This window comes from Boleophthalmus pectinirostris, unplaced genomic scaffold (assembly GCF_026225935.1).
Source record: "Boleophthalmus pectinirostris isolate CB_2022bp ecotype Guang Dong unplaced genomic scaffold, ASM2622593v1 HiC_scaffold_12, whole genome shotgun sequence".
Classification (NCBI taxonomy): domain Eukaryota; kingdom Metazoa; phylum Chordata; class Actinopteri; order Gobiiformes; family Gobiidae; genus Boleophthalmus; species Boleophthalmus pectinirostris.
In genome coordinates, this window is record NW_026571018.1 from 16,732,322 (window position 1) to 16,796,014 (window position 63,693).

At 37.6% G+C, this 63,693-nt stretch overlaps 5 protein-coding genes across 6 annotated transcripts in view; all 5 read left to right on the plus strand.

Annotated features, from left to right (window-relative positions):
* Positions 1 to 6,663, plus strand: part of capns1a (calpain, small subunit 1 a) — a 6,994-nt gene extending 331 nt beyond the window's left edge. The window contains exons 2-11 of the mRNA XM_020934592.2: positions 566 to 622; positions 708 to 744; positions 843 to 935; positions 1,496 to 1,553; positions 1,641 to 1,705; positions 2,986 to 3,054; positions 3,206 to 3,284; positions 4,292 to 4,408; positions 4,916 to 4,974; positions 5,060 to 6,663. Coding sequence (XP_020790251.2) covers positions 576 to 622; positions 708 to 744; positions 843 to 935; positions 1,496 to 1,553; positions 1,641 to 1,705; positions 2,986 to 3,054; positions 3,206 to 3,284; positions 4,292 to 4,408; positions 4,916 to 4,974; positions 5,060 to 5,086 — 651 coding nt within the window. The 5' untranslated portion in view covers positions 566 to 575 and the 3' untranslated portion in view covers positions 5,087 to 6,663. The remainder of the gene's footprint in view (positions 1 to 565; positions 623 to 707; positions 745 to 842; positions 936 to 1,495; positions 1,554 to 1,640; positions 1,706 to 2,985; positions 3,055 to 3,205; positions 3,285 to 4,291; positions 4,409 to 4,915; positions 4,975 to 5,059) is intronic.
* A 149-nt stretch (positions 6,664 to 6,812) lies between these two features.
* zgc:153990 (uncharacterized protein LOC768125 homolog) lies at positions 6,813 to 12,365 on the plus strand. 2 transcript variants are annotated; one of them, XM_020934603.2, is made up of 5 exons: positions 6,813 to 8,156; positions 9,180 to 9,366; positions 9,901 to 10,332; positions 10,422 to 10,448; positions 10,931 to 12,365. In XM_020934603.2, the coding sequence occupies exons 2-5, from the start codon at positions 9,234 to 9,236 to the stop codon at positions 11,362 to 11,364; spliced, it is 1,026 nt and encodes a 341-aa protein (XP_020790262.1). In that variant the 5' UTR covers positions 6,813 to 8,156; positions 9,180 to 9,233; the 3' UTR covers positions 11,365 to 12,365. The 2 variants fall into 2 exon arrangements, with proteins under 2 accessions (XP_020790262.1, XP_020790263.1); XM_020934604.2 differs by lacking the exon at positions 10,422 to 10,448.
* Positions 12,366 to 27,779: 15,414 nt separating this feature from the next.
* On the plus strand, positions 27,780 to 31,832 carry dlb (deltaB). The gene is made up of 7 exons (XM_020934520.2): positions 27,780 to 28,019; positions 28,140 to 28,379; positions 28,519 to 28,576; positions 28,662 to 28,919; positions 29,819 to 30,180; positions 30,294 to 30,510; positions 30,618 to 31,832. The coding sequence occupies exons 1-7, from the start codon at positions 27,969 to 27,971 to the stop codon at positions 31,316 to 31,318; spliced, it is 1,887 nt and encodes a 628-aa protein (XP_020790179.1). The 5' UTR covers positions 27,780 to 27,968; the 3' UTR covers positions 31,319 to 31,832.
* A 1,516-nt stretch (positions 31,833 to 33,348) lies between these two features.
* Positions 33,349 to 37,825, plus strand: ppp1r14aa (protein phosphatase 1, regulatory (inhibitor) subunit 14Aa). The gene is made up of 4 exons (XM_020934599.2): positions 33,349 to 33,789; positions 35,482 to 35,562; positions 35,639 to 35,671; positions 36,751 to 37,825. Exons 1-4 carry the CDS (start codon positions 33,574 to 33,576, stop codon positions 36,910 to 36,912), a joined length of 492 nt encoding a protein of 163 aa, XP_020790258.1. The 5' UTR covers positions 33,349 to 33,573; the 3' UTR covers positions 36,913 to 37,825.
* A 4,413-nt stretch (positions 37,826 to 42,238) lies between these two features.
* On the plus strand, positions 42,239 to 52,596 carry exoc3l2a (exocyst complex component 3-like 2a). Its single transcript, XM_020934588.2, has 13 exons — positions 42,239 to 42,328; positions 43,801 to 44,357; positions 45,638 to 45,852; positions 46,256 to 47,006; positions 47,103 to 47,217; positions 47,316 to 47,426; positions 47,494 to 47,594; positions 47,805 to 47,915; positions 47,992 to 48,127; positions 48,726 to 48,848; positions 48,944 to 49,099; positions 50,955 to 51,076; positions 51,836 to 52,596. The coding sequence occupies exons 2-13, from the start codon at positions 43,825 to 43,827 to the stop codon at positions 52,188 to 52,190; spliced, it is 2,829 nt and encodes a 942-aa protein (XP_020790247.2). The 5' UTR covers positions 42,239 to 42,328; positions 43,801 to 43,824; the 3' UTR covers positions 52,191 to 52,596.
* The last annotated feature ends 11,097 nt before the right edge of the window (positions 52,597 to 63,693 follow it).

Below are 63,693 nucleotides of genomic sequence, written 5' to 3' on the forward strand. Positions count from 1 at the left end.
ATGGCTTACTTTTAATGTCGATGAATGTTTAGTTCTTTATATAATCTGCAGAGTTTGTCTGTCTAATGAAATAACTCCGGTGTTGGTGGATGGCAAGTTTGTGGTGACAACGAAACATTGCAATATATTTATGCTTTTAACCTCACAACCTATAGTTATAACGCAGTAATATACGCGAAGAAAACTTTATATTAATTGATTAAGAATATTAGTAATTATTTGCATTTGGGTGTGGTTTGGTTCAGGTCTGGGCGACACGGGAAGTGTTGGTCGGATAAAGAGGGCGTGCCATTTATGTGTAAAAAGACATGCCAGGACTGGATAAATAAGTGGCCAATAACAGATTAAATTAGCCCAGTAGTCATATTGAGTAGTCTTGTAAATGTTAATATGAACTTAAATTGCTGGTCTCTAGTGACTTGACATTTGTGTTGCATTCTTTGTTTTGCATTTGCACTTTCAAATGTACTGTAGTTTAAAATGTCAAAACTGTAATCATGTATTGTTGTAACACTGCTGATGGCAGTATGGTCCTCACTTCTTTTTGTTTTGTTTTTGTTCACAGTAAATTCAAGATGTTTTTGGCTAAACAAGTCATTGGAGGCCTTATAAATGTTGTCAGGTGAGTTTCTCAATGTGAGCTATTTTTATTAAAGATAACAAAATTAATAAATGTCTAAATTCCTATCTCTTTGTTTTGTTTTTAGCAACATTGACCCAGCACAGTTTGTGCCCTCTCAACCAGTGAGTGACTGAACGACAGCATTTGTCTGTATATATGTCTAATTTTAGAAGCAGTCTCATTCTTACATGTGTATGTTTGTGTGTGTGTGTCCTCATAGCCTCCTCCACGCAGACCCGTGGCTTATGCAGAGCAACATGAAAGTGATGAAGAGAGGCAGTTTCGTAAGGTGTTCCAACAGCTGGCTGGAGAAGTAAGTGTCATGTCCTCCTGGTTTGTTTATTGTGATGGATTTTAGTTTTTTCTAAAGTATCAACAATTGCAAAAACTAGTTATAAAAATCACATTAAAAAGACAAAATCATTTGACCATTCTTGAACTGTTTTAGAATGATTTTAAGCTTTCTTTGAACTTGTATAAGACCTCATGGTAACATAAAAAAGTCATATTATTCTTTAGTGGATGAGTGAGTCATGTCCAACTAGTTTGTTTATTAAGATGGATTTTAGGCTTGTCCAAAATATCAACAATTAGATACATATGGATAAGAAAATTAGTCATAAAAATAATATTAGCAGGATAAAATTCTTGAGCTGTTTTAGAAAGATTTTAAGCTGTCTTTAAACTAGTATAAGACCCCATGGTAACATAAAGATAGTACTATTATTCTGTGTTTAAAAAATACACTCCATTATCGTGGTTTCAAAACTTATAACTATCAAACCTATTCCTTTGTATCAAATCAACTTTAACATTTTAGTTTAATGACAACACTAAAGGATTGTAATAAAGATGCAGCCTGTTGTTTCATAGGATATGGAAGTGAGCCCCACTGAGCTGATGAACATCCTCAACAGAATTATCTCCAAGCGTAAGTGTAATTTATTACACAAGCAAGTTGGATCAGTATGGATTATTGACTGATATTGATTTATTATTCCTGTGTTTTTCTGTTTAGATGGCGACTTGAAGACAGATGGCTTTAGCATTGAAAACTGCCGGAGCATGGTGGCCGTCATGGATGTATCCTTTCTATCACTTAATGGGCGTGTATGTTGTGGAGACAAGGTGACAGTTAGGATCAGGAACTAAGCTTGGCATTCAGGGGGTTAATACAGACAGCTGCCCCACCAAATCTACAAATGACTGACACAAGAGAAGACAAGAAGGAGTCTCTTCCTTTAGGCGCTCTTTTAGTGTGTTTCTCAAACTGTGGTATGTGTATTACTGGTGGTTTGTTGAGTTTAGTGTAGTTTTAAGTATTTGTTTTATTTAGAGACTAATCTATAAATGTTTTTCATTCATTGTCATCGTTATTTTGGTTTAGTCTCATTTAAGGATGCCACAGTATCAAACTTTAATGTTGTTATTATTGTGAGGGAAAAAAAAAAAGCTAAGATTTAACCACAGTCATTGACACCATGCCCAAACAGTGAAAGCCATTTTCATTTTGTTTCACTTTCATTATCTAACATGCTGCAGTATATGATCAATGGTTTATGAAATCAAACTTTGTGAATGAAAAAGCAGTGTTTCATAGATTAGCGCTTTACATTAATTTGACTTTTTAGCCATATAGACTGAATGGAAATTATTTAATTTTGTTTTGTGACCTGAATAATCACGGTTATTCATTAACCAAATAATCTTGACACCCCTAGTTTCATTTTATATCATGTTTAGCTCTAATTTAGGTCTGATAAAGTTCAGGTTTAGTATGGAGATAGTTTAGTGTCTTTATTATCAAATAAATATCAAACAAATAAATATCACACCATTCACAAATATAATTCAACAAATATAAACTAATAAAAACATGTAAATATGTACATAAAAAGACATCAAAAATATATATATTCAAAAAAACAACTGACTGCTTTCAGATGCTAGTTATTTTGTTATTTAATATTGTTTTTTATTAATTCTTTTTTTTTTTTTTCATTAATCCTTATTGTTTTACAAGTTTAGCAGAGTATTCATATATTCATATTCGAAACATATAGTTTCTCTTATAATTTGCTTTTGCATATATGCCTCATATTTTAAACTTATTTTAAGTCCCATATTATTGCGTTATTATTTTTCGTTAGATCTTTCGCATTTCCTTGTTTTAAGTTTGTAATATAATTTAGGATGCTGCTCCATTTGATGTACAGTATAGAATAATAGATGTGTATGAGAGCATAGAGAGTAGTGACGGTTACACACCATGCATTAAATCGTCCCTTGACAAATACTGAGGCTGTAGCATTGTTTGTTTAAGATGGAGTGGCCATAGTTACTTTTCTTAACCCCCACATTAGAGTGACAGCACTGGGAAGCTCGGGTTTCATGAATTTAAACACATTTGGAACAATATAAAAAAATGGCAGGTAAGCAAAAGAAAACTAAACCCTTTCTAGGATCTCCAAAGGAATTTCAGGTTGTAATGTTGTTGTAATGTTTGCTTTCTAGGTTTCTGACCCACTTAAAAATGCTATTGTCACTCGTACATTTTTTTTAATACTTGCTTTTCTTGTTTAGGCAGTGTACAAGTCCTTTGACAGAGATGGCTCTGGGCTTATTAGTGCGGACGAACTGCCTGGAGCATTCACTGCAGCTGGTGAGATTAAATACTTAGATTTAAAACTGAATGTACCTGTTGTGTGAGTTTTGTATTAATAATTAACAAGGTGTGAGCGATTCAGGTGAGACAGTTTTGTATCCTGACAATGACACAGTTAGAAAATTTGGATAACTGGACTAAACAGATAAGGGTTACCCAATTTACACAAAAACTCTCTGTTCGGTTCATTGATTATATTGACTTATCGAATGGATATTTGTTGGCGATATTTTTAAGTCTGAGCGCATGCTGATACCTCATTGTGCTGTGACTGCAAAATGGTGGAGTCTGAATACAACACAACAGCACAAGGGGCTTGGCCAGGGTTTTCTATGGATATACCATTGCTCCGCCTGGAATGTTGTTATTTTTATAGCTTGTAAATGCCTAGAAAAACAGGCATTATGACTGAGTGGGGTTGCCTCTCCATAGATGTTTAACCTTGAATCAGCTTCACTATGAGTTATATTGTTTAGTAATTATAGTGATTTCAGTACTTAGAAATGTTATTGTAATTATAGTGCTTTAAGTACTGGGAAAATGTGGAAATGGTGTTGAGCAATAGTCTACAGTGTTTAACCGCCAGCACAGTAGTCATGCACCGTGCCAGTCTCAGCGTTGTGTATCTGTCTAGAAATAGATTAAGACAATGGTAGCTCATATTATAATTTAAAAATAATTTAATCTCATTCAGTTTGTGATGAATGTATGTATGAATGTCACTTATTGCCTGCATTTAATCTTAAAATGATTTTTGATTATTTCTGTCTGAGTCTAGTTTTTATGCCAATGTTCTAGGGTATTTTAGATATTTATGAGGGGCAATTATAGACTAAGTGGGGCGACCATAGTCTCTTGTATTTCTGGTTCAAAAATTCAAAAATCTGCAAACTCTACAAATGGCTATGGATACATGCATACCAATGTAATAACACAAGTATTATGTAATGTAAACCCCTATGTTCCCTCTTATGCATTTTTTATGATATCTTCCCTCTCTTCAGGCTTTCCTCTCGATCCGCAGCTGTTTAATATGATAATACGACGATACAGTGATGAAAACGGAAACATGGATTTTGACAATTACATCGGCTGCCTTGTGCGGCTGGACGCGATGTGTCGTAAGTCACATTAATCCAACAGAATTAAATTTGGTTTGTCAAAATGAATGTACGGAACTGAACTGAATGAGCTGATTGGGGTGTAGTCCTAGTTACTGAGTCAGATGGTCCAATGTGTATTAGTCAGCTACATATTTTACTTAGGATTTATGAGGATACATTTAAAGGTTTATATGAGATAACAGCAGCAACTGGAAGGTATGTAGTGAGTTTGAAATATTTGGAAGTGAATCATGACCTGCATTTTTTCCCTAGGTTTTTTTTTTTTTTCAAGTACTGTACTGTGCATAAATAGTTGATTTTGGATAAACGTCTGTGCAGTTGTAGTCTTGTGAGTGTAGTTTTCTGGTCAGATTCATGGACAGATGATAGAGATTGATTAGAAATATATTGTTTTAGATTTAACTCCACTTCTTCATTTTAGTCAAGACATGTCTTTAGTTGACCAATAATTTCTTTAGTCAACTACAAGTCTAGAAACTAAACTAAACTAATCTGTCAAATCAGGTGCCTTCAAAACTCTGGATAAAGATAACAATGGAACCATCAAAGTGAATGTACAAGAGGTAAGTAGCTTATTTATAATCTTAAAAAATAGAAAATAGACCAGTGACAATTTCTTTTACTGATGTTGTGTTTTTGTACTCGCAGTGGCTCCAGTTGACCATGTACTCCTGAATGCAGCTGATGCTTCCTCTTCAGTTTGTTACACAGTGCCACTTTGTCTACACGGTTCAGCATGAGTTATTTTCACGTTTACTCAAACTTGTGTTCCATGCAGGGCCATATATTTTTGCAGTTTGAAATGTGTTCGTCCTTTAACTCTATGTTTTGTGCACTTCAGCTTATACAATATCTTTTTATTAAAAACATTTGAACTGATTCTACAATCACATAATAATAAGTATATAGGTGAATATAAATTAAAGCAAATGTTACTGAGTTTGTTATCCCTGCTCTAGTACAAATGCACAAAAACTAAATTTGGCTTCCCCATTTTATTACCATGTTATTTTCAGCACAGTGTTTACATTTGGGTTGTATTGAGCAAGTCATGAGATATGCATGAATCCAATTTGATTTATCTTATAATAAAAGTACAATGCATTGGAAATTACACTAGAAAAAAACCCATGGCTGTTCTGTAGCTGCTTTTTTGACTATTTTCCACTCCAAGTCTTGTTGCAGTTGAGCCAATATCATATGTACTAAATTATGTTTATTTCTTCCCTTTTTGTCTTGGTAGGTGCAAAACAAAAGAAGCCAAACTCCATTAAAGGTGCACTGTGAAACCTGTCTGGTCGAGGGTCCGTCACCAGTTTCTCTCCATGGAGATGTGGCCTGGAATGTTCCTCAGTATGGCATTAAACTTATTTATTCCTCTAGAGACAGCAAGTGACGCTATAGGGCCAAGTTAGATGTCAGATCTCTGGAGAGGCAAGCACACTCACAGTACGAATGCAAGTTGTAAGTCAGAAAAAACAAAAACATGTTGTTGTGTAAATGCAAGATGTATACGTTTAATGCCATACCGGGACATTCCAGACAAAGCAACAACATCTCCATGGAGGCAAGCTGATGGAACACCTTCTTCCACAAAAAAGTTTCACAGTGCATCTTTAAGGTTAAATATTGAGTTTATTAGACAATCTAGAGAAAATAATGTTGGTGAGAAGTGCTGCTAGTCTTGCTGTCAGGATCGAGAGATTTGACCCCAGTAAGAAGATAAGAATATGCATTCAAAGTTATATTTGTAAAATGTAAAGCCATTCAACTGTCTGTCTTAATTGTAAACTCTGGACTCATGTTGTGGAACCAGTTTGTGGGTAGTACTGGTTTTGCTTCATGCACAATCAGGTATCACAATATTAAGGCAAAGTTTAAACACATAAAAGGAAAGATGGTATTTTTAGAGCTATAGATAATAATTATTTTAACCACTATTGAGCCTAAAATGTGGTGTGTTATGTTTAACCAGAATCATGTTTTAATGTGCCTTTCCACTCCAGGAAAACTCAGCAGACCCCCTGTAGTTTAAAATGTGCATTACAAATATTCAGGTCCAATTTGTTTGTTAAAAGCTATCTCATGTTTGCTAGACCGATACCATAGATTCTATAAAGAAGTCTATGCGTATACCCACTATAAAAAAGAAAATTGTGCATGTTTAAAATGTCTATAGGCAGTGTCAACCTGTTAATAAGCCTCATAAATAAATAGCCTGAATAAAGGTGCCATATTTGGACAAAAAGAAATTTGTCATTTATCATGTGGATAAAAATGTTGGCTATTGTTATATGATCTTGTTAACACATGTTTTAACGGTTCATCATTTAGTTTTGCAAAAAGGGGAAATTAACTTTAAGTGTTAAAGTAACTGTTTTGTGTTTCTGTGAAACATTCCGAAGTAATAACATTTCTGTGGAGAAAAGCATTAGATCCTCCACCAGAACAGTTACACAATTAAGCTGACCAGATTTTCAAAATTTAAAACTCGGACACACCCGTTTTGGGATGCTTAGTAGAAATAAAATTGTGAAAAGAGCACGTAATATTGTGCATTCTCGACTTCTATCGCTGCATTTTTTTTTTTATTTTTTCTTTATCGTCATACGCATACAGTTTTCTATATTTTGGCTAAACAAATGACAATTTATGCTCCTCTTTACTGTTGGCAGGGATCAGATTAGTCAAAAATTTTAATAGTCCTGTTTTAGCCCTGGTTTAGGCCTGATGTAGTCCTGGTTTAGATCAAATTGGGCAAAAATAGGGACACCTGGGACGATGCTTGTATATTACTGGGACAAATCACTGGTTTTGTATAAATCTGCTGTGAAAGGGGACACAAGGCTCCAAACTGGGACTGTCCCGGGTAAATAGGGACGTCTGGTCAAACTATCCACAATGCACCTTTAAATGACATTAAAGCTGTACTATGTAATCTTTCTGGAGGAGGGTTTGATACCTGCTTGTCTCCATGTGGATGTTATTGTTTAGCCTGGAAGGTACAATGTATAAACTTGTATACATGTATTTATTCAGTTACAGATATTTAATTCTAAAAAGTACCTTGAAAAATATACATTCTTACTGCAAGCAAGGTCACCCCTCCACAGATCTGACCTGTGACTTGGACTGGCTGTGTTATCTGCTTGTTCCTATGGAGATTGATAGTTTAATGCCATACTGTGGAATGTAACAGGTAAAGAAGAATACCAGGTGACGGACCTTCCACCAGAAAAGTTACATGATACAGCTTTAAGTAAGACGCTACTAAAGTGATTTCTTTTTCAACTCGAGAGTCAATTGATCTGAATTTAATCACAATAGTTTACGAATTGGAACAAAATCGTCTATTATCCAAAACTACACTTGCAAAAGGGCCCCGGGGAATCTGGAAAAGGAAAAACATTATGGAAAGTTATTTACTTCCTGTTCAAAAAGAGTCATCCTTTCAAAATAAAACCGTAAATTTAGCACCCAAATTGCATCTGTCACTTATATCTTGCTAAACATATAATCAAGGCTAACACATTAAACTAAAAATGCATTTTTATGTATGGTTAGTACAAAATTTGTGTCTTTTAAAATGTTGACATAGTTGTTTATATAAAGTAAAATCGCTGAAGTTACCCCGGAAATGATAGCGTGTAGCGGGTTTTTTTTTTAGCTTGATGGCGTTATTCATGCAGAACATTTTCAGAAAATAATTCACTCTGGATAATTGTTGCTTTATTCGTCTTTGCAGGTACGTTCAACCCACCACCATCCGTTTTATTAATATCTTTTGGTTTGGACATATTAGACCAAAATCCAATCTCTCAGTGGGGGTTTGCATGCACCGCTCCGTGTTAGCTTAGCATGTTAGCTGTTATGCATGTTACCAAATTATGCCAGTATCTGTGTAATACTTCAACATCGTGGCTTTTTTACTCCAGCAGAAGCACCTTGCATTGGCTGCCTTTTCTGTAACACACTGAAAACTGGACGTACATCTTCTCAGAGCTTGTATAAGAAGATGTTAGTGCCGCTACGAGCTATAAGCTGTGCCTAGCATCTATTGTCCACTCCACCCTGAATTTTACTATGTTTATGAATGTTAAATGTCAAAGTGTTTTTAGTGTTGTGGGCATCAAACTCTTTGCACCCACTACGACCGAAGAAAATGATATTCCCTAGGTCTATAACAGGACTATCTGATACTTATTCTGCCCATGTGGTGCATTGTATAAACACAGCCACGTACTGTACATACTTTTGAATTGTTGTATTGTTTTAACTTTAAGCACTTTTGTATCTTAACTAGACTCGAAATATTTCTAATATTATGGTTAAATTGGTTAGATTTAAGCCTATATTTCAGTAGCTTTTTGATTGCATATTTCTATAATCCTGCTGTAATTTTCCCATTGTGGAACAAATAAAGGTTCACAGGTTCACAGGTTACTATGCCAGCCCCAAACTAGCTATGAACCAGGTCTAAAATACTGAGGCCATAATTTGCATAATCTGGTAAATCAAGAATTAACCCAAAGGAGGATCACAATTATTACTTAGACTTTATTGATCCACAATGGGAATTATTTGGACACAGTAGCATGTTTATTATAATCACAAAAAGCAGATAGTATTAACTCTAAATTAAACATCACCTGCCCATAGCTCTTCTAAATTTCAGTAAGATTTTAGGTCTGTAACATTTCGGCAATGTCAGTGTGTGAACGTTCTGACCCTGTATTCTTTTCTTTTGTGTTTTCTTTTTCCAATACAGAATTCCTACATCTGAAACGGCTAAATACGGAGAATTGCTGAGTAGGACTAAAGGATGTCTTCCTCTCCACTGTACTACAACAACAACAACAACCGTGACCGATTCAAAAAGAGAAAGGCTCGCTTCACTTTCAGCGAGGTTCACATATTGTTAGATGAAGTACGAAAACACCGCAAAATAGTTGTGGGTATGTACATTTTCAACACTTCATAAGTCCTTTAAAATAAGGGTTAATATGCCATCATGTTGTAATGATACTAGAATATCAAACTCGATTTTGATACTAAGGAAGACTCGATACTCAATACTGATTCTGATACAATAGTGATAATTTTAAAAAACACCTTTTCTCTAGACAATAGAATGTGGATGGCTTTCAACTTTAAATCATGGTACTTTCTTTTATATTATCACGTGCCCTTATACCTGTGTAATCCCTCAGTTGCCCATGTATGTTCCATAGTGGTCTATGAGCGTATACTAGTCTATTTGCTCGTATACTTGTTCTGATACAGCTCAACCATTCAACGCTATTCAGGAAAGATATCTGTCCTGTGAGTGTGACTTTTTTAGTATTGATATCTGCTCAAATAAGTACATATTTTCGATTCTAGTTTTACTATTGTTTCTGATACTAATAATGACTACTGATATTTTGATACTTTAGACAATGCTAATACAACAATTGCATGTACTAATCTAAACGCCTTTTTATGTTTAGGTAAATTCAATCGTGGCGTGCCAACAGATGCTAAAAAACGCACATGGGCAGAAATCACAGCTCGCGTGAATGAGATCGGAGAGTGTCAACGTGAAATCATCGAGGTCATAAAGAAATGGTCCGATCTAAAGTGTGACACTAAGCGAAAAATTGCTGCTATGCAAACAGGAGCCGTGCCAAGCAGAGGACTGAACTCACGCATGTCCAAGGACCTCAATCCCACAGAGAAGATCGTGGCTCAGATTCTGGAGATGTCAGATGAAGATGATGGTACATACGATTTTAGTCCCCTGGGTGATGATGATGAGGGGGTCGATGAAGAGGAGATGGAAGAGGAGGACATGATGGGATTTCAGAGTTCACCAAATGGAGGACTAGAAACAGCTATGCCCCCACCTTCATCCTACCTCTCCAGTGGCAGTGGACAACCAGGTAGTCAGGATATTCCTCAATACAATGCTATTATTATATAGTTGTATTAATAATACAACTGTACACTGATAATTCCTTTCTTTTCCAAGTTGATCTGCAATTTGAGCTTCCAGAAGGTAAGGTTTACAGACTTGGTTTTAGTTTGTCTCTCGTTTTATTTTTTTTTGAGAGATTTTTAAAGAGTTTTTAATGGTTCCCTTATCATTCATTAGTATACTCTGAGGTGTATTGTGAGCTCATGGGCTCATGCATGCATTTGGTATTGTCTTTCATTCTAAACATTTCCTTATTTTTTTGAATAATTGTAAGTTAATACAGACTCATACTTGTAGAATGTCTTGTAGCTTTTTTTAAGAATAAAAATGTACATGAAAATCTACTGCTTGCTACAATGGAATGCCACTATCAGTTATTATTGTAATTTTTAATTATATTCTAATAATTACTTTTTTACATCAATACTGCACTTGACAGTGAACAAAATGTACAATACTGATCTATGTATGTTTTATATTTCAATGCTAAATTCCTGAAGAAGCAGAATATGTTTATAAAATAATGAGGGCAGTAACCACAGCTGACTTTTTTTTAAATCCAGACACAGAAGCACCGTTTGCTGAATCAGAAGATGAGCAAAAGGAAGAATCTCCAATCCCCAGCCATCGTCCCAGACCGCCCCAAGATCACCATGAAAACAATGGCATCCCGAAACCCAGTCCAGCAAAACCTGAGCCCTCAACTTCCACTGCTGGAACCCTCCCGATGGCAAATCCCGCCGCTAAGACTTCCATCCTAATGGACAGTGTCTCACAGAGCCTCCGTGAGCAGCATGCCACCAACACATTGTTAGAAACTGTATCTCGGTCACTTGAGCTGTTAGCTGAATCGGTCCAACAGCTAGCAGAGACGCAACAGGAGTTTGTGCGGGAGTCCTTACAGCTGCAGAGGGAGACCGTGCAGGTGCTCAGAGACTTCACAGGGGGCGCTATTGCACTCATCCACGATAAACTCAATGGACGACCAGCATTATAGCAGTGATGTGTGCGTATTTGTATGTTGAGACACTGACTTGTTAGAGAAGGCCCTTTGGCACAGAAAACCTCATGTTTCTCTGAACTTCCACAATGGTTACTGGTCCTTTTAATCATACTATTTTACCTGTAATACAGTTTGGATTCTGTTATCAATCTAGACCAGCTTAGGGAAAGTTTTTTTTATAACTACACCCTAATTAGCCTTATTAAAGCATGAACAATAATTTATAATAAACACTGTTATTCAGGCTTACTAAATACGTAATTAAAGCTGACCTATTATGCAAAATCAACTTTTCACAGCTTTTAACTGTGTCACAGTAGTTTCTTCTAATCATTTCTCATCCAAAGCTGTATGCGCAGTGAGTAGTGCATGTTTGAGCAATCTATATTCCCTTATTTTTAAGATGCCATTGCTCTATACTTCATTCTCCAGTTTTATTTTCTTAATCAAATATGTGTATGACTCGGAAGTATTGCAAAGTCATTTTGGAACAACTTGTTTTAGATTAATATCTCGATTTAAAATGTCCCAATTATAACCACAGATACAGGTGTTATAGATTATACTACTATTATATATTATATATACTGTACACTATTATAATACTCTCTAAGCCTGATTCATTCATAATAAACAGTTTGTTCATTATGAATTCACTCTGTGTTCATGCTTTATTAAGGCTATTAAAGTTGTAGTTATTAAAACGTTACACCAAAATTCTCTACAGACGGTTGTTTTGAGCTGATAGGACTGTACAGTATACACGTGTGCTTTATTTTATTGTTACAAAACAACCATTAATTCTGTCAAATCAGTTATTGTACATATAACTTAAACCTTTTACACACAATATTAGGTCTCAGTGAAAAGGTTTTCTCAATTGTCCAGTGTGTGTGAGGCGTTTAACTTTTTGTTTTGTTTTTTACATCAACACTTGAATACTACTATACCAATAATTTAATTTCAGATTAAATAAATCTCATTTGTGGGTAAGACTTTTGCTTCCTGATGTTATGCAACTTTTTAAAGATGTAAGTAGAACAAGACAGTAGCCAATATTACATTAGGTGTGCTTTAAAGTCTTATAATACACAAAATGGATTCTTGTGAGCTTTAAGTCATGTTATAAGGCCATCACCTACTCAAAAATATACCTGGAGTTGCGCTTTGTTTCATTCACATGTTTGAGTAATCTGTTATTATTAGTCTGTTTACATCTCTAAAGCCCAAAATGCTCTGTTCCACCTTGTGATGTCATGAAGCAGTAGTTTTCAAGTTAACAGATACCTTTTACCTTTTCTTTAGCAGAGTCTGGCAATTCCAGGACTGTAATCATCCAAATTATTCTAATGAATGTGTATGGAGTTTAAAAACACAGTGGAGCACTTTCTGTATTACCACATGACATCACAAGGTGGAACAGAGTTTTTCTGTTTAAGAAAAGAGCTCAGCCTAAATATGCAGGGTTAGTGAATGAAACAAAATACAACTCCAGGTATGTTTTTGACGAAGAAATAACATAACATAGATCAGAAAATAGTGTAATATGGACCATTAAGGATGAAAATGCTAGTTGTCAACTTTCTTATACAAAATCACAAGACATTCAGCCACTGACACTGTAAGTATTAATTATTTAAAGCTACAGTAAATCATTTGTTTAGTTGTCAATTAACTTACCATGTATGTTTGCTTGTTGTAGCAGTGAGTGTCCAAAAGATGGCAATATTACATGTCTAAGGTACAGACTACTCTATGAAGTGACTCCATCGGCCTCCATAGTACTTACTCCATTGCCACAGTGTTCATGGTAAGTGCTGTATGCATTTATTGAACAGTAACGTTAGACTTTTTTTTAACCTACAGAGTTAATTGTAAAGCTCTCTTGCCAGGAGATAAGCATATATCTTACTATGTCTTCATGTGTCTTATGTAGGCTACGTATAAGTAGGTCTGCCACAAAAACACATTTTAACAAAGCGCAACATATTGATTCTGGAAATATCACAATAGACGATAGTATTGAAATTAATTTATACCACATTCATAATAACATTAAAGCAGGATAATCCCAGTAAATCCTTTCCTAACTGATTCATATTAAACATAATGTAGCTGGCAATATATAAACAAGACAATGAAACACTTAAAGGGCATATATATATTACGCTATTTGCTGATCTACTGTATGTTATAATGTTGTTTCCTCAGTTGTATTTTGTTGCATACAGAGAAGTTTAGCACACCAGCCCATGGTATCATTAGAAAAGAGTGTTGTGAGTTTTGGTGATGTAGACAAAGTAATAACAAAAGAATTACCAGATAAACCAGGATTACTCAAATGTGTGTGAATCAAAGAAAACACAACTCCAGGTATGTTTTTATGAGGTAACAACATTATAACATGGCTTAAAGCTCACAAAACTCAATTTGGTGTAATATGGGACCTTTAAGTAGTGATATCTAGTATCTACACTGTGTTATTTAAGTTAATTAAAGGACCATCTAAGACTCAAATGCCATCATATAGGCCTAATACTATGTACAACTAACAAACAATTTTCACTAGTGCAAAGAAAAGATATGTACGATAAATATTGAGCCTGAACAAATACTTTTGATTTAGCATATACTGAACGATTTAAGTCGATATAATAATTATCGTGACAGTCTTACTTATAAATTCTGTGTCTAAACAACCATTATAGAATTGTGCATTGAATTGTGAATTGTAAAAGATAATGATTTATAAATGGATAATGGGGTTCCATCATTTTCCAAGAATTACTAAAGTAAAAATAAAAAGTGTGTAGCTTAAGTAACAGTCATTTTCACAACTTTTTGTGTGGATGTGATCACACTGAAGCCTACCTTCCTCAGTTCTAATGTTTCTCAGATTTAGGATCTATATTATTATTTCTATATTATTTCACTAATCATCCACTTTTGTGCTAGTCCTTGGTTTGAACTACCGTGATAATGGTGTAGGCCTGTATTAGACTTGGTTTACCTTTGGCTGTATTTGGAAAGTCAAATCTTCTCTTGAAAACTGCTGGCCAAAAATATTGCTGATATTGTAGAACTAGAGGGAGCTGAGCCTGAAGACAAAGCTCTCGATGCCGGTCAATCTACGTTCCTTCCCTCACCTATAGTCATGAGCTTTGGGTAATGACCAAAAGGACAAGATCGCGGGTACAAGCGGTCAAAATGAGTTTCCTCCGCAGGGTGGCTGGGCATTCTCTTAGACATAGGCGGATATAAAACAATTATATTTCATCCATTCCAGTTTCAAACCGTGCAAGTTTGTATCTATGTCTGTAATGTCATGTTGTTATATCAATTATATGTGCAGGTTTGAAATAAATATTCAACTAACTATATTTAAGATACTTAACTGAAATTCTTGCTTAGTTTTTTCAACACCATTTTTATCCATTTGGACACTCACTGCTACTTTCTGTAGTTTTGGATTCTCTTCTCAACCTATTGCCACTGACATAAAACTATGATAAATACATACCACTTGTATTATTCCCACCAAACCAAGTAGTTAACAATTAGAAATACATGAAAACCTCTCATATGCACATTAAGTAGCTTCAAAACTGGGTCTTACCTCCTCCTCTGTGTTCTGCTTGTACAAGGGAAGTTTAACCACCACAACCTCCCCATTGTCCTTCTTTTGATATCTGACCACCAGACCAAAGCCACCGCTGGACAGAAGTTCAATCAGATTGTAGTTTTGTGGGATTAACTCCTTAATGTCCTAAACTGTAAGGGTTGGTTCGTTGTCTGCCATTCTCTGTGTCTGCATAACTGAAACACATCACACGTCATGAGTTAAGTCCACTTTAAAGTTGTTTAATTTCACATTAATGCACTGACAGTTAATGACTCCCTGTCTCAAATCTAATATGTACATAAACACAGTAAGCTGTCAGAGATGGCTCAAAGGTTTTAACAGTGAAAAAGTAATCAGTCTTTAAAGTGCTTCACTGTGGTAACCTCTTATATTGAAACTACTTTATTTATAACTTATAAGGTACATTTTGATTGTCCCCATAGGAAAATCTGTACTCTGCGTTTGACCCATCCTTCAGTACTGCTGGGGCAAAACCTGTCCAGAGCCCAGGGACCCATCTCCAGACTTTGAGCTAATCCTAACTGGCAAAGATAGCAGTAGTTGATTTTGGTGAGTTTTTCCCCTCAAGAACACACCCAGAGAGAGGTGAAAGTGTCATTTTGGAGATGTGTAGTTAGTTGATATTTGAAACATATCTTGTAACTTTCCAACATATGAAGTATCTGTATTAACATGAAAACGCCATATCTTTGCAAAGAAATATAGTTACTTCCTTACCTGTTTGATCATATAAGGTAATTACCGGGTTTGGAGCCTTGTACGTTGAGTTCAGTCTCTCTGATGAAAAGTGCAGCTGCTTTGTGGGAAGCTCAGGTTAAAATGAACTGTCTGATTTTGGGAAAATGAACGTGACAGGTGCATAAATAAATAAATATAATTGTATTGCTGTGTATGTAATATCAAAGTCATGACAACAAAAAATTAAAACCACTACTCCAAGATAGGTGATTTCATAATTTGAATTTCGATTGATTTGGTTTTATTTCAAGTTTGTGCCAAGAGAGGAAACAATAATCATACACATACTACATTGTAAACAACAAAAAAGCACATTTCTCTAAAAGGAGTGGGAAGAAGAAAAATTTATATTAACCTACCCCTGTTAATGACATAGTTGTTTTTTTTTTTAATTATGCGGTTTCTTATGCTTGTATATATGTATGTATGTATGTATGTAATCAATGAAGTATCTATCTATCTAATGTTTTTTTTTTTAATTACAACTACATTAAATCTAATAAAATGTATTTATAATTTATAAAATATCTTTTATTTATTTTCTGAAACTACACTACTCCAGTTATTCTGTCCATATCCCCTCAGAGAACTGTCCACTTGCCATCAGTAAATGTGGGCTATGTTTTATTTCTTTTATCGAGTACGTTCAATAAAGTAAATAATATTAATAATGAATGAATGAATAAACATAAACATTAAATAAACATTCCTATAGCCTATATAACATTAAGCTTAGTAAAATGTTAAAAAAGTTAAAAGGTCAAATAAAATCAGATTACTACAGTATTCCTATAAGAGCACAAACACTTAGTACTGACAACAAAGTGTACTGACAGTAGTTCAAATAGAACAGAGAACTCATCTGATTTAATTATTCTGAAATAAATAGCGTAAATACTGTTTTTCATTGGTTATTATGTAATATTTATAGGGCACTTAAAAATATTTCATAAACATTACATTCTATCTATTTGAACAGATATGAATAAATATGATCACATTTTACTTCACTTTTGACTGATAATTGGCATTTTGATTTATTTACAATTTTAAAAGGATCTAAAAATAAAAAGTTCTAAAAAGGTGATTTTTTAGGGGGGTTCTAAAGCTGTTACACATGAGAAAAAAATAACTTCATACAAGTGTGAAGACATTTTGCCAAATTTGTAATATCTAAAGTTACATTCCATCAAAGGTCCCTGTAGTGCTGTTCTTGTTGAAACCTGTAATGATATATTCTTTGTCACTATCAGTACTTGTATCTGTATTGCCCTATCCTATGGCAGTTTTTCTCTGAGTTGGGTGACATCTGGTGTGGGGTGACATTGATTTGGGGCTGGCCCGTTGCAAGAACACTAAACTCTGTATCGATCGGCCTGTATGCGTCCGTATGTAGACCCTCCCCCTTTTGAATGCCACTATTGACCCCTATGGCCTTTTCCTTGTCTTCAGTTTTCACCCCCACCTGTTTTGCCCCCTCCACCCTCCTCGCACCCCTTTCATGTCCCATCTGCCACCGGGATGACCAAGGTACAGGCCGGAGAAGAGGAGGGCTACCCCAGCTCGCTCCCTCTCTGCTGGAGCTTGGATTAAATCATTATATAGCGTCTCCTTTGTGAAATGACAATGAAGTAATTATACAGCTGCCCTCAAGCTAAACAAATCACTTTGATTTAGCTCATCGGACGAGGCAGTCGAGAAGTGGACAGTGGCTTTCACGTACTTTTGTTTGTCACATATGGTGCAGCGGTGTGACAATAACAGATAATGAGATTGTATTACAAATCCTGTTGCAGAGGTTTGAGAGTGGGGATTAAGGTGACCAAAAGAGACTTCAGTGACTGGCACCAGGTGTAGTACAGAGGAGGCCTTTACCAAACTGGATCAGTACATTTGGTAATTACACTTACATTAATCCTTCTTTGGGTATTACCGGTTTATTTACTATATTATGCAAGCACTTACTGAGGAAAAACTAAATCATTTCATGGTTCTTATATATATTTAAATAACTATAAAAGTAGGATCAGGATCAAACATTATTTTATATTATAGTATTATATTTTACAATTGTGCCAAATTCTCCTTCGTCAATCCAAATAGCTATTCCGTACGTCAGTGAAAGTATAAACATAATACTTTTATGGGGATCCACTATGTTTAAAGGTCCCATATTACGGTATTTTCTGATCTATGTTATAATATTCTTTCCTCACAAACATACCTAGATTTGTGTTTTGTTTCATTCACCCATGTTTAACACACAAACCCTGCATATTTAGGAGGTTTTTGTCTCAAATGGAAAACATTTGTGATGTCATGTGATAATATGACACATGACATCACATGAATTGCAAATCTTTACTAAACAAAATGTTAAATTAAAAAACACTGCTTCAGGATATCACAAGGTGGAACCAAGATGGAGGTGTAGACAGACTAATAACAAAGGATTACTCAAACATGTGTGAATGAAACAAAACACAACTCCAAGTATAGTTTTGACATTAACATGACTAAAAACCCACAAGATTAAATTTTGTGTCATATAAAACCTTTAACTGTAACATCTAAGAAAGCAATATACCATAATAAGTTCTGCAATCTGCAGCTTTCTTTTCATGAGGTTACTGAATAAAACCTGTTCAAACGACCTCAGTATTCAGCCTGGTACATGAAGTCACCCAAATATGTACATTAACAACACTCCACAGCCATTTTGTTTGCACAACAATCAAACAACAATCTAAATAGTCAGACCTTGATCTAGTTGTTTCACATGTTTGTGGAGTAAATAAAGTAGATTAAATACAATATTTTGCCTACACCTAAAATAAATCAGCTTATGTTGCAGCAAAACAGCATCAGTGGACCCATGTGGTTACAAGAGCACTGTTTGCATGATACAAAACAGTGTAGGGACAGTGGTATTTGTACTTATGTTAAGACAATACTTGTACCAAATTTAATTCACTTCTTTGACAAATGCCAAATCTTGTCTGATTTTGGAATCTAAGCAAGGTTTGACCAGTTAGTACTTGGATGGAAAACTGCTCTCTGTCTATCTCTGAGAATAGCACTGTTATTGTGTCCTTAGGCAAGACACACAAGACACCCAACTTTCCAATGGATGTGGTGAGTGTGTGAGTGTTAGTGATGGTCGAAGAGGCTGATAGTGGAGAATGGCAGCCCTGTTTCTGTCAGTCTACCCCAGGGTAGCTATGGCTACAATTATGAGTGTTCTGCTACCAATCGTGCAGTAAATAAAGCAATGCAATCTAAAGCGCTGTACAAGACTAGGCTAATATACAACTAATGCATTATTATTATTAAAAAAGCATATAATGTGCTCATCTAAAAAGTTGGTACACTGTATATGACAACATCTAAATGGCTAAACTGGATGCTATGGTTTTTTGGGACCTTTGTAGAGGTGTAATGATATCCAAGTCTCACGATACGATATCGTCAGGGTATGAACCTCACGGTAAAATATTTATTGCGATATCATGGGAAAGCTCGTAATATGGTGGGGAGGCTGACAATTAGGGATGTAACTATCCAAATCTCTTGGTATATTTTCACGATATACATCTCACAGTACAATATTTATTGTGATATTTTGTGGAGCCTGCAAACAAAATTGTTAATATGCTACTTTTTCCTCTTAAAATGGCTTGACAAACCTTAATCCAAATCCATTAAAAGTGCTTAGAACTGTTATTTGTTCTTGTAGTCTGCACTGAAATGGAGCAAAGGATCATTGTCTATGTAGTTCCCTCTGTCTTTTTTTAGCTATTGCTGCACCATAACTCTTAATTTAAGCAAAGAGTCTTGTAATTCGATATATTGTGATGGTCCACAATATTATTGTGAGTACTCTGACGATATGATATCACGATGTTTCAGTTATTGTTACATCACTAGACAATTGTGTAGTGCAGGTGTTTTTGACCTGCATATCATAAGTTTAGAGTATTTAAGATAACTCCACACAAGAGCTTAGAATTTCTTTGGTTACCTAAAAAACTATAAACCACTCCGCATTTCATTGGACTCACTGGTCAACAGACATATGGTAAAAGCTTTCTGTGCTATATCATTAAAAGGAAAAAAAAGGAAATTAATACTGAATTAGTCCAAATTAACAGTGATAAATAATGCAAAATGCATTACAAATGCAAGTACAGAACACCACCGTAATTCTGCCAAAGTCAGCAATTTGCCTAATAATGCCCCAGACACTCCAATCTGCCTTTGATTCTTGGATTTGAGCCATAAATTTGCTTAAAGTGGAGGAGGAGGAGGCACATTTTGCATTTTTAGGACCTTTATTGCTTCCTTATTCAGAGCTGTAATGAGATCAGCCAATCAGCTAAATGACATGCATAAAAATGAGCCCCGGTCCACAACACACACGAACTGAGCAGTGTGACCCACCAGACGCTCATTGTCCCGCGTTCAGACAGCAGGCCCCCCAAGCTCCCCTGAGGCCTGGCACAGATCCTGGACTCCCCCCATGCACCCCACAGAAAAGAATTAACCTTTGAGAATTCTTTTTTTTTTTATATTTATACACTATGCAAGTATTTACTGAGACAAACATTATGATTTATTTTGATATATGCAGTTTAGATTTAATGGAGCTGTACCTGATTTAGACTGTTTAAAAAAGAACTTTTAAGCTGTCTGCAGTGGTCCAAAGTTCTTCCTCACTGTCCTTATGTATTTTGAGCATGCCAGTTTTTCTTTGAGGTGAGTTTATGAGTGCTTTTCGCATCTTTTAGAAACCTGAGAGGAGTTTTGGCCATCATGGAAATTCTAACAACAACTATCATGCTAACAATGTGCTTCCTGATTATCGAACACTTTATAATTAGATGCAAATGGTACACAGTGGACTTATTTTGACCTCACAAACTGCATAATATATAACAGTTAATTGATACCCTAGCTTCCTCACCCTTAAATAGCAATTATCAAGCCTAAATCAATCTTAATAAACTATTGGTTCATTATGAATTCAGTCTTTGTTCATGCTTTATTGGGACTAAATAAGATATAGTTGTTATAAAGTGGTACAGGGACATTTTTTGATGATTTTATGGGGTTGTATTGGCTAACTATGACCTTCTGAGAAAACATTGTGCAACTGCTGCGAGATTAATTGCAATCGATTAAACTTCCAACATTTGCACGTCAAAAAGGATGCGAATTTTAAGTATCCATAAATTTGTCCACAAATAACAAAATCAGCTGAATTATTCTGCATAAAAACTTTTAAACACTGTAGTTTAGAAATGTACAGATATGTCCTGAAATGTGATTCTCATATTCATTTGTCCATTCAGATTTCAGTTTTTTTTAAATTCCTCTGGATATGTCTAAAAAGTGAACTTTGAACAGAATCCTAACCACAGTTGCAATGCTTCTTGGAAAAATCACAAGTAAATATTTTTCCCAAATCGTCTACTATAGATCTGTCATGGTAATTACAACATCGAATTATCGTTCCATATACTAGTAAATTAGCTGGAACAATATATTTTGTGTGTACACTTTCTTTGTAAAAGTGAGGAGTTCATGGGTGTTTTTGTTGTAATACAATAACTGAGCTGTAAATGGTTGAATAAGTGACTTCTGTGGCTAATTATTGGTTAATTCTGCTGCAGCTTAGTCCTTTTAATGATACAGTATGTTTAAAAACAGTTCACTGGAATAATTTTGCATTATTATTACTGTATCACTGGCATAAAGTAGTTTCAGTATTATTGTTTATTGCAGTATATCTCTGTAGCCATATATCCTGCCTCAAAATTTGTTATCATGACAAGCCTACTCTGCAATGAACCATACTCAGTTGTGCAATCTACACCTTTCTTCTTGTGGAGTGAAGCCCCCCTACCCACCCCACCCATCCACATTGGCATTCTCCTCCACTGGTCCTGAGGGAGTGGGTCGGCCAAGCTGCGCACAGGAGGCAGATGCTGGCCACTCGCCCTAATAGAGTAAACTCAGAGGAAGGCGGGTGTGTGTGGGGGGATTGAGGTTCCCATGGTCCTCGGTCACACCCCTGTGAGTATTACAGCGGCGAGGGTGCAGTGTCCATCTGCTCTGGGGACAGAAAGCTCCACTGGGACTTGGGGGGTAGTGGGGGGTCTGTGGGGGAGAGCAGGTAGAGGAGAGGGATACTCGCATACATCAATATTCCCGGGCCAGCTGACGCATACACAATGAGAAATGAGAAATGTATATGAGGAATCCTCTGAACACAACTGTTAGGTACAAGTGTCAAGTGACTGCATTCATTTAACAGGAAGCACATCCAATGAAAGGGGAGGGCTTATAGAGCACCAAAAATTCATCCAACTTGTAAGTGATATTGGGGTTATAATAAAATACACACAGGTGACAACTTCTGTCAATGTCACCAACATAATTTAGTGTTCAACTATGAAAAAAGGAAAAATGCAATATCTGTACTGACATTTAAAGGGACAGTTCAGAATTTTGGACATAGGACCTCATTTCCTAGTTAGCCAGAATGTTGGAGACGTGTGGAGACACTGTTTGAAATATTCCATCTAGTCCTTTATTTGCTGAGGTCGCTGGTGCTAGGCTAGTGCATGTCAATGGCCATAGTTATCCTGCCACTAAAAACAGTCTTACCCACTCCACAAAGCACCCGAAACAAATCTATTATTAAGCCAGGCCATCAATGTGTTGACAGAATAATGTTTGAAATAAAACTAACTTTGCGTCGCATGAATTGTTGCATGTTGAGGGACTATTTTCTCATATATTAGTCCATTGCTGCTAAGCTTTTTATCAGGAAGTACAACTCACTGCTGCTGCTCAGACATAAATCCTTCAAATGCAAGGTTGATTTTACTTCTAAAATTATTCTATTGACACAGACATTTACATCGACAGTCTGGCATTGTAATTGTTTTGTCTCAGGTGTTTTGTGGAGTGGGTAAGACTGTTTTAAGTGGCAGGCTAACTATGGCCATTGACCTGCACTACCCTAGCACCAGCGACCTCTAGAAATACAAGAACTGGATGGAATATTTTTTAAAAAGTGTCTCCACACGTCTCCAACAGTCTGGCTGACTAGGAAATGAGGCCCTATGTCCAAAATTCTGAATTGTCCCTTTAAAATTAGAAAAATGGCTTTAAAGTTTAGATATTTTCCCTCTGTGTATGTCCGAGGTACACAAATGACAGTGTGTTTACGTCCTACCATATGAAGAGTTCATATTTATCAATCACAACCATCACCACTGATTTTACATTTGGCCTTTGAGTGCAACTGTATTTGCAGATGTATTTCCAGAGATCTCTTATCGTCAAAATTTGTGTTGTGAATAAATTGTGAGTTTCAAGTCTGTATTTTGTCTCATTTCAGAATTAGAGAACAAAACTGCTGCAGTATCTGTGAGTTGTGTAAAAACAGAAAAGTGCAGGATCTATGGTTGACTTATTTCCAGCAGCTTTTCTTACTGAAGAAACTGTAATTACTGCAAATTTCATAACATTTCAGATGACAGAATTGAGCCATAAAAATTTGTCATCAAATAAAACAGGTGTTATGAAACTTTTTTTAATCTTAACTCAAATCTGAGCATTTTCCTTTGTAGAGAGAGTAATATACACTACTGATACTTTGCAGTTCATCTCATCAACATTTTCTACTCTGTTAGAAGCTCTGACACTCAACTTACACTTTAATCTGAGCTTTATTTTAAGTCAATTTGACCAGAAAGAGCTGGTTTACTTGGAATTACAACAGGAGCGCTGATTTGTGCTGTTAAAAATGTCTCACACACATAAAATTACAGTCACAAGCCACCTCTCATTAGTCACTCTCACCTTTTTGTTGAAAATCTAACTCCTACAGGACCATGAACGCTTGTGTTTATCACAGGCTCCTGAAAATCTGCTGTTTAAATCCATTTAGTATTTTTTCTTGGGTTTTCAGACCAATTTAAAACCTTTTTGTCAGTGTCACCATGGTAACTGCTACATGCCTGTCAAAGGTTTGGACACACCTCACTGAATCTTTCTTTTTTGTGTTTAATACTAGATGTATGGAACAAGGCACAATGAGTCAATAATCACTTTTCACAGCTCTCAGGGACCAGTGCAAAGTTTTGCTGTGACAGTAAAACTAAGAATAACTAATACGCTAATGTGGACTTTCTGATTATTATTATTATATATAAATACATGGGAGAAAAAAAAATCATGTATAGGACCATTGAATTCTAAGTAAGTTTTTTTTTTTTTTATTTTAGATTCAGACTCCTCAAAGTATAGCCTTGTCCTTATCTTTGTGCTGCAATCCCCCAGTGAGCATCACTTAAAATGGTTTTCACTTCAAGTATGGACTCATGTTTTATGTCACACATTATTTACTACATCCCATATGTGTTCATTTATAAGTTTGAGGCCTTCAGTGAGAATCTAAACAAACAAAAACATAAATGTCCAACACTTTTGATCTGTCGTATTAATTCTGAATGATTTGATTATTACAAAGCAAATATCATAATCTCCTATACTAATTTTTTCATTGTATTGTTCCCTAAATGAAAATAACTCTCACCACAGCACTAAGCCATTTCCAGATTTAGGTCACGCTGAAACAATAATTCGATTTCTAAATAATTAGCCTATGGGAACGTGACTGTGCATAAATAATGACTCACTGACAGCAGCATAATGAAAAGAAAGATGAATGCAGTAATCGTATTCAGTAGGAAAACAAAGCATTGCTGGTTTAACATATTGATTATAGGAGCATTCACCAAAAGCAATTAGTGGACTGGCACAGGCTTTAATGGTGCGCAGGGGCCTATTTGCCTAAAATATTCACTTTATACCAACATATCACATAATTTGGGTTTAAAATGACACTGGATAGTGGTGTATAACTTAACTCTCTCAAAAATTTAACATGAAAACATTTTTATTGTTAAGATTGTTAATCTCATTCTGGAGTTGTCAGATTAATGAAATATTACGTTAATAGAATAATGAGAGTACTCCAGTTTGGCATTTGTGCAGATGTTAACATGGGGAAAAAAAGAAAAGGAAATGTATTAACAAATATTATAAATACAATGTTAAAGATTAAAAGTGTTATAAAAATAATTGTATGATGCACTTCCATAGACCACAGTTACTCTAAAACCTTTGAATTAAATGCACATTACATGCACACATTGCATGTAAACACACAGTAATAATCAGATCTAATAATCGGGTTATCAGATTTTTATGGTCTGTGTAAATGCAACCATGGATTACAAGAACAGCCCTAAAAATGGAATGAGGGGAACATAAGAGTGAAGCATCCACCCTCTTTAATGTTAATCTAAATGTCTGGTTGCAGCAGACTGATATCAGCCCAACTAGAGCTCCTATACAGACTAGACAAAAGGCTCACATTTTGCTCATCCAGTATAATCTAACACAACTGTCTTTTCTGAATGCCAGGTACATTGGAAACATCATGGCTTACAGATCATTCGCCCATTGGCTGGATTTTTGTGAGTCTGATAGAAACTTGTGTCTGTAAGAATGTTTATTATTACTGCTGTTAACAATGCATTTATAACATCAGTAATAACAACAGCAACATTTCAAATGAACAAAACACGTTGCAGTATCTCTGGGTTGTGTGAAAAACATTTTTAATTTCTGAAGACTGTATTTACTGCAAATTTCACAACATTTCTCAAAAACAAGACAGAATTGAGCCATAACACTTTGTCATCAAATAAAACAGGTGTTATGAAGCTGTTTTTGGTCTTAATTTAATTCTGACAAAATACACAGTTACTGATTTTTTCCTTTGTAGAGCAGATTACATATGGTCAGCATTGTATCTGATAGTACATATGATATAGATATAGAACCAAAGTGGAGCTGTTTAGCTAAAATAAAACATAATATGAATAGCCATAAAAGCACATGGGTGTTTCTGGTTTGAAGCCAAAAACACACAGACACTCTGCATGACTGCCTTCACAATATATTACAATACATTCACCATGCAAGGGCAGCTTAGTTTTAGCTCAACCAACTGATGCAAAGTATGATTTAGAATTGATTCAATGTCATGACCATGTAACACAATTTATATTACTGCTACCCCCATTGTTGACGCTTAAACTCCAACACTGAAAAGCAGAACCACAGAAAACCACAACAGATTTGACTGAAGTTATTTGCCCCACTCTGTTACTGAAGGCCTGGGTACTAAAGGGTTAAGAGTTAACATGACTATAAGTGCAATACAACTTTATATTGCCTGCTGTTCTTGCCACTGTGCGCTCTTGACGAGTCTTTTGTTCTTGTTGAGAGAAGTGTGCCAAGATATGCATGGCCACCACTTCAGGCACGCGTCCTCTCCCTCATTTTAATATGAATGGACCCCCACCCGACCCCTCCCCTCACCACGCTTCAGCGAATACATGGACCACGTCAACACCAGAAGACATGCTTGTGCACTGAGATATGTGCCAACTACTCGAGACATGAGTCTGCACTCTGAGTGACAATTGGAAAAACCTATTCCATGTCGGCCTATCTTATTTTAATAAAGAAACAGATTGAAAAAAAATAAGACTGAATGTATTTCAATAAGGCCACCTGTTATCAATTCACAAAAAGTAAAAGTTTCATTTAAAAAAATAAAAGTTACGTGGTGATGATAAAACTTGCAAGGATAATGCAGTTTCACAATCGTTGAGACATTTTAACTTATCAGCATAAATCTTCTCTCGCGGCTCCATCAGACTAGTTTTGACTCTCCGTCTAAACAACACTTATGTACTTTGCTTTATCTCCATGCCAGTGACAGGTGTTCCTTCCTAAATCAATACTCGCACTCCAGGGCTTAACCGTGTGTGTGCGCGCGCGTGGACGCCTCGGGGAGACAATGGAGGGGTTGGTAGCCCCCACACACAGCCGACCATGTGCCGTTGATTACCATACAGCTGTTCGGATAAGGCCCAAACAAAGGCAACATGATAGTCCGAACTCCCGAAGACCCCCTCCATCCAGCCAGCCCCCACCACACTTACGCGCACACACGCACCGCTGTGGACCACAACCCCAGAGGGCAGGGCGCACTGACAATAGACTTGGGACCTGCCCCGGAGCATTCACTCCACACGCGTCAGGGCAATTAGGAGTGTGCATGTGAAGAAAGAAAAGCTCTGTGCTATTCTTTACAGCTTCCTTACTTTTGTGAACAATACTGGCCTCGGCAAAAATGAAAAACAACTTTAAGAATGTTTGATAGTTGGTGTTGTTGGTTTAGTAAAACCAGGCCAGGTCTATAAAATACTTTTCTCTGTTGTCTATCAACTGTTGCGCACATCGGGGGAAAAAAAAAAAAAAAGTTGCTATTGTCAGTAAACAATCCTCACAAACTGGGCATTTGCTTCAGCGATATATAATGCAACATAAACCAGTGAATAAACTTGCATGCATGAAATAGACTTTAGCTGAGTGTATAAATACAGCCGCCACAATACAAAAATAATAATAATAATAATAATAATTATCAGAACAGGTTTTGTTGCCAAAAATTCACAAACTAGAAATTCGCTTTGGCATTATGGCGCGATATTAAATAAGTCTGAAGATAAATGGACTTTCAAAATGTTTTTATACAGAAAACAACGAAAACAGAAACAATAGTTTTTGTTACATTTTCGGGATAGTTGCCAAAACCATGACACACCATCCTCCATCAGCACATTTTCTGGGTGATTAAAATTCATGCGATAAGGTTAAACATATCTGCCTTGCGCCAGCTTCTAATGCATATTCCAATGTGGCTCATGTCCAGATGTAGAGTGGGCTGTGCAAACCTCCAGGCAAGACCCCCATGTGTCAGCAGCCTGGTCCCCTGAGGTGTGCCCGTGCCCCGCCTCGTGCCAATGACGCTGCGGCTTGGGTATAAAAACCCTCCACATCCTCGCTGAGCAGAACACAAACAAGACAAGTGCTGATAGGAAGGGGCAGAAGAAGGAAGGAGGAGAAGAAAGTACTCACAGAAACAACCACGAGGATTTTATACTTTTTTGGGATTAAGTGTTTTTGAAAACTTGAAAGCACTTTTTTTTTCTCTTTCACTTGAGGACCTAAACGTAACGAATGCGGACTATCATCTAACTTAATAGCAACGAACTTTGAAAAAATGGCTCATCTTTATTTGAGATACTTTTTGGCTCTTGTGCTGGTCAACACCGTAAGTACAATAAGAATCTGTACTGAATGTTAAGTTGTAAAGTTAACTATTACACACAGTTTTACGCGCAATTACGCACGAGATACATGATTTATAATACAATTAACAATTTTGTTACAGGTTTTGTCTTCTGGAGTTTTCGAGCTCAAGATCCACTCATTCCACACTGCGCACCGCATCTGCAGAAAGCACAGGGACTGCCACATTTTCTTCAGAATCTGCCTGAAACACCCAGAAGATGTGATCTCCGCTGAGCCTCCATGCACCTTTGGCACCGGACACACCAATGTCATCCGGGCTGACCACACATCCATCTCCAGCAGCGCACCAATCAGAGTGCCTTTTCATTTCAAGTGGCCGGTAAGTAAACTATAACAGCATTATGGATTGGGAATCGATTCTGTGTCCATCATGCGTCCTGTTATACGGTGCCATGTTGACATACCTTATACAGTTATTGAATTATAATAAGTAATTATATATATATATTTGATTATAGGGAACTTTTTCACTGATTATTGAAGCTTGGAATGCAGAATCTCAGACTGAATACACAGGTATGGTTATCCACTTATGTTTTGACTGTATTCTACTAAAGATATAGAATTATGCATTGACAAATCTTTTTATTGCAATATCTAGAAAACCAGAACAATTTGGTGAGCCGTCTTGCCACCAGGAGAAGACTGGCCATCGGAGAGGACTGGTCCCAAGATGTGCACTTCGGGGAGCAGAGTGAGCTCCGTTACTCCTACCACGTGTTTTGTGATGAGTACTACTTTGGGGATGGCTGTGCTGACTACTGCAGACCCCGGGATGATACTCTGGGCCACTACAACTGTGACAAAGAGGGCAACCGCATCTGTCTGGAGGGATGGAAAGGAAACTACTGCTCTGAACGTAAGTGTGAATCATTAGTTTGAAAGTAAACTATATTATTATAAGGTCCTATCAAATGGTTTTGTTGAAATTTCTGTATACGTTTTTGGTAGATTTTGTCATTTGTTTTAGGTTTATATGAGCAAAACCCAATTTCCAGAATCCATTGCATCATATGAGTGGTCAAAACTTTAAACATCATTACCTCAGAATTACTCAGAATGCAAACAGAACCCTATAATTCTAAGGGGACAAATTGTAACCTCTAATGTTTCAAAGTTATGGAGATTAAAACGCTTCCAAAACATTTTTAAATTGGACATGTTATAAGTAGTGCCTTAAAACTAAAACAAAAGCAAAATCACAGAAAACATCATATATTGAAAAGAAAACTCAATCAGCTTAAACTTAATTAAAAAGAGCACTAGTACAAAGTTCAGCTCATTGGGGTGAAGGCATGCATGAAAACGTTTTATCACAGCTCCTGTCTGTAGCTAATGACAAGGATTATTTGAAGTGGGCAGATTGGCTAGAAGTCTATTCACACCACATAAAGTCTATCCTTTATCTTTGTGACACCCCAAAGTAATGTCCATTAGGATGAGGCAGCAGAGTCTGTGTGTCCCATCTGCCTTTTGTCCTCTGTTACAATGAGAGAAAGAGCGGGACCTCATTAGACGCACATATTTCAAGGTGATGTTTGTGTACGCTTGTGTGTACGCTTGTGTGTGTGTGTATGTGCGATGGGGGAGATAAAAGAAGAAAGCGCTTTCCTTGGGCGGTGTGTCTACCAGCTGCTTGGCTTAATGCTTAACCAACAGTGAAGTCTGGGCTGGGGAGGGGTCAGGCAGGGGCCTACTCCAGTGTTTGAGAAGGCGTGCCCATTGTAATCACACACCCCCCCTCCCTCTTTTCTTCAGCCATCTGCTCAGCGGACTGCAGTGAGAAGAACGGCTACTGCGAGGCCCCTGGGGGTTGTACATGTCGCATGGGCTGGCAGGGCCCCTCCTGCACCGAGTGTGTGCGCTACCCGGGATGTCTGCACGGGACCTGCAGCCAGCCTTGGCAGTGCAACTGTCAGGAGGGATGGGGAGGACTCTTCTGTGACCAGGACCTCAACTACTGCACAAACCACAAGCCCTGTGCCAATGGAGCCACCTGCACCAACACAGGGCAGGGCAGCTACACCTGCACCTGTCGCCCTGGATACGGAGGCACCAACTGTGAGCTGGAGACCAACGAGTGTGACAGCAACCCCTGCAAGAATGGAGGCAGCTGCAATGTAAGTGCAGTTATCTCATTTGGGACTAAATTAAACTGACTTCAAAATATTTTTGCAACCATTCACATCTTAATACTTAATACTATAATATTGTTTTGTTTTATTTTTCACAGGATCTGGAGAATGATTATTCTTGTACCTGCCCTCAAGGTTTCTATGGTAAAAACTGTGAGATCATTGCAATGACCTGTGCAGATGGTCCTTGTTTTAATGGAGGCACCTGTGTGGAGACTATGACCGGAGGATACACCTGCAGCTGTCCCAACAGCTACACCGGCTCCAACTGTGAGAAGAAGTTAGACCGCTGCAGCAACAAGCCCTGCATGAACGGTGAGTGCCTTTAGCGACCTCTGGTGGCTGATGCTGACAATTACAGCACTGAATATCAGTTCTCAGTGTGTGTCTGGTGCTAAAAAGACTGTTCTTTATGTTTTCAGGAGGTGAGTGCTTGGATCTGGGCCAGAGCATTTTGTGCCGTTGCCAGGCTGGTTTCACCGGTGCCAACTGTCAGGTGAACATTGATGACTGTGCCTCCAACCCGTGCCAAAATGCAGGCACATGCCAGGATGGTGTGAACGACTACACCTGCTCCTGCACACTGGGCTACACAGGCAAGAACTGCAGTGTCCGCTCTGACGCTTGTGGGGAGCGGCCATGTCAGAATGGAGGGACCTGCTTCACCCACTTCTCTGGACCTGTGTGCCAGTGCCCAAAAGGCTTCATGGGTCCAAGCTGCGAGTTTACCCTACAACCACCATTCAAACCAGCCCTTCTGCAAACCTCCCAGCCCTCCTCTGCCACCGTCACCGTCTCCTGTATCCTATCTGTCCTGGTTCTTGTGCTGGTGGTTGGCATCATCTTCTTGAGAAGGCGTCGAAGACTCCATGGAAGGAAACCACTGAGCGATATCGCAGTTTACAATGACTTTGAGACTGCCAATAACCAGAGTAGTGAGAGAGATGCTTTTCTGGGACCCAATGGTTTGTTTAAGATCAGTAACAGCACAGCCCGACTCAGCCTCAGCTTGTGCCCAGATGGCAGACCCGGATACAGGTCTGGCCCTGTGGAGAGCAGCCTGTCCAGAGGAGAGAGGCAGGACTTTATGTGGAGGGACGAGTCTGCGCCAGGACTACGATGAACGACTGGGACAACAGGGATATCTGTATAGATGTATTATAGCACTTGTTGCTCCTTGTCTTCATATGCGGTGAAGAGAGGGACATGCTCATGAGCTCAAATGGGCTTATGCTGAAGATAGTATACCAATAAAAATGTAAGCAGAATGAGCAAAATATTGAACTAAAGATGTTTTATGGGCCAGAGCTCTTCCAGTAATATCCAAAGAGAGAAACAATACACTTTTCTATGGACCTACAAAAAAACACACCAAACTGCTGAAGTCACAAACTCTGGTTTTGGTGAACACGCCCGACATGCCCAAAACATGTGTTTTTTATTGGGTTATTATCTTTGTTCAGTTCACTTTGTTTTCTTTTGATTTGACACAGTACTTTTGAGTTGCTTTTCAATCTTGCTTTGTGCGTACCATCATTTTTTTATTCTATTATTTATTTATTCAAAAGTTTAGTTTATGGCTTCACAATGATTGTCACATATGTAGAGATTTATTTATATGATGCTGAATGCTGACCAACGCTCCATGTAATGGGACTGCCCAGGCTGAAATATCCCAAAGATGTCGAAGGCAGGGATATGAGGAAATGTGCTTTATCACTCTAGTCAGCCATTTTGTAACATTATATTTATATTTATATACTGCTGATGTTGGTGCTTGCTTTTGTGCCATTTTGTGTTTATGCCAAAGTTTGTGTTGAGTTAAATATTTTCATGTTTTGGTTTGTCATGTTGTGGTTGTGAGTGATGTTGAATAAAAAGGTTTATTTGATAACTTAGGAGTAATCAATTGTTTTGACTAGATGGGCCTTTCTTTAAAGGGCCCACATTACACTTTTTCTGATCTATGTTATAATGTTGTTTCCTCATCACAAACATCTGAAGTTGTGTTTTGTTACATTCACATATCTTTAACACAAACAGAAAACACTCTATTTCACCTTGTGATGTAATGTAGTAATACAGGAAGTGCTCCACTGTGCATTTAAACTACATACACTTTCACTAGGATCATTTGGATGATTTCAGACCTGGAATTGCCAATCTCTACTGAACAAAGGTGGAACACAGCATTTTGAGCTTTGGAGATACAGACAAATACATGACTGAATGAAACAAAACACAACTCCAGGTATGTTTTTGATGAGGTAGCAAAATTCTAACATGTCTTTAAGTTCACAAGTATCAATTTTGCACAATATAGGACATTTAAGTATCGGCCACCAGCTTGTCTCCATGGAAAAGTTATTGCTTTCCTTCAAATGTGTAATTTAATAAATGAAAGAAAAATGAATGGCATACAGTGGAACATTCCAGGCAAGCAATACGATCTCCATGGAAAAAAGCATTTTCAGAGAAGATTATGACAATGAGCCTATCAAAGCAGCAAAGCATTGTATTATAGCTCTTGTTGAGCTCAAATGGTGTTGTGCCCTTTTGCTTGAGGAGCTTTGTAACTCACATAAGAAAAAATAAGCACTCGCAGAGATCCAGTATTTGCCTTTATCAACTTAATTTTAAAAAACAAAAATATTATATTTTCAATAGATTTTTAGTGGTCATAAAATAGTATCTCTCCTCCCTAGATGCTGACACTGCTTCCCCCGCCCTGCTGCTACAGGTGTCTAGATACACTTGATTGGAGAAGGGGGGTTGGGGGATAGAGATCAGAATGACCTCAAATACATTTTTTTTAAATAATAAAGAAAAGTGTATTTTATTAATACATTAATTCATCAAATTAATAATTTCTTAAGTAAATATAAACTGGCTCCGACAAATGGGTTTATGTTGAAGATACCAAAAATTCACACAAAATGAGTAAAATTATTTAACTAAAGATGATTTATAGGTCAGAGCACTTTCAGTAATATCCAACTAGAGAAACAATACTATATATTTGGTTAGATTCAGGGTGGCCTACTCGTCCCACAAAGCAGCAATAGAAGCACGTGCCTTACCACATTATGTCGCACCACTGCCCCCATGTGGATGGAGATTATATCCTAATCAGGAAAAAAGTTTTGCACACATCGCAGCTTCATTCTGAAAATAAATAAATAAATAAGATTCATAAGTTCCAATTTAGTGATTTAATTTCACTTACTCCAATTCCACTTAGGTTGGTTCCATGTTCACAGAGCCCACGTGAAATCAGTGCAGGTCCATGGTGCAGACTAGAGTAGTGTGTGTCTCCCTCCCTCCTTCGTGCACCCGGAGTGGAGGATCCTGTCAGACCAGCGCAGACACAGACACAGCATGGCCGCAGACCGGTGTGGGAGTCCCCCTCTGGACCACGGAACAGGCGGCGACCAGGCTCCGGAGTTTGACCCGGAGTTTGACGAGCTGCATGGAGGCAACATACCCAAGAGACACGCGCGGGTTACGGTCAAGTACAACCGAAAAGAGCTGCAGAGGAGACTGGACGTGGAGAAGTGGATCGACGAGTGTCTAGACCAGCTGTACTCTGGACAGGTGAGAGGTCGATGCACATAACATTGTTTTAAAGAATTTTGGCCAACAGCTTAAGGGCGAGCCAGTAAAAGTTGGAATTAGTTAATGTGTCTACTTTTTTATTGTTTTATTTTATTTTATTACATTACTTTTCCTTTTTACATGTTTAAAGATATATTTTTAGACTGGGCATGCTCAAAAAGTATATATAAACTTCATAAAATAAGGCTATTAATCTTATCTATGGCCTAAATCTATTCTCAGTACTTTTTGCTTGAAATATGAGAACATATTTGGAGTGAACACAGTGACAGGTCATGCTTGGTTAGGCCTAGTGCAAAATACACATTAACAATACCAAGAATTTGTCTCTATAGTGATTATCAATATTATCTGACATGCCAAAAGGACCCACGTGATGTGCAATGTGTTTAGCAGAGACTGGGCTAATATTAATGAAATTCAAAGTTTGTTAAGTTCTGTATCCTAGGCTAAATTTTTTCACATTGCAATTTATAGATGAATAGATATGTACAAAAATTATAGAAACAGTATGAAACTTCACAGAATAGGCTTATATAGTTGACACTTCTAATATGAGATCATATTTGGAGTGAACAGAGTAATAAATCTTGGGCCTATTTCAAAACAAACAACATTGTTTAACACCAAAACAATACATGATTTGCACATAATATCTCTCTAGTGAATTTTAGTATCATAAACCAAAATGATGTGTGATGAGTTTAGAAAAAGAGATATGGGCCCGCCTGCCTATCCTTAAATGGCCACCTCCTTATCTTCCATGTGTTTAAGAGATCTATGTCTGTCCCTTTCTCACTGCCATACATGGACAGTGTCGTAGCCGTTGTAATGAATGAGTTATGAGAAAAACGAAAGCTCTGTAGGTCCCCAGAGGTAAACAATGCTACATCTGCAGTCACAGCCAGCAGAAGCAGAAGGCATCGCCCTGTATTTCATACCAAGAAGGAAATGATGGGAGTGAAGCTGAAATGTTGTTGAAGTCAAGAATGTTGTTTACACTTGGGATAAATGAAGTCAGTATAGCCACAGTGAGAAATCGGTTGGCAAATTATAAAAGCAAAGCTAATACAAAGAAATAGGGCAGGGTGAGATTATTGATCATTCAGCTTTCAATATTGATTTTATGAGCATAAACAATAACAAATTGCTATTTAAGATCAATAATACACACATTTCTTTTGCTGTGCTGTGCTCCAAACCACATGCATTTACTGACAGAGGATGGACTGTAGACCGCTTCATTGACGATGAGACATAACTGAATCTCAATCTCTATTAAAATTTTATTAATTGCCCAGCCCTACTCTGAAATATTTTAGCACTTTCCTGACTGTGGTTAAAGAAAACAAAACCAAAAAAAAGAACAAAAATTTTATAATTGAATCTGACAATCCATCTACAACATGGTAATTATATTTGAGTCTGAACTGTAGTAATAGCCAATGCCCTCCCTGACTGTGCCTTGGTCCTGGCCTGATTCCAGCTCCAACAGAATGTGCCTGTGAAGATGGGACGGTACAAAAGCTATTTGTTCACACTGAGCGACCTCTGTTCCACTGTAGAGTACATGAACATTACTACTGCCATTGTTCCAGTGTTTAGCAGCTTTCTCAGCAAACAAGATGCCTGCATATTCATATTTGTTGTCCTATTTTTTCTGTTCACCAGGAGAGTGATATGCCAGAGGAGGTTAACATTGATGAACTTATCGAGATGCCAAATGATGAAGAAAGAGTAAAGAAATTACAGGTATTTGTTTAACTGTTATAATATTGTGACCACATTTACAATAATCTAATTTAAAGTCTATTTTTTTTTTTTACAGGAAGTTTTCCAAAAATGCCCTAAGAACACAGAGGTATGTGTGTTGCATTTCCTGCTTGGTGACATTGGCATTCTTTCCACTATCACTCCATAACAATGGCGTTCTGTGCTCTTTTCTCCTTTTCTTCCTATTTGATCTCTAAAACAACAAGTCTTTCTGGACGTCTTCACTTTCTCTCTGTTCAAAGATGCAAATATAAGCAAATCAGCAGGGTGTGTCTGCACTACTCCAATCCATTCACTACTGTATCTTTAAGGCTCGCTCAGGGGCTTTCCTCAAGGAAATTTATGCAAATTTATTTGCATATTGATATATTCGACTTGTATTAGGGTGCGTTCACAGAACAAATAAACTTCCAAATAACAATTTATATTTCTGCACTTTTGTGAGAAATTTCACATTTGTCCAATATATAAACCTCAACCAGTACATTTGAAGACATAGTTTAAGATAATATAGTATGAAAATATACACACACACACACACCCAAATATATGAATATATGCCCTGGGGCAGACTCACAAAAGTGATGCTGCCAATCTCTACCATCAGTCACTCACACACACCACGTTCATATGGTGGAATCATTCCTCTGCACTTCAGATTGGGGATCCACTGCCCTGACCACTGAGCCACTGTCACTGTAGTATGTACCTTTTTGCCAAAAAAATATACATGAAAAACATGTTTTGTTTTGTTTTATTTTGGATGTTTTTATTGAGCTGAAAACTGTTTTGATGAGGCTGATAAACTGGACTTTATTTGGCCTGGAGGAGGGCCTCCTCCTGCTTGTTTCCATGCAAATGTTGCTCTTTTGACTCTTATCTTCGTTGAGAATGTTCCAAAATGTGGTTTTAAAGTTGTTTTTTTTTCATGGAATCATTCAGTTGACTTTCCATCTCCAGAAAGTTACCTGCTATAACTTTAAGCTAATTGCAATTTTGTGTACTATTTTGAACTGCCCTAAAAGCCTTTTATGGGCATGTAATGGCCCATGTAATTGTTATGTCCACATTAAACAAATACATATAATACATGTAATAATATCTTTTCCACACACAATATAATACACTGAACATGACCTGCATTCTGACTTGAGTTTTATCTTTCAGAGCTTCATCAGAGAGCTGGTGGAGAAACTGGAGGGGATGCACAAACAGGAGGAGTTGCAGACTCTCGGCATCGAGCATCCAGTCATCTCCCACGGCCACTATCGCCACGAGCCGTACCACTTCAACCACCCCCATCAACGGGGCCCCAACAAGACCCTTTAGGACTCAATCACGCACTGAGGACCCCCTCTGGACTTACACACAGTCTTAATTGAACATGTATTTATTTTAGCTTTCATAACAGGGGTGGCTCAGGAGGGTTGTGCTGTGACAGTCCCCTCTTGTGTGACCAATGTACCTCCATATTAACCCCAAATATTTTTGCTTCTTTTTCATGGGGCATCCAATCTCAACTAAAAATATTCAAATGGCATACAGTTAGTGTTCAAAATAGGGCTGAAATTATTAATTTTATATAATTGTTGACTGATCATTGTTATCTGGCTTATACAGACTGTAAAATGCATGTTAAAAGATGTTTCCTGATGAAGACAGAGGCATTACTAAATAAAAATGTATAAACAAATAATTCATGGTTTCCATTAGAAGGGGGGATTGTACAACATTTTTAAAGCTGTCTATCATGTTATAACATTCCCTAATCAAAAACATGTTCCACCATTAAAAGGCTCTAAATGTCATATGTGAGCCCCCCCATGGAAGACCCCCCCAGCCCCTCCGAGCTGGAGCTGCCCCTGCATAATACATGTATAGTCTGTGTAGTCTGTGACAACTTGACAAGCCTTTGTAAATGAAATATCCCAGAAAATAATCATCTTAAAATATACTGCAGATTAACCACAATTTTATGCTTTGTGCCATTTCTGCAATCAATTAGCAATTAGCAACCACAAAAATTAATTTATTATGAAAGATATTGGCAAGCACAAGTTTAAGTGTAGATCTTCCTTGTAAGCAAGATGAATTGATTTGTACTATACAGATACATTTGACCTTTTGACCAAGCATGCAACCGTGAACATGCTCCCTAGTATTAATAACTTTAATAAGATTGTGTAACCCTGAATTGTTTTATTTAGTTATAGTTTATAGACATTGATTTTTACTAACAGAATTAGGCCTATGTTTATTTTCAGTCTGTAAAAAGTAATTAAAGTAATTTAAGTAGTAAAGTAATTTTCTCTATTTTTCACAGTCTTAACACTATATTGCTGTTTTGTTCTGCTTAGTGGCATGCAGTCAAATATGTAAGAAAGATCTGGATGAAAGATTGTGTGAACTAATCTAAGCCAAGTAGCAACTGACAGGTAAAGAAATTTGACACATGCAGTCCAGACTCCACCAGAAATGTACATGTGATGTTTCTGTTAAATGCTGAATGTTTCTGAACAGCAAACAGTTCAGACACAGAGGGGTGAACTATGTAGCCCTGTAATGATAACAAATTTGTGAAAAAAGTGTGATATATTGTTGAAGAATATATAGATGATAAATGATAATACTGAACCCAAGAGCAGATTTAAACCACAAAACTAAATCTACAATATGAGTAAAAAACATGAGCTTCATGATAAATAAACAGCAGAATGGACTAGTTCAGTATTTAGTCTGCATTTTAGTTGTAATATAGGTCATTAATTCAAACTTTTACAGCTTAAATCTGATCATATAGCTAAAACATAGCCAAACATTTCACAGAAGTGCCAGTAATGATAAATATTGACTCCAAAAATATTGTTCTAGCTTCATATATTGAACCATAAGTTGATATAGTAATTATCATGTCAGGCCTAGAACCGGAAGGCTCTTGTCCCTGAGTTCAGCGTGTCTAATTATGGTTCTACATCGTACATGCATTGGGTTATTGATCCTAATGGGAAAAATATCTAAGGGTATAACAACACACTAGCCTGGATAGTGAAGAACTGATTTAATTTAATCTTTTGTGTATTTGCAATGGTTACTAGTAAATGCTGCTATTTAAAGGTAGGTTACACTATGTAACTTGTTTGGGGGAGGGTCCTATATTCCATACAAATCACTGCACCAGGCCAAGTTACAGGTCAGATCTGTGGAGAAGTGACCCCATTCACTATAACAGTGCATGTGTATTTAAAAACCTCTGTAGTTTAATAAATACAAGATACATAGGTAAGTTTAATATGTGGAACATTCCAGGCAGAAAATAACTTCTCAATGGCCTCAATGGACCTTCTGTTACTGAATTATTTAAATGTGTTGTTTTTCATGTTCATATTTATTTTGTTGGCATACAACATGATGCAGTTTTCTTCTGTGAACACAAGGGGGCAGAGCAGGACCTCGTGAGGAGCCTTCACTTTTCCTCTGGACACAACACATCTCTGAGGCAGGTACATCCCTCTCATGATGTGCCCATTGTATTCTATGTGTACTTTATGTGACAGTAGATTCCTGCCTTGGCCACACTGACCTTGACAGGCTGTAATAAAGCCAGCTATAGGACCAGCAGCAGTGTCCACTTAAAGACTTCCGCTGAGGACTGAAAGATGAATGGCATTTTGATTCAAGGCCATGGCGCCTTAAAGGTGCACTACGGAACTTTTCTGGTAGTGGGCCTGCCAGTTGCTTGTCTCAATGGAGATTTTATAGCTTTGCCTGGAATATCTCACAGTATAGCTTTAAATTAACCAACCTCTCTATATAATATAATTATATTTGGCCCGCGGGATCATATCATATATGCATTAGAGCTGAATAGGGACATTATTTATTTAACATTTTGTTATTATTTTATATTATGCTTGTTCTGGATTCAGTGTTTAAGCAAAACTATTATTAAACATCTATTTTAATAAGAAAGGTTTAACATTACATATCTCGAAAGAAGAGAAAACATGCAGATCTGGTTGAAATTTTACAATAAATATTTAGTTTGGCCCACGACTTAGTCCCAGTTTTTAATTTTGGCCCTCTGTGAATTTGAGTTTGACACCCCTGGTCTATAGAGACAAGCAGGAGACACCATCAGGCCATTTTGACACCACTTTATAATAACTGCACTTTAAAGGTTGTATGGAGGATGTTTTTTGTTTTTTTTCAAATTGTCAGTGAAAGTTTAAATTACCATTACAGAGATGCAGCAGCTTTGTAATTATGATGACCAAAAAAAAAAAAAAAAAGAATGAAAATCTATCAACTGTGGATGTAGTGAGGCCAGATAAACATCAGCCAATAGATAACAAGGCTACCTCATTTTCTATTGGCTGTTAGGTTGTCACTCGAACTCCCTATGTTTCTAGTGTAACTGACTCGTTGGCGCGCGGGGATTACGTGGTTTATGCAGCGGTTCTTAGAGGCTTTTTCAAACTGTTGCTTCCTTGCAGTTCGCACAAAATTTGTTGAGATAGCGGACGAGAATCCACGACCAATTCACCGCAAAAGAAAGTCAGTTTCTGAGGTCGCTGAAAGAATAAGAGAGGGGGAGAAGGGGAAAAGGAGCAAAGCCAAACTGAGGTGATTCTTGGAGATTCCTTCCAGGGATGGCGCGACCGAAGCAGACAAAGGGTCTAAAAACTGACGCGTTGGTCACCAAATTATTTCTAGACAGGAAATTTCAACAGTAATTCTGAACGCGCACTGGCTGTAAACAATGTGATTTCTAGAGTAAAGAGGCAGGAAGAGATGTTTCTACTGAGGGAGCTGTGGAGGAGGAAGGTGGTGTCACGCATGCACAACATTTGAAAAAGGACTGTCTCTCTTCCCTTAAAAAATCCTCTATACAACCTTTAATAAGCCTTTATAAAGCATGAACAAAGAGTTGATTAATAATTTAAAAATAGTTTACCGTACTAAGAATAATTCAGGCTTAGTAACTATTTAAAACCATGGTATGTAACAATTTAGCCAAAAAATAATTGATGATATTGAAAAAAAACAATAAACGATAAGGATATTATTTACTTTCAGTTTGGTTTATCACACTGAAAAACATCCTTTATTCTGAGCGAGCTTCCATCCGCTCTAACCTCTCTTATTGGCCTCCTCCTGTGGAGGTTTTTTATGGAAATGTTTGGTTATAATCTTCCACAGGCATAAAACGTATCTATTTCCACTGGGAATGTTAGGGAAATATGATCTGACCTTTCTATTTCCATGGAATCATGCAGGTAATGTCCAAACTCCAAATCCAAATATCTCGTCCAAACTACAGATAGTTTATTGAGCATGATTTAGGTTTACTTTAAAGTCCTTTATTACTCACAACTGATCATTTTGAGCTTTAAGCCATGTTAGAATGTTGTTGCCTCTTAAAAAAAATCCCTGGGCTTGTATTTTGTTTCATTTACACATGTTTGAGTAACCCTTTACTATTAGCCTGCTTAAATCCCCAAAGCTCAAAATGCACTGTTCCACCTTGTGATGTCATGTAGTGGTAGTTTTCAAGTTAACAGCTACATTTTACTTTTGTTCAATTAGAGATGAACAATATCAGAATTGAACTCATCCAAATGATTCTAGTAAAGGTGTATGGAGTTTAAAAGCACAGTGGAGCACTTCCTGTATTACCACATGTTTATGATTTTTGGGATTTTTATGTTAAACATGAAACAAAACACAACTCTAGCTATGTTTTTGATTGGTTTTGATTATTACATGGATCAAAAAATATCCTAATATGGGCCCTTTAAGTGAGTATTTAGTAGGGTGTAACGATATCCAAGTCTCACAATACGATATTGTCTCAGTATGAATCTCACGGTACAATATTTATTGCGATATCATGGGAAAGCTCATGGTATGGCGGGGAGGCTCACGATTAGGGATGTAACAATATCCAAATCTCTCCGTAAGATATTTTCACGGTATACATCTCACGGTGATATATTTATTGCGATATTTTGAGGAGGCTAACAAGACTGTTAATATGCTACTTTTTCCTCTTAAAATGCCTTGACAAGACATAATCCAAAGAACTAAGACTTAAAAGTGCTTAGAACTGTTATTTCTTCTTGTAGTTTGCACTGAAATGGAGCAAAGGATCATGGTCTATGTAGTTCCCTCTGTCTTTTTTTAGCTATTTCTGCACCATAACAATGAATTTAAGCAAAGAGACTTGTAATTCGATATATTGTGATGGTCCACGATATAATTGTGAGAACTTTGATGATACGATATTACGATATTTCGGTTATTGTTACATCCCTACTAGTTAGGATTAAGGTCTTACTTAATTTATTAATCAAGCAAGCCAGAATGATTCTTTTCAGCTATATGCTCGTTATTAAGTACATCTTTGGTCATATTTTTTTAAGCTTAAGTGTTATCAAAGATTCAAGGATGTGAGCGTGACGCGTCAAACAGCCCCACTATACAATGTGTTCTTTAATGTACAGGTAATGTTTTGTAATTAGTCCGGTCCCGGGGCGGAGGAGGGGGACAGTGGCGTGGGAGGAGGCAGAGGGAGCGGGACGGGCCTTTCCTTCCACCACAGCACCGCTCATCAGGAAGCCACAGGAAGCCCACGCGCTTTCGGGCTCAGACACTTGGAGACAGCGGTCAGAGGCACACGCGGTCCACGGCGCTCGAGAAGGCACAGTCCAGGATGAACCAGAGCTGAGAACCACAACATTAACAGGTACGACTTATGTGCTCCCAGGACTTCACTGGGATCTAGTCAGGACTAAATCATGAAAAGTGTGAATCCACCGTTTGGTCCTATTTTAGGCCTAGTTTAGTCCAGGTTTAGTCCAGGTTCAGTTTATTCCAAATTTTCTTATACATTTACTGAAATGCCAGATTTTCAAGGTCTACACTGGATTAGATTTAGGTTTAGACTTAGACAGACTTTATTGATCCACAAGAGAAATTATTTGAACACAGGTCAATCATCACAATATATTATAATAATAAAGAGTAAAAAATAAAAGTGGTAATAATAAATAAATTATAAAGTAGCAAAAAAGTTAGCAAGAGACAGGTGTTTTTCTGTTCTTTGGATATTTTTAAATGATATTGATCCTCAAGCCATATCATCAATAACTCTGCTGCTGAGTTTGTGAAAAAAGGTTTTCTTTTATTTAAATCTAATATTATTGAAATTCAAAACTGTACAATTGATTACCCTTATCTCAGTTTATTCAATTTAACATATATTTAGGCTTTTTATTTTATTTTTTTATTTTGTCTTGGAGAAAATTTTATTCTGTCAACTGGACAAAAGTTTTCTCCATGAAGAAAAAAGGGGAAAAGTCATAAAAATTCTGAAATTCCTGACCAGTTGAAAGAATCCTTACCTGTGCAACATTTTTGTTGCACAATCTTATGAAAATATCTTCTACTGACAATGTAATGTCACTGATTGTGATAAGGCTTTATTGTAGTGTAGTTTAGAATGATATCTGAGTTTTTCCTACTAAAATGCCAAGAACAATTCAATATTGTTTAACAAAATTCTCGAACAATTTGACATGGCATTTAGATCTCCCTCCCATTTACACTTTGACCCTTCAGTCATCATTATTTCTGAAGCTGACTTGAAGGTTGAAATGATTTGTTTTTTCATGGTACAATATTTATAAAAGGTTGTAAGTTGGGCACGTGTAAATGGGCCAATATTTTGAATAGAGGTTTCCTATTTGCAAACTGAAGTACCTTATATAAGCACAAAGGGAAAGGATGTTTTGAATTGACTTGAATAAACTGTCTGACAGCCGGATAAACACTTTAACACACGCCACTTTAACAATACAAATTTTTATGTTAGTAGACTAGACAAAACTTGTACTCACATATGAGTAACATTACTTCAGAATACTGTTATTTAAGTACAAAGAGATTACTCAAGTAAAACTTATAGCGTAACTGTCAGGATGTGACATCTGATTTATAATCTGAAGTTTATGTAATTGGAAGGACAAACCATTTAATAATACCCAAAATCTGGCATTTTCAAAGGATAGACACAAAAAAAATCAATAATATCTGAAGGTGCGATGCAACACAATATGTTCAAATAATTTCATATTATTAGCATAAAGCTTTTGTCACTGGTAGAAGTAAATGTAACTGAGTTTTATCCACCTCTGTTCTATTGTCTTTTTTTTCCAGATTGTTGAAATTGTATTTGCAAGTATGCCCATTCTGAAAAAGCTCCCAGGGAGGTCCAAAAGCTGCCATGAATTTCCACGAGTAAACGGAGAGCTGATTCTGCCCAGGCTGGACTTGGACTGGAGAGACTTGAATGATCTGAACGACCTCAAAGATTTCAACGACTTAAAAGATCTGAACAAGAACTTAAACCCTTTCGAAGACATTGATTTGGACGAAGACGACAAAAACGCCGACATGGGCCTTATCATGGGAGACCACCAGTTCAAACCTAGACGTGATGGGGAGGAGGAGGAGAATGAGGTGAACACAGAGCGACATGGAGCAGGTAACCCCAAATCCAAGCCTCTGAAGGGAACGCTGGAGAGGATCTGTGGAGTGTCCCCCCTCAAAACGTTGGGGAAACTGGGCAAGGGGCTTCGGATATCAGGGCGTAATGTGTGGAACACCAACACAGCCCAGTACAGCCCGGGGGATTCAAACACTCTGCCCACCGAGAGGGAGAAGAGGAAGGGGGTCCGACGAAGCTCCGAAGGGAAGATTATGACACTGTTACGGTGAGGACAGATTAGATGCTTAAATGTGTAGTAAGTAATATCACCACAAAACACAATGCTACTAATGTACTAATAATAATAATTATAATGGATTTTTTTTCCATTTATAACAGTTTTCATTCCAAGGAGTCTCAGAGTACAGCAGAGAAAACTAAATAAATTCAACCAGTTAGTTAAAATGATTACAAAACACACTAAACAATCATCAATTAAGCCTACCGAAAAAAAAAAAAAAAAGATTTAATTTTGCTTCTCTTCATACAATACTACATGGTGATGACAATGCAGAAGTACTTTAAGCAATGGTTAAAAAAATCCCAATAATATAAAATCACTATGCAACAAAATTGTTTTAACAAAGAAAGGATTAAAGTTAAATACAATTACACAATAGCCTAATGAATACAGACCATACCGTGGGACACAGTACGAGTCATGTTAAAACTATATATTCCCTTGACGTAACAAAATCACTTGTTGCATATATTCTACTTTATTGTGCTTATTTCCTGTGAACTTATGTAATACACCATAACCACTTGTTTATCTTCGGAACAGCTTTTGTTGCTTGTGGCTTGTTTTGTACTGAACTGAATGGGACTATTTTTAACTAGGCCAGCCATGGTGGTTAGCTGCAGCATTGGTTTAGCAGATGTTTTAATATGCAGCATTCCGAACATTCCACTAATCAACGCAGTCTCTGGATGTACTAAATGCATTGTCTTAAATGTTTGGTCAAGTGTAGTGAGCAGTGGGACTATACGATTCTGAAAAAAAATAAAAAAATCAAATCAAAGACTGTTACTTTGATATGATAAATAATATTACTCAAGTAGAAGTACAAAGTAGATGTCAAAGAGATTACTCAAGTAAGAGAAATTAAGCGTGTAACTGTGGGCAGGATATGACAGTTGTGTGAAAAATTGTAATTTATTAGATTAGATTGGCAATATATGCTTTAGGTAGGATTCTGTTAAGAGTGCATATTGTAAAAAAAAAAAAAAAAAACTCCAGGAGTACTGGCATTTGAGAGAAGACTGAAATATGAACTGATAATTCCACACACAATAATTCCATGCATTTCAGAAGATGTTTGTAGAGGTCTAAACCATAGGTTCAACAAGATTAAAATATGTTTTGTTCTTTGCAGAGGACATTTTATTAGCTAAGTAACTCCAGCCTTTGCCATTTGATAATTGCTCCAACTCAAACTGCTATTTTGATTCACTTGTGATATACATTGTGCAGCCTAGTGAGCTGTATTACTTTTTACTGTCCAGGTTTACGGGGCGGCGTAGAGAGGAGCGCAGAGAGAGCCTGCCCTGTGGGGACCTGAGCATAAACACAGAGGAGGCGTGCAGGCGGCCATCCTTCCTCAGGATAGTCAGTCTGGGCAAACTGAAGAGAGAATCCATGTCGGACAAGAGCTCTCAGGAGGGCTCTGAGGAAACGGTGGAGGAGGAGCCCGTGGTCAAAACTCGAGAGCCTCTTTCAGGTAATAAACAATATCTTTCCATACCAAGCATCCCACAAAGATCCACGGCATTTCAAGCTTTAGGAAATGTCCTTGTTTTGCCTAATCAAGGCTTCCTCCTGCTCCTAGACAACTCTAATGAGACTAAAAGATCCCTGAGTCACTGGGTTCAATCACCACCAGGCTGTGAAATCAGGAAATGACTGCACTTCCTCCCACCCAGGTTCCCCCAGATAGATTTTGAACCAAGCTACTGTTTAGACTCACCGCAGGGGACCCAGCTTCATATATACAACAGAAGTGTGCAACTATAGCAAGAAATAGCTCTGTTTGTCAGCCAGGCACATGCCGACTGTAGTGATCATAATAACAAACAAGAGCTCTGTGATCTGAGGCAGCTCATTCTGTGCTTTGTCTGTTTCAGTCCTGGAGATTTTACAGTTGGTGAACCACCGAGATCTGCTACTGGCTGACACTCACATGCAGGAGCTTGAACGCGAGTGTGAGCTTCTGTCTCACCTCCCAGCCTCCTCCAGTCCTTCTCTTACCCCCACTACCTGCCCCAGCACCCCGCCTGGCCTCTTCCCACTGTCAGCACAGGCTTTGGAGGATTCACTCAGCTCCAATGCGACAGTGGACTCCAGTCGGCGTAAAGCCAAAGACGTGGAGCTCTTGTATGAGGCTCTGCAGAAGGAGATGTGGGATGTGGTCCGAGAGTCGCTTCGTCAGCCCAGCGCTGGCCCCAACCTGGGCCTGGTGGTGCTGGTGATCCAACAGGAAGAGCATGCAGACGCCGCCTGGGCTTTCAGAGATGAGACCAGACCAGATCGAGAGAGTCTCCAGTCTCAGCCAAGCCATCGCCCCAGGCGCTTCAAGCAGAAATGGAGGCAGGCTGTGGCGGAGGCAGCTGATTGGAGCCTGCCCCTGCAGATGGACACCACGGCCGGGCAGCTCGCCAACTACCTGGAGCGTCTGCGCAATCGCATGGTGGATGACTTGGACGCAGCCCGTAGGAATGCTGTGGGCATTTACCCCGAGGAGTTTTCTGCTTTCCAGGTTTATGTGGAGAGTTATCATAAAGCAGTGGCTAAACGCCTGCGCACTATTACCAGTGGACCACTGCAAATCACAGATGTGTACTCACTGCTAGACTGGTTCTACAACATCTACAACAGGTACTTATCTTAAACTGGCAACTGTAGGAAACTGGACTCTTTAATCCAATGAAACTGTATTTAATTTATACGTGCATTTTAATTTGTTTTGAACAGAGATGTGCTAGGATACATTGGTTCAAAAACACCTATCAACTATTCAACACTGGAAGCCATTCTGTCTCAAGATACAGTGGATAGGTTGGAACAAGACTGCCTCAAGATTGTCAAGGTAAGTGAAATATTGTCTGTTAAAATAGTGTATAAATGTTGTATTATTTGTTCATAAAACCCATTAGCTTTGGTTCTTACATCTTGTGCCATTTCAAGGACAATGTGACCACTGAGCTAATCCACATTTTGGATGAAGAGGAGCGAAGGTGGACCCAGACTTTGCACATAGAGGAGTATCAGTGCCAGCTGGCACGATCCGTCATACAGGTAATAGTAATGGATTTATAATGTAGTATGTAAGTTGTTTAAACTAAGCATCTCATTATTTTTACAGAGGTTAAAGGTGGACCTAGACAGATCCACTTCTGTGAACCAGTTTTTGGGTGCCAGAGTTGCTCGCTGTAGTCTGATTGGACTGGCAGACTTTCTCTACAAGTAAGTACATTTTTTCTGTAATATATTGCACACATGAAATGTGTTTTGCACATGTTATTTATTTGTAATGGGAACTGAAAATGGCACTAAAAATGCTCTGAGCTCCTTCATGAAGATCATATAAAACCAGTGCACCCTTTCTTTATGGGATCTTCATATGATACCACAAAATAACAATACAAATACAAATAAAATATGTCATATTTACAGTTTTCAGAGGAAGGTGGAGATGTTCCATGACACTCAGGCAGAGTTTGGAGACAGAGGAGATGGCTACGTGTCTAGGACTATTGCCCTGGTCAACTGCTGTCCTCCTCTTAGGTACTGTTTTTCTACCTTTGTGTTTTTTGAATATAGATTTATTAGCACATCATGGTAACATGTTTTTGCCTCATAGGGCTTTTGTGGAGCGCTGCAGGCAGTGTGACCCACAGAGCAGTGAGGAAACAGCCCAGAGAGCAAACTCCTCCATGGACAGAATCATCAACCAGTCTGTGAGGGTCCTGGCTGATAGACTGTTCGATAACATAAGGGTATGGCCTATTACTTATAAACCAGTTGTTCAATAAATTATATAATATTTTTGGGGTTCAATATTTGTTAGTGCTTTTTTGTTATTTATATAGTACAATAAGAGCTGTAGTGGGTTGAATAAGTGACTATAACACCATATACTGTAGATACTACTACCTACTTACAGATGCTCTACGTAACTTATCCGATGGGGTTTGTCTCCATTGATTTGCTTGAAACATTTCACACTAAAGCATTAAATTTATGTAACAATCATTCATATTACTTAAAAACAAGCATTTTTACGGGTCTCTTCTGCACAAATCTGACTGGTCACCTGCATGTCTCCACTGATGGCAAACTGTGAAACATTCCCATCATAGTAATAACATCTCCATGAGACAAGCAAGTGACAGACCCCTCCACCAGAGTTTCATTTTTCTGTTTTTATTATCCTCCTTAAGACTTGGCATAAAGTACTTTCAATATTAATCGTGATATTTTCTGTATCAGTATATCACTTTCCAAAATCTGTTATCGTGACTGGACTCTCTTCCACCTATATATACTGATGGTTAAATCATGCTCTTAACATCCTCATATGTGCTCTTGTTACAGCCTTTCTTTGATAAACTCATAAAAAGAAAGTGGTTAAACAACACAGAGGCATTTGAAGCCATCGAGGCCTGCATTAAACAGCACTTCAAGAAGTTCAGAAGAATGGACCCACCACCATACCAGGTTATATTTGATTGTGATGTTTATTTTATGTACAGTTTCCCCATAATGTTTACCTCAATTTTAAATGTATTAAATTTGTTTGATCTGACTGGCAGACGCTGGTTGGAGAGGTGCACCGTCGTGTGATGGTAGAGTATGTGCGAGCGATTATGAGAGGACGGGTCTTCTGCACATCGTCCAAGATGAGGAAGAGGATGGCGTTTCGTTTACAAGATGAAGCCAAGCAACTGAAAGGACTCTTTAAGGATCTGGTGAGTAGAGGTGTGAGGTATATTGAAAAACTGATACTATCTCAATGGTTGTTTTGGAGAATATTATTTATATTGTCTAGAATTAAAGGTCCTATATTAGACAGAATTGACTCTTGTGAGCTTTAAGCCATGTTAAAATGTTGTTTCCTCATCAAAAACATACCCGGGGTTGCGTTTTGTTTGATTCACATATGTCTGAGCACATTTCCAAAGCTCAAAATGCTCTGTTATACCTTGTGATGTCATGTAGTGGTAGTTTTCAAGTTAACATCTACCTTTTACCTTTAGTTCAGTAGAGATGGGTAACTCTAGGGATGAAATCATACTAATTTGTATGATTTCATCCCTGGAATTACCAATTCTAGTGAAGGTTTACAGAGTGTTTCCTGTTTGAGAGAACTCAGCCAAAATATGCAGGGTTTGTGTTAAACATGTGGGAATGAATCAAAACACAAGTCCAAGTATGTTTTTGATGAGGAAACAACATTATAATATAGATCAGTAAATAGCGTAATATTGGCCTGTTAAAAAGCAGATTAGAATTAAACAAACTTGTGGGGTTATCTATCTAAACCAAAACATTTACAGTATATATTGTCACAGTCACTGGGATAATTCTAAAAACATAATTTTTCTCAATGTTGCCAATCTCCACTGGTGAGTGAAACACAATGACAAACTGTTTTTGTTTTATTCATCTACAGTTCAGTACAGTTGTGAGACTGACCCTTCATCCTATGTTAGTAATAATTCAGACTGTGCTGATAAGGGCTGATGCCTGAAAAATGACTGCTGTCATTGAGATGGAGATAGATGGATAGGACTTACGTTAGTGGGAGCCAGAGAGGGGAAGTGGGTGTAGAAAAGCCATGCCGGACAGTGTGGCATTTGCCCTGGTTCTGTGCACGAGTTCAAACAAATGTCCGTCACCTCGGCTGACAACAGGAAGTGGCTGTGTTCGGAGGAAACTTCCTGTTCCTGTCAGCTGGTCCGCTTTGATGTGGCTCGGGATTGGCCTTGATGTCCTCTTTCACTCAGGAGCCGCATGAGTGTCTGTGGAAACTGGCAACTTGGGAACAAGGATATGGTTTTAATGGCCTTCTAAAAAAAAGACTGTGTTATTTTTAGGGAATGCCAAGCCAAGAATTCTGTTTTTATTTTCCGGAGTGTAAGGAAAAACAGGTCTAGGAAAAAACACTCGGATGTGGATTTGTAACATATTAATCATATCCCCAAACTATGTTTAATTCAATCTATAAAATCTATAAATCTATCTTTAAAATGGATAGATTTAAAAATGATTTTCTTTAATACAACCACACTGAAAGAAAATCCTGCACCTACATGCAGATCAAGGCACATGCAAAAACACAAAAAAGAGGCAAAGTAACAGTGTCCATAGCAAACATTCTTCTCAAACTGAAACAATAATTTAGCAAAGGCCAGAGCTCTATAAAATGGAGAAAGATGCAGCAAAGAACTGACAGTAACAAAACTCTACTTAGTTGACTAAAAGTTTCAAAAATATCTCCCCAAAATACACGGACTCAAATGTGAACATGATGGGACACTTCCTGTCCCTGTCCATTCAACTAATTTCCTATAATTTGCAGTTAGCATTTGTATAATCCCATTTGGAATGTTTTAATTCCTCAACAAAGTCAGGCAGGAATTCTTCCCACTCTAGTTTTAGAATAAATAGATTAAACATCACTGTCAGGTGCATTATTTAATGAGTGTGCTTGGCTCCATTACCAATAGGGTACATTCTGTGTGTCTGTTCAACAAAATCTGCAAATTGTTTATGAAATTTAGTTGAAACTTTTAATTTACATGCATGTGTGTTTTTCTGTAGGAGTCCCCTGCTTCTTGGTTGGACAGCATCCTCTGTCACCTGGCAGACATCATACTCTTGGAGGACACTCCGTCCATTCAGGTGGAGGTGGCGGTCTTGGTGAAAGAGTTTCCAGATATACGGTAAGACTTTAATTACACACATGAGCTGTTTTGAAAGATTTCAGTTGTCACCAGGAAGCATCTATAAAAACACACAGTTCTGTGCATACCCAAAGGGCCCATATTCATTTATGCTTACTGCTACACATTGGCTCTGCTATTTTTGGCCCAGAGCCAAGCAAGAAATTCATGTATGAGGTTTTCCTTTTTTCTGTTGTCACAATGGATCAAAACAAGGAAAAGAAACACGGAAACATATCTACATTAACCTGGCTATTTTTGGAGCTCTCAGAGGCTGTGTTTTGAGAATAGATGAGGTCTCCAGGGGAGCTGTTTGTGTGCAGGTTAACACTCAGGTGACAGTTGGCAAACTACCGCCGTGACGCAAAAGCCTCAACGGAGCAGACAGGAAGCTGCTGCCGAGTACTTCCTGTTCCTGCCACCCGACTGGAGACAGACTGGTGCCACATTACAGATTTAAAGAGGGAGAGTATTCCCTTCTGGTGTCATAGAAGTACAAAGAATGTTAATTAAGAAAGCTCATTCATGACTGAGGGACAGCCCTTTGTCCTGTGTGACACATTTACTAATGCAACTATTCTGTACAAAATTATATTTGGCCCTGGGTAGTAGACGTCTCTATTTACATTTAGATAGGGGATTTCTTGCTGACTGATAGTATCACTGGTGGATGTGAAATCTGACAGTTAAGTCAATGCCAGCATTTGTCATTGAGTCCTCACCTTTGACTCATCCAGCCTGTCTCCTGTCTTTCCACAGGAAGAAGCATGTGTCCACACTGTTAAACGTGCGTGGTATGACGCGGCAGGCAGAGCGCCAGGAGATTCTGAACATTGTGAAGGACTTTGAATGCAGCAGCAGCCTCCTGTCCCGGGACCACGCCTTGTTCTCTGACATCCCCATCACCTCAGAGGTTCACTGCATCAGCTTGGGTCTGCTGAGACTCGCCATGACCGTCACCAACTGGTTCAGAGCAGAGGATGAGGCACAGCAGCAGGGCCAGTGTCCGAAGCTCTGCTGCTCAGCCGCACGAGGCCCACAGCATGGAGGACAGAGGGCACAGAGAGGATTAACACTGGTGACAATGACAAGGGCAGATACTGGAGAACTATGAGAAACTATAAGAAGAATGCACCTTGACCCGAGAACTGTCTGAACCACATATTGTTACTCGCCATTAAAACTTGACTTTAGGTACTCTCTGTACTGTACACACTCATGTTATCTCTATCATTGGAAACACCATGTGAGCTGCACTGTGAAACAGGATATGCATCAATTGGTATTAATTTTAACTAAACGGTTAATGAAATAGTTGCACATGCTTGGAAATGTAACGCAAAATGGATGCTTATTCTGTACCTACACACGCGGCTTATGGCGGCAGTGCTGTTGACAAATGTCTAATGTGCATAACGTATGTGAGTATTGACTGGAAAAGGAAGTGTTGAACTATCACTGTGAATGAAAAGGATCTGTTGCTGGAAACATAATAAAAGCCCATTGACTGGGTTAATAAATCAGTCTGGAGTCTGCTGAAACATGTTTTTGTAATTAATGGGATGTGCTGCTTTTGTCACTTATGATGTTCTGTGAATTCCAGTGCTATTTCTAAGTTTAGACACTGGCATTCTTTATCATGGGAGGGTCAGACAATGCCTCCAACATAAACAATGCCAAAGGACACACTGAAAAACAGGTCTAAGTTTGAGGTTCTGACGCAGGGGGGATGCTGGCAGGACATATACATCCATACTTTATGCCACCTTTGTTTATCTTGAGGATATGGTAGCTTTGTTCACAAACGCAATGTAGCGGCCCCAAAGAGACGCTGCTCTGCTGTCTAACAGAAGGGTCATATACCCGGAGCCCAACAAAGGGATGTTTTCTGGTAAATAAAGATTTCCTGTTGTCCGTTGAGGTGGCAACGGACGCATTTATTGGAGCCAAGTTTATGCTGTGCACATGGAGGCCACTTCCCCTCAACTCACAGTGAAGGTGCCTCCTGGTCCACGTCAAACAAAACACACAGGGGTCCCTGCTCATGAGGTCCCCAAAGACAAGCACTATATGTATACTCTAGCTCAGTTGGTACGGTGTTCATCCACTGATCTGAAAATTTGTGGTTCAAATCCAGCTCTCAGCATTAACATCATTGGTCGAGTGATCAGATCCACTGACCCATAGGTTGGCAGAGTGATTTCAGTTCCCGGATGAATGCTGTCATTGTGTCCTTGAGCAAGACACAACCCACACTGCCCCTGTGTTTGAGTACACTGGTGTATGAATGTCTGAGTGTGTGTGCGTATGTGTGTGTGTGTATGAATGGGTGAGTGGTTCCTTGACGCAAAGTGGTCTGAGTGACTTAAAGGTGGAAAAGAGTGACTTAAAGGTGGAAAAGCGTTTTATAAAATTATGACTGTTTAGGATTTAATGAACTCATGTGTTAAGAGTCATCCAGCAGGTGATTTTCCACTATCAGTCACATCCGGAAGTCTTATTATTAACTGTCATGGAGCCGCACTGTCTGCACAGAACAGTCATAAAGTAAGGCTCTCAGCTGACTACTGGGAAGGCACTGATAAGACAATATAAAATATACACATATTTAAAGCGAAACTGTGTAACTTTCTGACAGTGGCATGAAAATAGAAACTTAAAGCCATCTCCTTGGCTTTCAACCTGGCAGAACAATCTCCCTGGAGACTGATGAGTTCTGTACAATACCAAGAAATCAAGTAGGTGGAGGTGTCCTGTAAGGCCAAGTAATAGTCAAGTTCATGGAGATTCAAGCCCACTCACAGTTAGGATCCATGTTTTTCTGTGCAATAAAAATATGTAATTGTCTGGTTTAGGTCTAAAAAGTTACATGGTGAGGCTTTAAATAATTCTTTATTATAAAAGTCAATTAAATTGTTTTAGACCGTGTATCAAAATATAGGACAGGGTCATAAAATACTCCTCTATTTCCTCTAAAGGAATCGCAGGCTAAACAAGACATAGTGGTCAATTGGGCCACTTTAGGAACAGCACCTCCACTCCAAAAATGTTTATCAAATTCAAGGAAAGATGAGGAATTGTGCCAAGACTGATGAGGGTGGCAAGGACCTAGTTGGAATAAAATGTCAGATATTATCATCCAACTGAAAAATAGTTTTAGACACACTCTGATCCCCTTGGAAAACAAAACAGTCTGCACCTTTATCTAAAATAAAACTTCCTGTAATATGTCTGTAAGCTGTTTACGTGTTTCCCACAATAGGCTACACATATCAGGGACCTGGACTTGCCCTTTGCACTTTTATTTTTCACAAATAATTTCCATTAATCCATTGCCCAAAACAGGATGAACATAAACTGAGCAACAAGTGGAGTTGGCAGTGCACCTCTCATTCTGAGTCATATAGTGAAGCATGACCAGATATCCTCATTGGGCTCTGGAGCTGCAGAGCTCGTGTTTTCCAGGTACCCAGTTGGGGATTACCATTTTAACTATAATGAAATTCAGTGACAGGGGCCAAACATAGAGGTTTCTCTGGATCAAGCTGCTGTAGGTGAAACAGTGGATAGTATCACAATGCAATCCCTGGGAAGCACTCCCCTGCTTCCTCTCATTAACACAGCACTGCAATGGAAAACCCATCTGTCTCTATTCACTGTTTGTTTTCGGAAGCTTGCCTTGCCCTGTCTTTGTTCACACTGTCATGCACTTTTCATGGCTCCCCAATTTCTGATTTGTTTATCTTAATACAATTTTAACACTAAGTAATTTGTGGGGGTCTCCATGGAGATGTAACATATCTATCTTACATGTATTTGAGTAATTTACTGGAAAAAACAAAAAAAAACAAAAAAAACTTATGAGCAGGATTGCCTCACCATAGATCTGACCTATAACTGGTGCCTCCTGCTTTTTTCCATGGAGATAGCTAATGGATATTATAGGCTACAAACTTCATATTCGCTTTGTGAGACAATCCCTCCTATTTTCATGTGTGGAGTTCTGTTTTTTGTTTCATTCACACATGTTTAATACTCAAATCATGCATACTTAGGTGGACTTCTTCTTTCAAACAGAAACCTCACCTTGTGACGTGGTCATATGGTAATACAGGAAGTGCTCAGCAGTATTTTGGCTATAAACCTTTACTTGAATCATTTGGGTAATTGCAGCCTGGAATTTCCCATTTCTACTCAACAAAGGGAAAATGGTAGCTGTTAACTTGAAAATTACAGCTTCATGACATCACAAGCATTTTAAGCTTTTTTAAGAGGTAGACAGACTTATAATAAAGGATTAGTCAAACATGTGTGAATGAAACAAAAAACTCCAGGTATGTTTTTGGTGAAGTAGGCTAACAACATTCTAACACCGCTAAAAGCTCACAAGAGTCAATTGTGCATTATATTATATTATTAGAAATTAATTTGGGAAAAAAAAGAGAAGAGAAACTAATTTTCTTTTGTTGTAATTACAATGGCTACAAATATAGGCTCAAAAGACTCATTAAACTGATAAATAGACTTATCATGCTTGTGCATCTGCATTGCCACTGATCCATTTTCCTTTAATCATGTGTGCCATGTGTGCGATGAGCCTCACCCTAATAATGCCCGATCATTTTCTCCAAGGCTTTGATGTTCTGATGTCCTTGAATGCACCACCAGGATCACGCTGGACTTCCTCAGGGCTTACGGCCAGAAAAACTAACAAGGTATGCTTTAATTTCCTCTAGGTCATGATCGTTCAGTGTCCTCACAGTGTAACCCATTAATGTAAACAGAATACTTTCGATGAATAAACTTCACGCTACTACTGGTAAGCTTACATAGGCAGCAGCTGCTAGCACATGTTTACCATTACCTCCTATAGAAGCTAATGGTGATGATGTGCTGGGCTAGGATCATGAAGTTCTTTTAACAGATCCATGGGGTTTGGTAGTTTTCTTGTAGCCTGTTAGCCTCTTTGGCCAGTGTCAGATCCTGTGTGTTGACAGCAATCAAATAGCTTCAGTCAATTTGTTGTTTGAGCCGCAAGCGTTTGTGGAAAAATCGCCTAAAATGTGATAATGTATGTTTTAGTGGAGTTTTTAATGAGAACTCTACAGCCTGGAGTTGTGACCATTTGTAGACATGCTTTAGTCCAGTCTACATAAACCTCAAGTTGCTAATGTATCGCTCTTGGTTGTATACATTTATCTCAGCCTTACGCTCTAATATCTTAATTAACAGTGATCATACAGTTTATTTGAGGTACCTTTGAGGTCACTCAAAGTCACCATACAGCAGTGTTTCCCAGACATTTTTTTTTCTGGGGACCCATATTTTAAAAGTCAGAAACCTTCACGACCTAAGTCAATAGACGTTATTCATAAATCACAAAATAAAGGTGGATTTTGCCATTATTGAACATTAATGAGGATATTTTATTGCTGACAGAGTGATCGTGTCTCTCTGAACAATTAATATTGCTCAAGTTTTAAACAATGAAGAACAGTAATTGAACCAGCAATAAAAGTTATCCATAAGTCATCTATTTGGATATTAAATGTAGCCATTTTTTTTTTTCTTTCAACATTCAATTGAACCAGTAATATTGGAACAAAATAGTCACTAGCTCTCATGTGTAAGAGCTGTATATTGCAGACCTACATGCAGATCATGACAAGGGGACCCAAAAAAAAAAAATCTCTTCTGACCCACCTGAGGGTCATGACCCAGTCTTTGGGAAACAATGCCTTACAGCACATAAAAACATGGCATAATTTCCTCATAAACTGGTCACTTTGGTTGATTGATTGTTTTACAAGACGTGATTGATTTGTATGACTTATTAAATTCATTTTCTGGAGAAATTGCAATAGTTTTCTGATGAGGGTTGCACCAGAAGCCAGCGAGTGGAGGGCTCTTTCCAGTACAGATGAGGCAGATGACACTTGAGAAGAACAGGGCTGTAGAACATAAAAATGTGTCAAGGTAAAGCTCCCAAGTCATTTGTCGTTTTAAAAATAATGTTTTCTGATCAATGTGAGAAAGGGCATATTTGCACTATTTTTGATCTATGTTATAATGTTGTCTCCTCATCAAAAACACACCTGGAGTTGTGTTTTGTTTTAATCACACAAACACTGCGTATTTAGGCTTGAATTCTTCTCTCAAACTGAAAGTACTGTTCCATCTTGTGATGTCATGTGGTAATACAAGTGTTCCATTGCGTTTTAAACTCCATACACCTTCACTAGAATCATCTGGATGATTATAGCCCTGAAATTGACAATGTCTACTGAATAAAAGGTAAAAAGGTAGATGTTAACTTGAAAACTACAGCTTCATCACATCACAAGGTGGAATAGAGCTTTTTGAGCTTTGGAGATGTAGAATGACTAATAATAAAGGTTTACTCTTAAACATATCCGAATGAAACTAAACGAAAGTCCAGGTATGTTTTTCATGAGGTAACTGCATTATAAAATGACTTAAAGCTCAAATGAGTCAAATTTGTGTAATGTAGGACCTTTTAAATAGCTTTCAGCGGCTATTTACTAAGTTATATTAAACATGTATTGCTTATTATAGCCTTATAACTCATACAATGTTTTGAACCACCTTATCAGAAACAGCAGACTTCTCTATGTGTCACCTGTAGTTGTTTATGCTTGCTCGGGGTCTTGGTGGGGCTGATAGCTGTCACATTGCATAACTTATAAACAAAGCTTAGCTCTTGTTGTATGACACATCGGTCTGGAGCGGCTGGAGGACCTCCTGTCCCCTGCGCACACTGTCTGTCAGGATGGCTGCCCACTTGAACCAAAACAATGAGTACTTGGTCATTTGTGGTGGGATATCCTGATTTATGCTGTTTTTTTCTCTAGTGCATCTTTATTTAGCGTTAGAAAGCACATGCCCCTGCTGCTAGTGCCCACTCAGTCACTCGGATCAGACGCACAAGACCTGTTTGTTATGAACACATGCTTCAATCATCTCTAGACTCGCCTCTAGATAAGCAATGAAAGGTCGCATTTGTTTGATACTGGGCGTAGAACTAATGTAAACTCAGTCTATCTTACATCATCTGTCTCTCTTAAAGAAGACATAATGCTATTTTCAGGTAAATAGTATGAACCTAACATAAACTGTTATTTTAAATGTTTTTCATTGTAAACCGCAATATTAATTTTACATTTTTGAATAAACTAAGTAAACATCTAGGGGCGAGATAGGGAGTAGGTGAAAACAACAATTTTCTGCTAGAATGCAAAACAATTCAGGATTACTCAAATATGCATTAATCAATTGAAATATAATTTAAAGCAAATTAATGATGAGAAAGCACCATTATAACTATATAATATTATATGGTTAAAAGCTCACATAAGTCAGCTTTACATACTATGCCAGCTTTAATTAAAATCATGCCTGTATACTATAGGGGAAAGAGTTTATAATATTCCTTATATGTATCTTTTTTATGTAATATTATTTCTTTTTACTAATATCCTATATATATTTATATTGTGTATTTCTTATCTATGGTCCATATGTGCTTTCTTTGTTTTTAATAAAAAATTAAACAAAGAAGAAAGACACATTATGTTGCAAAAATGATGCAGCTCAGCCATTTGATCCAACATACACTCCTATAACTCAAGAGATGTCTAAGAAGAATACTCATCTTCAGTCCTCTTGGGTGGGTTCCTAGACACATTTAGCTCAAGTCTTCTCTGGCCTTATGCCACTCAGTCTGTAAACATCCCAACCTGCACAGTTATTTGTTTTCCTTTGTTTAAACTATCTTGACGTCCGTATAATAGTGAGAAAAAAACAGGAGGAGTTTTTGTTGCTCCTGAATGTCTGTATTTATGAAAGCACATCCCCTGTTCTCCCAGTGCTGGCCTCCTTACAGCAGCTCTTCAGCATCCAGCCAATCAACCAATCACACAACAGTACCAGAGCAACAAAGACACTTCTGACATCCATGGTATTATATACACACTACTGTAATAACAGGATGTGTTCTGTAGAAACTTACTGAACTTGAGTTTATTGGGGATCCAAGTAACTAATAGATAATAATTAAAATCCTTAAAGCCCCCCTGCATAATTTGTAGCCAAAAACTTTTTTTTTCTTCTTTTTTTTCATTTAAGTGGATTGCATCTCCACAAACCTGACTCTGACTTGGCCAGTGAACACCTCCACATTTCTCCATGAAGAATGTTCTGAAGAACTGTCTATTTCCATGGAATCATGGACGTGATGTTAATTTAATGAAAAAAGTCAATTTTGAAACAGAAACAATTAACAGTACTAGAAACTTGCACTGTCTGTAGTCATAAGAACTAAAAGAAAAATTTTCATTTTCATTCAGAGTTTGTTTCATAGATCTGGTCACTCAGTAGTTTAATGGAAACATATTCATACAACATAAAATTCTTTGATTTTTTTTCTAAAAACTAAAGCTCAAATACAGTATATCAAATGCACTTTAATGATACAGGTGCACATTATGTTGAATGAAGACATGAGGTGGATTTACTGCTGCTAAAATATGTAACAATGTGACATTTATTGAACATAAAGAGTTAAAACAAGTTTGATGAAGACATTTGTTCTCATCAGGAGAGAAGACTATAGCTAAAGTAGTTTACATTTGACTGTGTGGTATATGGACCTATGTGAAAAAGGTTTTGGCCTCTGCTGCACTAGTGACACTTAAGCATTTGCTGTTTTGCTTCTGAGGAAGCCCATGCTGGGCCAGAGCACATTGGTGCATAAAAATATTTTTAACTACAGTGTGCCTTCACCTTTTGTCTTTGGGAATATTTAAAGGTGCTCTATGTAACTAACTTTTATTGACTTATTGATTTGCCTGGATTGGTCCATAGCATGGCAACTTGTAAAGAAAAGCAGTGACGGCACCAGGTGAAATTACAGGTCAGATCAGTGGAGAGGTGGTTTTATTATCAATGAAACACCTTTGAATTTGGATAAAAGGAGGGTGAGATAGATGAGTTTAATGCCACAATGAAACATTGTATTGCATCTGCATGGAGATGAATAGGTGAAGCCCCAAAAAGTTACACAGTGCCTCTTTAACAGACAAACCTCTGCTACACCGAAAAGACAGAGCTGTTTTCTCACATAGTTAATCATAGTTAATTTGTTTTTACTTTTATTCGCAGAGATGAAAGACGCTGTTGGAGGACAGAGCTGCGGCCTGGCCCCTCACACAAACTCCACACAAACAGGACCCTTCTAAGAATAGGTACGATGCCAAAAACACAGAGGTGGAGTGGGAGATTGACAGAAAGAGAAGGTGCTGTCACAGTGTTACATGGGAACAGAGTGGACAGCGGACTTCCTCCAGCTCTGTGTATTTGTGAGGGAAGTGCATGTCCCTGAAGACTGTAGCCTCAACTTTACACTCTAAAAAGAATACGTGCTCCGGGGCTAAACAAGCCTATTGTAAAAACAACTACATCTGATTCTGTGATATAACATGTGAGGGGACTTGTCTATCATTCAGTACAAATTTTGAAGTCAAAGAAAGCAATTATTTTATGGTTTAGTTGCTTACAGAATAAAGTACAACTTTATTCCTGTTCAAAATAGGGCTCCACTTAAAATATCAATACAGCAATCTATCATAATTTCTAGATAACACATGCCTCCAAGGAAGTGTATCGTGATACTTCTAAGTAATATACACTACCAGTCAAAACTCTGAACACATCATCTCATTCAATATATGTTATCTTTATGTTTACTACTTTTTTTTAGATAGGGATGAGAAAACATCAAATATATGAAACAAGATATATGGAATTATATGGCAAAGAAGAAAAAAGTAGAATACATCAACAATTTTTTTGTTTATATTTTATGTTTAAATCCTCAAAGAAGCGACCCTTTGTTGTTGTTGTGCTTTGTTGACAGCACTGCAAACCCTCAGCCTTCTCTCAGTGATTTTCCTGATGAAGTGGTTTTCACAGCTATGCCTTGTCAGGGTTGTGACATGCAATAAATACAAACCAGGGTTCAAAGCAAGTAGTGGCTATTGTGTAAATTGATTAATCTAAAACCAGTTTTGAGTTATTTTGAATGTATTTCTTGTTTGCTACATTCCATAAGTGTCCATTCATAGTTTTGATGCCTTCAGTGAGAATCTACCATGCAAATAATCATGGAAATAAAGAAAAATGAATTAAAAAGTGTGTCCAAATGTTTGACTGTTAGTGTACATTCATTCATTAATGTGCAGCAAGAGTGATTTGTTCGTAAGAGAATCATTTTATTTATTGATTTATTTCTAATATACAAATTTACAAATTCTAATATAATATACTAATATACAAATACAAATAATTTTTCTGTTGGGAGTGAACACTACCTGCTTTACCATTAAGGTGCTTGGCCTGGAATCCTTTAATGTTCCATAGTTTGGCATTAATCTTGTCTATCTATCTATCGATCTATCTATCAATCTGTTTGTTAATTTCAATATTGTCATCATTTTATTGCTTAAAAATAATTTAGATAACATGTTTTCTTGCCATAACTTGATCTACTCCCCATAGAGATAGACACATTTTTAATGATTACTATGAAACAATCAAGGTAACATGTCCTTGGAGACAAACAGGTGATGAACCTTTATCAGAAAAATGACATAGTGCACCTTTTAAGGGCCCATATTACACAATTTTCTGTTTTCTTTCATTCATATGTGTTTAATGCACAAACTCTGCATATTTACTCAGAGATATGCAGAAAACAGTCTGTTCCATCTTGTAACGTTATGTGGTAATACAGGAAGTGCTCCACTGTGTTTTTAAAGTCCATACACATTCACTAAAATTATTTGTATGAGTTCAGACGTGGAATTGCAATCTCTATTGAACTAAAGGTAAAAGGAGCTGTTAACTTGAAAATTGCCAGTTCATGACATCACAAGGTGTAGCAGAGTATTTTAAGCTTTGGAGATGTAAATAGACAATAATGCAGGATTACTCAAACATGTGTGAATGAAACAAAACAACTCCAGGTGTGTTTTTGATGACGTAACAACATTATAACATGGCTAAATGCTCACTGGAATCAGTTTTGTGTAATAGAGGACCTTTAAGCTCTAAAAATGGTCTGTGAATTCCTCTTGCTCAGATGTTTTTGTTCACCTGCCACTGCCTCGTCCGCTCTTGCTGTTGACAACAAATTTATTGGCTCTGGACGTTTGGCTACGCGGAAACTACTTTGCATGGCAAGGAGTGAGCGCTGGGCTAAACAATAGTTCCTCATGTGAAATATTGCAGCAGAGATTCACCTTTGGCTCTTTGTGCCTTCTCCCCCGGCTTATTTACGTAAGCAGGTCGCGTTCTGTACCCCATCAGGAAGAGGTGTTACAGGAAACTCACGCCAAAATGTAGGATTTCAACTTAATGCTTAAAGATGCACTGTGTAACTTTTTAAATGAAGGTCTATCACCTGCGTGGTTCCATGGATCTGTCATTGCTCTGCCTGGAATGTTCCATAGTATGACATTAAACAGATCTACTTTCTTACAGCTCAAAAATACCTAGAAAAACCGGCATTCTGTCTGTGAGTGGAGTTGCTTCTCCACAGATCTGACTTGTAAATTGGTCTGGTCTCCATGAAGATAGAAATGTTTAATGCCATACTGTGAGTCTTTCCAGACGAAGCAATAACATCTCTGTGGAGAAAAGTTGTGTATGGTCCTCCAGAAAAGTTACACAATTTAACATTAAACCCTAAAAGATGGCCTGAGTGAAAGTTTTAAATTGAAAAGGTGAATAAACAGCAGGTGACCTTTGTACTAAAAACAACAGGGAGCTTGTGCTTGGAGGCTGTGGCGTTTCCACATTGCTGCGAGGTTGCTCTGACCAAGAGCACAAAAAGTCTATTGTGTTCAATTACCATTAAACTCTGTTGATGCGATGTCCTTTCATGACCAGACCCTTGGCAATTCCTAAAAAAACTGACGAGGTAAATATGTTCCACTCCCAAGATTTTTCGGAACTGTCTATGTGTAATTAAAACTGTGATTCTAAGAAATGACACATGATGACGTACGTTACAGTACCCTTTTTACAAACTAGTGGAAAAACCATAGTCAGTGTAATTTTAACGAGTCCCTTCTGAACACATTCATAATTTTATTTTGATCTCATTCAAATTGATTGCTATTTTGAAAAGAAATACTTCTTCAATTAAAAAGTGCAAAAATAATGCAATACCTCATCCTCCATTAAAGGTGCTCAATAAAACTTTATTCGTGCAGTGTCTGCCACCTGCTTTACTACTTTATTGTTCTGACAGGAATGTTCCACAGAAAATGGCACAAAACAAAGCTCTTATTCAATTACAGGTTGGGCTGGATGATTAATCAAATTCATTTGTGCTTTTAATAATCAAGATTTAGAAAAATTGTAAAATTGTGAAATTGTATGACACAAGTTTTTTCCTGACTTTCTTACTTGCAAAGCAGGGTTATTGGTGCAGTTACACAGTTCTAATTTAAACTATTAAAATTAGATTACAAACCTATACAAGTGAAATTGAAGGCTGTTTACAGTTACTTAAATAATATTATATAATTAGAATG

What these genes read in the sequence shown, in the direction of transcription:
- zgc:153990 (XM_020934603.2), top strand. Translation starts at nt 9,234, where the DNA reads ATGTCTTCCTCTCCACTGTACTACAACAACAACAACAACCGTGACCGA. An exon ending in ACACCGCAAAATAGTTGTGG is followed by an intron (nt 9,367 to 9,900) that starts GTATGTACATTT and finishes TTTTATGTTTAG; the next exon opens with GTAAATTCAATCGTGGCGTG. An exon ending in GCAATTTGAGCTTCCAGAAG is followed by an intron (nt 10,449 to 10,930) that starts GTAAGGTTTACA and finishes TTTTAAATCCAG; the next exon opens with ACACAGAAGCACCGTTTGCT.
- dlb (XM_020934520.2), top strand. Translation starts at nt 27,969, where the DNA reads ATGGCTCATCTTTATTTGAGATACTTTTTGGCTCTTGTGCTGGTCAAC. An exon ending in ATCTCAGACTGAATACACAG is followed by an intron (nt 28,577 to 28,661) that starts GTATGGTTATCC and finishes TGCAATATCTAG; the next exon opens with AAAACCAGAACAATTTGGTG. An exon ending in AGAATGGAGGCAGCTGCAAT is followed by an intron (nt 30,181 to 30,293) that starts GTAAGTGCAGTT and finishes TATTTTTCACAG; the next exon opens with GATCTGGAGAATGATTATTC.
- ppp1r14aa (XM_020934599.2), top strand. Translation starts at nt 33,574, where the DNA reads ATGGCCGCAGACCGGTGTGGGAGTCCCCCTCTGGACCACGGAACAGGC. An exon ending in ACCAGCTGTACTCTGGACAG is followed by an intron (nt 33,790 to 35,481) that starts GTGAGAGGTCGA and finishes TCTGTTCACCAG; the next exon opens with GAGAGTGATATGCCAGAGGA. An exon ending in AAAGAGTAAAGAAATTACAG is followed by an intron (nt 35,563 to 35,638) that starts GTATTTGTTTAA and finishes TTTTTTTTACAG; the next exon opens with GAAGTTTTCCAAAAATGCCC.
- exoc3l2a (XM_020934588.2), top strand. Translation starts at nt 43,825, where the DNA reads ATGCCCATTCTGAAAAAGCTCCCAGGGAGGTCCAAAAGCTGCCATGAA. An exon ending in TGGCACGATCCGTCATACAG is followed by an intron (nt 47,427 to 47,493) that starts GTAATAGTAATG and finishes TTATTTTTACAG; the next exon opens with AGGTTAAAGGTGGACCTAGA. An exon ending in GACTGTTCGATAACATAAGG is followed by an intron (nt 48,128 to 48,725) that starts GTATGGCCTATT and finishes CTCTTGTTACAG; the next exon opens with CCTTTCTTTGATAAACTCAT.